Source organism: Ursus maritimus, unplaced genomic scaffold (assembly GCF_017311325.1).
Source record: "Ursus maritimus isolate PB19 unplaced genomic scaffold, ASM1731132v1 scaffold_21, whole genome shotgun sequence".
NCBI classification, from domain to species: Eukaryota; Metazoa; Chordata; class Mammalia; order Carnivora; family Ursidae; genus Ursus; species Ursus maritimus.
The window spans coordinates 23,567,653-23,639,741 of NW_024424564.1; the positions used below are offsets into that span (position 1 = coordinate 23,567,653).

At 36.9% G+C, this 72,089-nt stretch overlaps 1 pseudogene; it reads right to left on the minus strand.

Moving 5' to 3' along the window:
* Positions 1–56,048: 56,048 nt before the first annotated feature.
* LOC121104348 lies at positions 56,049–56,368 on the minus strand (annotated as a pseudogene).
* Positions 56,369–72,089: the final 15,721 nt, after the last annotated feature.

Genomic DNA, 72,089 nt, shown 5'->3' on the forward strand with positions numbered 1-72,089 from the left:
GTTTTACATGACATGGTAGCATTAACAGGAGAAAAATATATAACGTTATTTATTTATTTAGTGTAGTCTGTGTACCTTGGTGGGTCCCTAAAACACTTTCAGGAGGTCATCAAGGTCAAGATTATTAAGACTTTTTTCACCTTTGCCTTTTCCACATATTGGTATTTCACTGATGATGGGTAAAATTGTGGGCACCCAAGCATGAAACAAGGCAACGGCACCAAATGCTAGTAGTCATTCTAACTTTTGCTACGCACCATGAACTCAGAGTTTTTTTAAAAAATTATTTACTGAAGAATACCATTGATGAAGCAGTAAAAAATAGTAATTTATATTAAACATTAACCTTTGAGAATACATCTTTTTTAATATAATGCTTCATACTGCAGTATAATTATTGTCTCCAGGAGAAGCACTTTCGTGATTTTTCAAGTGGTGAGCTGAACTTTATTTCATGAAACATTTGTATTTAAAAGAACAACTGACAGGGACACCTGGGTGGCTCAGTCGGTTAAGTGTCTGTCTCTTGATTTCAGCTCAGGTCATGATTTAAGGGTAATGGGAACGAGGCCCAAGTCAGGCTCCACACTAGGCGTAGAATCTGCTTGAGATTCTCTCTCTCCCTCTGCCCCTTCCCCCCTCCCTCCCACCACTGACGCTCACTCTCATTCTCTCTTAAAAAGAAAAAAAAAGAAGAAGAAGAACTAACCAATTATGGTTATTCAGGCTTATGTATTTGGCAGATATTTTCTCAAAATTGAACAAAGTGAGCCTATCACTTCCAGGAATGAGATTATAGTACTTTCCTATTATAAAATGTGAGCTTTCTAGCAAAAATTGTAATTTTACAAAAATTACATCTGCCACTGTGGACTTGACAATTTCCCAACATATAGAGAACTTCCTGAAGATATTGATGGTGATATTAGCAAGTATTATATTTTAATATTGTATAATGTGTCAAAACTTGTAAGATCTGCATAACTCAATGAACTAATATTTTCTAATAGGCCAATGTAAGGGTTTACAAAATAATGCAAAGGTGAAAGATCCATTTAAAGTATAAGACAGACCAATGGATTGCACTGCAAAGTATTCATTGATATAAATTCAAATTCCACATTGCCATTAACATTTAAGAAATTACCACTTGTCAAGTTTTGGTTTAATAGCAAAGAAGACTGTCCACAATTATCTGAAAAGAATATTAAAACACTTCTCCCTTTTTTAACTACATACAGGAATAAGGCTAGATTTTCTTCATATAATTTAATCAACACAACATAAGCCAATAGGTTGAATGCAGAAGTAGGGGTGTGAATTCAGGGGTCTTCAACTAAGGCAGGCATTAGATTTGCAAAGTTGTAAAATAATGCTAATATTCTCACTATTTTTTATTTAGTAAAATATAGTCATGTTATATAAAACTTTATGTTACATTACAGAGTTTATTGTAGCTTTTCTTAATTAAGTTAATAAGTATTTCGAAATCAATATTTAATACTGATAAATTATAAAAATAAGAGTTCTTTGTTGTCTTCAATAATAAATCCATTTACATACTTATACTTTTAAGATTACAAAGCAGTCTTAAGATCAGAAAATTAGAGAATCACTGCCATGAACTTTTAAACACTTTGCCTTGTTTCCTATAATTGTGATTACACAGTTGCTGTCCATTTGTAATGCCACTGCCAGGGAGCCCTCCTGAAGACTCTGATCACATCACTTTTGAAGGTCACCAAAAGTCAATGATTCTCTGCCTCATTGCTTAGCCACATCATCTTCCTTCCTTTGTATTTTACCTATGCCAGTANNNNTCCCTACAATTCTACCTTTCCAATACTTTTCATGCTGCAAGATCCAATGCTAACACTTTTTCAAAACTTCTTGGATCATCTGCTCTCTTCCACAGGAAGTCATCTTTCTCTGCCCTTGCATTCATTAGAAAGTTCTTTAAATTGTTCTTCTCATACTTGCAGTATTATACATTTTAGCATGTCTTCCTACTCCTATTTTTTTTTTTTTTTTGAGATTCTTGAAAGCAGAACCATGTCTTTCACAGGGCCTTATAGGTATTTTTAATCCTTTTTTGTTTTCTTTTGCTTTTTTTAGCAAACATTAGTGATGACTTACCGTGTGCTGGAGAGTAAACAATTGGTTAAATACAGAGCTTTGCATCATGGTTGTTAGTATTAATTACAGAAAAGATTTGGTCTTGTTTTACGTAAAATTCTTCCCATATAACAACATTAAATCTCTACTCTGTCTATAGCTGTTTAGTTAATTAAATCCCAAAGTTTTGTGGGTTACATTTACATAGAATGACTCCTTTCATGAAACACAAAGTATATCAAATTTGTTTTTATAAGAATTTATAGAATAATAAAGGTTTATAGAGTAATAAATCAGTTAAGATATAGTCTAAAAGCATTTTTTCACACAAAGTGTGAATATATCCTGTACCACAGCCATAGTTCTAAAGATGTTACTCTAGGCAATTTTACTGAAATGTGTTTTTAAAACTCTCTGAGTTAATATGATCAGTGTAATTATTTTAAAAGATTCTGTCCTACTTTCTCTTTAATAGCATCTCCTATAGTTATAATTTCACTTTTGTTGTCTGATTGATTAATGTTTGATCATTCCACTGGACTCCAAGCTTATAAGGGCAAGAACATTGATATTGCTCATTGTTGCACCCTCAAAACCTAGCACTGTGCCTGAAATGCAGTTGACTTACATATTTGTTAAATAAGTAAGTGCAAAGAAATAAATGCTCCGAGATACCAATAATCTCTGCTTTCATTATGATTTCCGTAATCCTGTGAATCACTTCTATGTATGTCAGTGTTCTATTTCCAGTGTAACTGAACCTTCGTTTTTAAAATAGCAGAGAATAGGAAGTACCATATTTAGGATAGTTGTGTCTATAAAAACAACAGCTCTAGACAATATGCAAAATATTAGATGCATAAGCCAGAGCTGTTTGTTAAGCACCATAACATGATTAATAATATTATTTATTTGGCAATAATATTTGCTTTCAGAATATGAGTTAATAGTCAAAATGTCTGTGGGTTGGCCTTTTAGAGAACATTAAATATTTACTTTGGTTACATTGTTATTTGGCTTGTCCTTACTCAGCAACGAAGAAGGCCATGGCAATAGCTCCTACTCTGGACCATCGGCCTGCAGTTTATCTCTATCCTCTCTACTTTTCATATAATTCTTATTTGTTCTGCCACCAAAATTCTGTCCCTAAAGCCTAAATCTCATCATATAACCGTGCTACATGGAACACTTTCATGATTATGAAACCCAGAGGTTCTCAAGTGGGGAGCAATTTCTCCCTCCCAAGAAACATTTGGCAGTGACTGGAGATGTTTTTGGTTGCCACACTGGGGAAGCAGGGAGTGTTACTCGAATCTAATCGGTAGAGGCCAAGGAGGCTCCAGAACATTCTACAATGCACAAGAGAGCCCTCAACAGTAAAGAATTATCAGGACCAAAAAGCCAATAGTGCTGAGGCTGGGAAACTCTGACCAAAGGATAACGTCCAAATTTGTGTCCATCCCAAAAGAAATCTTCTTACCACTCTTTCTACCTCTTTCACATAGGATTCTAACTTGTAGCTTAAGGGACACATCTGGCAAACAGATGTATTTTAGTAGATTGTCTGCCCCTTTTGGATGCTTCAGATGCTTTCCAGTTTGCCACATCCTCCACCACTTGTTATCGTCTTCATCCAGCTGTCTTCACTTATTCATGTTTCCCACCTTCACTAAAACATCCATTCTTGGCAAACCCTACTTCACATCCGCACAAGAGCCATGCTAACCTGCCTGTGTTCCTCCATATGCCCTTTCAGGTGCCCATATCTTTGCATATGCTACAAGGTCTAACTGGGATTTCCTACAACTGTGCTTCTCAAGTCCCATTTGCCTGATGAATTAATCCATGTTTTTCTAAGTTCATTCTTTTCATTTGTGTTTCAGTTATACATTTGATTATGCCTATTATAACAGAGTTTGTACAGAGTAACATTTTGGTATTTATGCCTTTGCTTTCCCTTTAAGTTTCTTCAAAATTAGGACCATGCTATAATTAATATGCTATCTTCACAGCACCTAAGATAGTGCCTGGGCATGCATTAAATAAATTTTGATTGAAATATTATAGTTAAATCAATTTTTAGTGTACTCTTTAACTTCGTAAATCACAACTGTTATAATCTAATCATTTTGGAATCCAAATAAAGAATATTTTACACTAATATTTGTCCCCAAAGTTATAGACAGCAGAATTAACATTGTTTTCTTTTGAAATTGTAGGCATTAGACTATAAAAAAAAGAAAATATTATGACAAAGGACTAAAGAATAGTTAATGTATTTAGCAAGGAAGAATAATTTTCAAATTTAATAAATTGGGAATAATTTAGAATTGGAGATAATTATGGATCTCTCTTTGTATTTATTGCTATATTCTAAGTTCTCTAAAGTACCCACGTGCTGCTTTTAGAATTAGAAAATAAGATAAAAAGGAAAAGCATATTTATATTCACATTTTAAAGAACAATGATTTCCTTAGATTAAGAGTTTCTTTTAAGATTTATCCATTTATTTGTCAGAGAGAGAGAGCACAAGCAGAGGGAGGAGCAGGCAGAGGGGAAAAGAGGACCCTGCTGAGCAGAGAGCCCAATGCAGGACTTGATCCCAGGACCCCGGGATCATGACCTGAGCTGAAGGCCTAAGGTTAATTGACTGAGCCACCCAGGCGTCCCTAAGATTGAGTTTCTATATTATGATATCAAAATAGGGACTTGCGGATTTGGTACCCATTCTTGCTGTAAAGAAAAAGAAAGAAAGAAAGAAAGAAAGAAGAAAGAAAGAAAGAAAGAAAGAAAGAAAGAAAGAAAGAAAGAAAGAAAGAAGGAAAAAATTCCTCATGGTTAGTACAGTCGTTATGGAAAAAGCATGGAGTTTCCTCAAAAAATATTAGAAGAACTACCTTATGATCCAGCAATCTTACCTCTGGGTGTATTCCTAAAGGAAGTCGAACCAGAATCTCAGAGTTATCTGCACTCCTGTGTTCATTTCAGCATTATTTGCAAAGCCAAGATATGTAAACAAACTAAATGTCCATGGATAGACAGATAAAGAAAATATGATGCGATATTTCAAATAAATACAAATGATGCTTGGTATGTAGTTTATAAATTAGGGCACTTCAATAGTAGACAATTGTCCATATAGTATAATAAATATTAAAATTAGCTGGCACACACATGAACACAAATACGCCCACATAGGTTGTACTGAAATAGACTTAAATAAATTATAAATAATGTAAAACCATAGCTAATTTTAATGTCGGCATACCTTAAAAATAACAAATTAATTTCAGTAAGAGAAATGTAAATAGTTAAAATTCTACTAAGGAAACGATGGTTAGTACTTACTGAGAACAATGGCTAGTATTTTTTTTTTAAGTAGGCTCCAGGCCCAGACCTGAGCTGAATTCAAAAGTCAGATGCTCAACTGACTGAGTCCCACAGGCGCCCAATAATGGCTAGTATTTACTTGGAAAATTTCTTGGCTCATTATAATGTTAGTAATGAATGAATAAATAGTAATGAATGAATAAATACATCAATAAATGAATGAATGAACACTGAGCACTCTTTTAAGTACTTTACAAGTGGTATCTCATTAATTCCTCTCAATAACTCTATGAAGTGGCATTTTACAAATGCATTTTCTGAGGCTGAGACATTAAGAATTATAATGTGATGGCATCAGCATTGTAATTTGGATATTCTTGTTTGTCTATTTTCTTCTCTTTCAGTCACATGCATATGCATTTACAGCACATGAATTGAGTATAGGTGTCAAGGGAACAAAGACTCATGGCTGGGGGTTCGCACACACCAAGCCTGATGCAATAGCATTTATTGGAGGAAGCATAGGAAAAAAGCAAAAGCACGGGTTCAGGTCCCTAGTAAGCACTGTGGTCCAGCAAAATCAGAAGTCAGATTCTGGGAGAGAGACCTCAAATTTGGGCCGTGTGACTTCTAAGCTAGATGTTGGAAAAGAACAGTCTCTTCTGGTGTACGGGAAGAAAAGGGAGTGCTGGCGTCCATGTCCCGTAGTAATCCAAAATTGATTGCTTTACGCACTAGGCCACTGCGGCTCTCTGTGGAGCTTGGGAAGAGCTCAACTCTTTTCTGGGAGGCCAGCTTTTCAGAGATTTGCCTTGGAAAAATTAACCCTTAACTCTTAAAGTTAAATCTTAATAACAATTCCTATTATTTATGGAGCACTTACTTCACCAACACTAAAAGCCTGAACCAATTGTCTGAGCCAGCCTCTAAACTCTATAATGATTCCAATGCATTCCATATATAAAAATAAAACTGACCTAGAAAGTCTAAAGCAAAAGTCCTGTTTTCCTATCAATAAATAAAATCCACAGAATTGAGCAAGATTGGCAATAAAGATACAGCTTCTCTTTGCTTCTTTAGTCTGAGTAGGAGGAGATTACTTGGAAAAAACAGGAATCTGGCTAACACAACTTTGTGTTTGGGAAGACAATAAATAATCTCCCACTGAAAAGCTTAACATAATTATTGCATTAGATTCAAATTCAGGTCTAAAAAGCAAAAGGTTTTACCCCCATGACAAAACCTTCATTAAAAAACAAACTGAAAGAGTAATTTAAATGGGATTTGCAAACCTCCGGGTTATACATTTCTCCTGAATTCCAATTAAGTCAAATAAATACCAAATCCTGAGGAAATGTTAAGAATTTAGTCCATTCTCTTTAGTTGAATAATACCAAATTTATTAAAGAAGGAGTTTTTGACTTCTTTTTTTTTAGCCAGTACTTCTTAAAGGAATTTGTAAACCTGTATTTCCTCATAGATATTTAGCATAGAATATTTCATAAATCTAAGTACTAGCAAAGGAAGTCATTACTGCGTATGGTAAATACTGACTTTTTGAGATCAATAGTTGCAGTACTTTAAAAAGTGAATTCAATGGGTCCTAAATACCATAGGTATTTTATTCTGATGATCAGACATTTTTAAAGTGCATGAAAAAGCTATTTTTTAACATTTTTAACTTTTACATGATTTTCTCTTGAGCTCATATTTCCAGTATACTTCTCCGATAGAATTATTATCCTAAAACATGTTTTGATGCCAGAAAATATTTTATTGATCACCTGTCATACTTCTCTGATGCAAAATTATAAATCAACATTTGACATTTTTCAGTGTTGCAGAAATGCTCAGGTTTTCTTCTGGATTAAGTTATTATTATAAATCTTACCCATACACTATTGTTTAAAACACTATAAATACAGCACACGTGTTCGAGAATTTAAAAATTCCCTTTAAATGTGATAGAAGAAGTGTTTTTGTTTTTGGTTTTGTTTTGTTTTGTTTTTGTTTGTTTGTTTTGTTTTTTGCCAGTTGTTATGTATCTTTGGATGACTGTAACTTATTACCAGATTGAGACTGGGCCCACCATTAGTTCTATTTCTATTGCGTAAATTGATGCCCGCACTGATGACCCCCTTCTCATGCGTCATCTGTTCCTCAGTATATTTCATCTGTGTGGAAAGTACTTTAACTCCGATACTTGCTTATCCATACAGAGCTAATGACGTCAGGGGAAAAGCAGCTGCCGTCACCAGCAAACCTCTGTGGTTTTTTTTTTTTTTTTTTCTTTAATGATTTTTTATTATATTATGTTAGTCACCATACAGTACATCCCCGGTTTCCGATGTAAGGCTCGATTATTCATTAGTTGTGTATAACACCCAGTGCACCATGCAATACGTGCCCTCCTTACTACCCATCACCGGCCTACCCATTCCCCCACCCCCCTCCCCTCTGAAGTCCTCAGTTTGTTTCTCATAGTCCATAGTCTCTCATGTTTCATTCCCCCTTCTGATTACCCCCCCTTTCTTTATCCCTTTCTTCCCCTACCGATCATCCTAGTTCTTATGTTCCATAGATGAGAGAAATCATATGATAGTTGTCTTTCTCTGCTTGACTTATTTCACTTAGCATTATCTCCTCCAGTGAGGCCAATATTACATTGATCCCCAAACCAGGCAAAGACCCCATCAAAAAGGAGAATTACAGACCGATTTCCCTAATGAATATGGACGCCAAAATCCTCAACAAGATACTTGCTAATAGAATCCAACAGTACATTAAAAGGATTATCCATCACGATCAAGTGGGATTCATACCTGGGATGCAAGCATGGTTCAATATTCGCAAATCAATCAGCGTGATACATCATATCAACAAGAAAAGACTCAGGAACCATATGATCCTCTCAATCGATGCCGAAAAAGCATTTGACAAAATACAGCATCCTTTCCTGATTAAAACCCTTCAGAGTGTAGGAATAGAAGGTACATTTCTCAATCTCATAAAAGCCATCTATGAAAAGCCTACTGCAAATATTATTCTCAATGGGGAAAAGCTGGAAGCCTTTCCCTAAAGATCAGGAACTCGACAAGGATGCCCACTCTCGCCACTATTATTCAACATAGTACTAGAAGTCCTTGCAACAGCAATCAGACGACAAAAAGGGATCAAAGGTATTCAAATTGGCAAAGAAGAAGTCAAAATGTCTCTCTTTGCAGATGACATGATACTCTATATAGAAAACCCAAAAGAAGCCACTCCCAAACTATTAGAAGTTATAGAGCAATTCAGTAACGTGGCAGGATACAAAATAAATGCTCAGAAATCAGTTGCATTTCTATACACGAATAACGAGACCGAAGAAAGAGAAATTAGGGAATCCATCCCATTTACAATGGTTCTGCCCTCTCTGCAGTACTAGCCTCTTCAGTCCCGTTTCTTCTTCTTTAACAGATCATTTGATAAATAAGTTTTCTCTAGTTATTGTCCTTAGGGGCATTTTTTCACTCAAAGAATTATTCAGTTCCATTGATTGTTTTTAACCTGTCAGGTGACAAAGTAAAGAAATTTTGGTGCTGTCATTCAACTGAATATTTAGCAGTGCTTTGAAAGAACGAGGCAAAATTGTAAGTCCTGATACAGAAACATCACCAAGTTACATTATTAAGAAACTAGCCTCACTTTATTGTATACCTTTTTAAAAATACGTACATACATTTAAAAATACAGTTTTTTTATTTTTTATTTTTTTTAAAGATATTATTTATTTATCTGAGAGAGAGAGAAAGAAAGAGAGAGAGAGAGAGCAAGCATGAGCTGGGTGAGGGGCAGAGGGAGAAGCAGGCTCTCCACTGAGCAGGGAGCCCGATGTGGGGCTCGATCCCACAAGTCCGGGATCACGACCTGAGCTGAAGGCAGATGCTTAACAGACTGAGCCATCCAGGCACCCCCAAAATACAGCTTTTTAAATTAAAAAATCCTGCCAGTGGAATTCTCTCAGTGATATTACAAATTTAAGAATTGAGCCTCTTTGCTTTGGAATTGAAAATGAAGGAAACAAATGTTTACCTTCTAAAATTCTGTCTGTATGGAAAGTGCATTAACAGGCAAGCTTTGATGGGAGAATGCTATACTGAAAAACCTGGATGTTACAGGATCTATATTCTAGTCTGATTCTGTTACCTGAGTAATATTGGAAAGTCTCTGACTTCTCAATGTCTCAAGTTCCAATCTGTAAGATGATAACACTAAATAATATAATTCATTTCTAGAATTCTAGTACCCATTGACAAAAGTGTTATTCCATACCTAACAACTTGACAGAAGTTTAAAAAAAGAAGTTAAATATATATATATATATTTAGTTGTACATTATACATTTAAATATATTTTATATTTGTTGTATAATTTAATTTAGTAACTAATTGGAAATAAAGGTTTTTTTGAGATTTTATTTATTTATTTTAGAGAGAAAATGAGAGAGCGTGTGAGCAGGTTGTGGAGCAGAGGGGGAAGGTGAAGGAGGGGGAAAGCATCTCAAGCAGACTCCACACTGAGCAGGGAGTCCGACATGGGGCTCGATCTCACAACCCTGAAATCATGACCTGAGATGAAACCAAGAGTCAGACGATTTACAGACTGAGCCACCCCAGCACCCCATAATTAGAAATAAAGTTTAAAGATTAAACTGATAGCCTTAGGTTAACTTGTTATTGTGGGTGTGGATGTGTGTGTTTCATTTAGGCACAAAGTATATTTCTAAATTACTAAGTTACTTTGATGATTGCAAAAGAGCAGTCTGGTTCTCAATAGCTTTTACTTTTTTGGGTATATTCTGTTATTAACGCTTTTTGATAATTCTCTCACAACCTTGGCTATACAGATCATTTACATTTTAAATGGCATTTATTAGAACACCTTTTTTTTAAGTTTTAGGATTGAAACTTGCAAAAGCAATCTTCCAACTATAGCGTTTTGATTATCCAAAGTTGATACAAATATTCCCCTTATGAGGTGTCAAATTTAAATTAACACATGAGCCAATTTATTATTAAAGACATAAAAGCTAAATAGTAATGTCTAAGTCTTGTAGCTATGTAATTAAAATAATTTCAAATGTAATAACTACTTTTGTGTTTTAGAATGTGTCTGAGAAAACCGGTAGTCTCATTTAGACCGGATTCAGTATGTATTAAAAATGCACATGCCCTATTATATTGAATACTATATTAGTTTAAGTCACAGCCACAATATTTTGGAATTCAGGTATAAAGCCACTGTAGCAGACACCACAGTGCCCTGCCCGGATCCCCTGACTCCCTTTAACTGATTCTGTGGGCCCCTCCCCCAGCTTCTGTCCATTGCTTCCAAAAGCTCACACTTGCAACTCTGTTTGGAGGATTTCTTTTGTTAACTAGGGCAGTTTTGCCTACCAACACAGGCAACCAACTGGAAATGTTTGGAAGTTTCACCAAGCACTCCTTCCAGTGATGGTACCCTTAGCCGATATTGACTAGTGTAAACTCGTACAAGTTCAAGCCCTGTGCTTTAAGACACGACACACTGAGACATCATTTACACTCCAGAGATGCCCTGTAGGATCAGGCCCAGGATGCGGCTCTCCCTGAAAGTACGCCATTTTTTTTTTTAAACTTACTTTCCTTCTCTGTCCTGCTTCTCCCACTCTTTTGCTGGGTTATACTGCACACATTCTTTTAAATGTATCACTTGTACACATTACCTTGTCTATTCCTACTTCTGAGGAACTGACATTTGAAAGGCAACTTGTGGTTGAGCGCAATTTAGCAGGCGCCCAAGAGAAAAGACAAGGCACCTTCACCCTCATCTTCATCCTAACCCCCGCTTCCAAAGAAATTATCGCTTTGTAAAGGGACAAGCAACCGGACAGTTCTCCTGCCCTGTAGCTCTGCTGCCGAAGGCCTGGTCTACCAAAGGTAAAAGGACTGTCCTTGTGCAAAGCGAACAGAAACTCTGCCCTGCGTGCGTTCCTCCTTTCTCAGCATGAACGCGGGGCATGCAGATATCCATGCAGATAATGTTACTCTTATTGGAATTTTTCCAATAAACGAAAACAGCATTTGACTGTAACTATATGCCAAATGGATAATAGCTTCATGTATGTATTAAGGTTTATTCTAACCCAGTACTTTAAAAGGTATTTGTAACCACTGTTTAAACCCAGTAGTGAAATATTCTTCTGTTGATACAAGTTGGGTTTTTGTTTTTTTCAGAATTTAAATGCCACAGCAGATGGTAGTATATTTGAAACATTTCCAAATTATTTCACCTAAATGTAATTACATTATAATCTTATTACAGAAAAGAAGAAGAGGGCATCGGGGCCATGTTGAAATTAAAGAATCACATTCACACCAAATTGTCAGGTGTAATGATACAACTAGAGCAGATGGCAAAGGTGATACCATACTTTGAAATCAAAATAAGTTCTTGTTTTAATATAAATGAACATATTTGAAATATGAAAAATTACAATTAAAAATAATAAATTTTGACCTTATTTTTTATTGCTCTGTAATTAGGAAAATCCTTTTATTAAAACAAAAAAGGCTTTTTTTTTTTTAAGATTTATTTATTTGAGAGAGAGAGAGCGCGGGGGGGAAGGGCAGAGGGAGAGAATCTTTTTTATTTTTAAGATTTTTTATTTATTTATTAGACAGAGAGAGATAGCGAGAGAGGGAACACAAACAAGGGAAGTGTGAGAGGGAGAAGCAGGCCTCCAGCCTACCATGGAGCCCAGTGCGAGGCTCAATCCCAGGACCTGGGATCATGACCTGAGCCAAAGGCGGACGCTTAACAGCCGGCTGAGCCACCAGATGCCCCGCCCCTTTTTTTTAATTAGGGAGAGAATCTTTCAAGCAGACTCCCGGCTGAGTGAGGAGCCAGATGCAGGGTTTGATCCCAGGACCCATGAGACAATGACCTGAGCTGAAACCAAGAGTCGGATGCTTGACCAACTGAGCCAGGTGTCCCCAAAAAGGTTTTATTTAAATGCAACCTACACTCATACTCTTCAATTCCCTTCCAGATGAATTAGTGCTGTAATTTACCTGCTTCTCTTTAAAAATATTCCTCAAATTAATTAGGTCATATTTCCATATGTGTTGCCATTAGAAAGACACCCCATAGAGCAATTGTATCTTTTCATTTCATAAAATTACTATTTCTAGCCATAGGATTGTTGATTTTACACCTGTTTTCTTCCCCTGGCCCTGATCAATGTGGTCTTACAGAGGACAAAGAGTGTCCGATGCTCTGTACCAGGGCTTTTCGAACTGGAGCAGACACAAGAACCACGTGGAACAGTTGTTAAAACTCAAGTTCCTAGCTGACATCCCAGAGATTCTGATTCAGTAGCTCTGGGTTGGGACCAGAGAACTTGTTTTTTAAACACTGTAACAGCGCTCGTGCTGTCCTTACCAGGGACCACATTTTTAACAACCTCTAGGTAGTTATTATTTCATTTCCCAGTAAAAGATCAAATTTGTAGTGGGCATCTGATCACATATATTCTTTTCATCTCTCTATATATACACATAATACAGAATGCAAGGTTTTGGGGGTTTTTTATTTGCTTTGAATTCTGAAATTGCATTTTTAGAGTATTTTGCAATATAAATTTTGGGGTTAATCAAAAGGCAAAAAGACTAGGTTCATAAAAGCACGTCTTGAAGAAACTATCCAGCTGTTTACATGCTATTCAGAGCATCATGTCTGGGAAATTAGAAAAATCTCAAAGGAAACAACTTTTGGGGAGTCGTGTCAACTGCTTTCTTCCTCTTCACTATCGCTCCTGTTCTCACTTGCCCACACCTGTCTTTCAGTAGACGCTTGGCAGGTCCTTGATTGCTTGATAGCTTTCCATCATTTGATGTCACATTGGGAAAAAGAAGTTGAAAAATGAGCAGCACCACAGTGTTTCCATCCTTGAAAGAAAAATTACTCCATGTGGCTTTGAGTTAACTAAGCCTGCGATTGAATCCTGGTGCCGTTCTGGGACTTGGTCCCGTGGTCTTCAACCTCCAGGCGTCTTGATCTATAACCTTTGAATCTCAGGGGACCCTTGAAACATATTTTATCAAACAGTTAAGTGTGTCAGATTTGAATATTTTATCGCCAACATTTTAGAAGTTTCAGCAAGCCTTTTGTTGTGGTTGTTAAATATTTTGGATAAATTTCCATATTCCTCAGTGGGCCAGTTACTGGACTGAAATCCTGGACACTCCCTCTGTAATTATCTGTTTTATGAGATCTTGTACAAGGCACTTATCTTGGCTTCACTCTCTTCTCATCTGAAATATAAAATGGACTAGATGATCTATACCCACCTTCTCTTCCAGCTCCGAAATCTCAGCATTCCAGAAAAGAGTTCCTTATACCACATTTCTTAAGCAATTTTCCTTTGGAGGTGGTGAATATACATACTGTTTATCCCTGAGAAACAAGGAAGATAGAGGACAAATTAAGTTTGCACATATTTTCACAAAGAAAACTAAATTACGATTATTTAAAAAGGATTTTAACTACTTCCCTAGGCCAATTACTTAATCCCAGACGTAACGTTTAGGTTCTCTATAAACCCGTATTCCTTAATTACTTATACCCTTTGAGAAATCATACTGCCATACACTGCGATTTAATTAACACTGGAGAGTGGTGTTACTTGATAGGCTTAAAATATTATCGAACTCCAGATTTCTTTAATAGACATAGCTTTCTGAATTCCTAAATGTATTTTTAGAGAGGTATCATAAATATATATGATGTAAATTAAACACTGCTTCACAGCACATACATATAAGAAGATAAGTTTGAAACAAGATCTGAAAGAACTAGTCTCAACTTATACCACTCCTAATTTTAATAACAGTTTGACAAAAACTTGGCTTTTGTTATGCTTCCGTAGAAAATCTTTAACTTTCAAAGGAGCCGGACCCTTGCCATCCAGGGCCCCCGGCCAGCCATTTACAGCTTTGGCGTCTGCCGTTCTGCCTCCAAACTTGTCACTTCATCAGAGCTAAAGCATCTCTTTTAAATCTGGAGAACAGCTTTCTGGGCAGAGCAGGAGCAGAACGCTTCAGCCTCCTCCTCAGGATTTCCCTCTGGATCGTCAAGGAAGGACCTCCACATGGCGGCCTTTTGCTCCGGAGAGGATTATCCAATCAGTCAAGGCCTCACTTGTCTTGGAGGTTCACCATCTCTACACCGTCTGTTCTCACTCACTAGAGCCGCAAGTGCTCTCTGGCTAACGTCTCCTACCCTCCATATCGGAACTCACCCTTCTCACAGCTGTTAGCTTTTAACAGCTTCACAGTCTCACCCAGGCCAAGGCAAGTGGAGACATTTGAAAGGACCACCTTTATCTTTTGAATACCACAAAATACTTTTAAACCAAGGTATTTAAACCATGATTCCTACTAACCAACAACAGTGCCTTTATAATCCAAACTTCTAATTTTAAGAAGTAAGAAAAAAAAGTATGAAATTTTCAGATGAAAAAAAGCCAGGAAGAAAAGAAAATAGCATACATGACGGGTTCAAGAATTTATGATGCAGGATCACTGTTGAAATTAACAAAAGTTTTAGCACAACCGTGAAGTTGATGGACTTCAAAGCTAGTTACGTAGGCAGCATGATTGAGATATGTTTAATGAGTTTAAATGAAAAATGTGGAGATGCTTAGTTAGCCATAAGCTTAATATAAGCTAACAGTATGAAGAGAATATATACATTAATACCTTGTATTTTGCAGACTTCAGAGGGCTTCGTCTAATTTTGGACCTCCTATTTAAAGAAAGTATTTTGAAAAGACATCCAGAGTAATTAAAAAAAAAAAAAAAAACTTAATATAGCATAATAAGGATGGTTGAAGGAACTAAGTGCTAACAAGACCATATGGCCAGTTGTGGGTTGGAGATATAAATATATGATTGTTGCATAAAGGATGGGGGTATTTGGGGAGCCTGGATGGTTCTGTTGGTTAAGCAGCTGACTCTTGATTTTAGCTCAGGTCATGGTCTCAGTGTCCTGGGTGTGAGCCCCTGTAGGGCCTGAGTTCAGCGGGGAGTCTGCTTGAGGATTCTCTCTCTCCCTCTTGCTCTCTCCCCCCCCAGCTCTCTCTCTCTTTCAAATAAGTAATAAAAATCTTTAATTAAAAAAAAAGGATGGGGGTATATTATTGTTTAAAGAAATTTGCAAATAGAGGGGCACCTTGGTGACTCAGTCAGTTAAGTGTCTGTCTCTTGATTTGGGCTCAGGTCATGATCTCAGGGCCGTGAGATCGAGCCCCTTGTCGGGGGTGAACCCTCCTGAAGATTCTCTCTCTCCCTCTCCTTCTGTCCCTCCTCCACCAACTCTCTCGCTCACTCACTCTCTCCATAAAAAAAAAGAAAGAAAGAAATTTACAAATAGATTATTCTATGCTATTTCTGAAAATAAAATTAGGATCAAAAGGGTAAATATAACTGAAACAATTTGGGGTCACATAAAAATCAACTTCCAAGAAATTACCAAAAGTAGCAGAGAAGTAAACTTCCTCACCAAATACAGAACTGGTCACTAAAAGAGGTTAGCAGTAATCATGTAACTAATTTTTACAGTGACATCTACCATAGATTTAAATTAGAAAATAGAGCTTCTATTTGGGCTAATGGAAAAAATCTGTGATTCCTCAGTCTGAATGTGAGTTTCTTAAGGACAGGTCTTTCTTTCTTTCTTTCTTTCTTTCTTTCTTTCTTTCTTTCTTTCTTTCATGCTCCTCAAATTGGAAGCCTGTCTTAGAAATGGTGTCATGTCTATGGACCCTGCGAAACAAACTGAGGGCTTCAGAGGGGAGGGGCTAGCCCGGTGATGGGTATTAAGGAGGGCACGTATTGCATGGAGCACTGGGTGTTATACGCAAATAATGAATCATGGAACACTACATCAAAAACTAAGGATATACTGTATGGTGACTAACATCACATAATAAAAAATTATTATTAAAAAAAAAGAAAAAAAAAGAAATGGTGTCATGAAACATGGTGTTTCTTTTATCCTAATACAAGTGCATAATTACCTAAGGAGAGCAATAAGCATTATAACGGAGGAGGGTGATATAACCCAGGACTGAATGTAGAGGAAATAAATGATATTTTAAAAATGGGTTGCTTTTCCCTCATCCCAAACCGTATTTTATAGGGGCTTTATTTAAGCCTATGGACTGTAATTTCTTTAGCAATTGATAAATAGAATCATCATTACTTTTTTATTGCAATCTGAGAAGTATCATAAAAAAATTCTTCTGCCAACATAGCTTTCTACTTTGCTTTTGCCAGCAGTCCAGATTTCCAGTGATGGAATTTTTCCTTACAAATTTCATAGATGAGGGAATGTATGCAACAAATAATACACATAAGACCCCTTCAGTTTCATAAATGAAAGTTTTTATTTTCTTATTTAAAGAGCATTTTAAAAGTGAAAAAATTCTGAAGGAAAACTAGAAAAAGTTTAAAAATCTTATTGCTTAAAAGTAAGCTTCAGATTACATTTTAAAATCAGCTTCAAATGCTGTCCTTTTGCTGGATTTTCACCTCAAAACTCTCTATCTGGTTGATCTTTATGTGGTGTTTCATATTTCCTGCCTTTAAGAAAATGATCTTTGATGGATATTGACATATTACCTCTCTGCAATACTATTACAAGTGTGCTTAAAGAAAAAGAAGAAAACGACTCTAGCAGGTTGGTGTACTAGCATTTTAGCGTTAGAAACAGAGGCTCAAATTTCTAACTGGTGAATGGATTTGACGCTAGGAGGTCATTTATCCACCCCACAAAAATAATATAAAATTGGTAGCTTCATGGTAGGAGAACAAGACTTGAATATGAAGGAGACATGCATATTCTTCAGAATAAATCCTTTTTGTGGGTCTTTTCAAATGATGCTGCACTGTCATTTCTATAAGGATGAATTTTCTGACATTCCTCAAACCATTTTGACAAAGATACAATCTCAAGTTTTCCTGAAGATGCTCCTATGTATTTGAAAGCTTATTTTAAAATTCACATAATCGGGATGAAATAAAGGTCTCATTTTACCCTCCATGTTTCTAATAGCTACATTTAAACATAGTGTGTATTACTCTTTTCTAAACATATTGCAGCCTTAATGCAAGTGAAGTTCTGTCCCAGGGAGCTTCCAACACTTTTACTTTTATGAATTATGGCATTCTGATATATTCTGATTACTTCAGGTTGAATATTTGCTATAAGTTCTGTTAATATTAAATAGTGAAATATAAGATGGTGCAAAAAGGGACTATGGAAGATTTTCTACAGAGAACAATAAATTAAAGTGAATATTAGATTTTCTAAATGTTAAATTTTAGCTTGAGATGATAATCATACAACTTCTTTCCTGTGAATCTTGAATTCCCAAAGTAAATTGCAAGTCCTAAATACATTGCATGGCAGAAGACAGCAAACTTTTGGAGTTGAATGTGCCAAGTATGTGCAAGGAGATTGACAGCAATGAAAAGAATCTAGAGTCAAGTTTCAGAGCATAATGCATGTCTTTTTAGTTAAAAAAAATTTTCCCCACTATAATGAAAAATATGATGAAGAAAAGCAATAGAGGGTTGATTATGTGTCAGAAGTGGCAGAAGTCACTATCAAAGGATATGAGGACCCCAAAAATGAGGACACTAAAATATTTGGTGATTCTCCCAGCTGGAGAATTAGACATCCAAACCTATTAAACTCAAGCATGGCCATATGACTTGCTTTGGCAAGGAAATGTGAGTCAAAGTGACCTGTTCCACATCTAGTCTGAAGGTTTAAATGTGGTTTACCACATTTGCTTTTCACTGACTGCAATTCTGGAACCGTATGTTACAATAGAGACTTCATCAGCTTGGATCTTTAGATCATTGTAACAAGCATAACTTCCTCACTTGCCCGCAACACACATGTGGCATGTATAAGAAATTAACTTTGTTGTTTTAAGTAATGAAAGTTGCTGTTTGTTTTTATTGTCCATAGCTTATGCCATTCTGACTAATACATTAGGCCATGTGGCCCATGAAGCCATCACTAGGAGTGACAGAAGAGAAAGATGCTCCCTGGTGGCCTAGAGGATTCTGGATAGTGACACATCTCAGATACTCCATCAATGTCATCCGTAAATATATATACAGAGAGAGACTGGATTTCTGTAATTCCAGGGTGGATATCTATCATGCAAGAGGGTCGCAGACACACCTTAATACATGCAGATGTAACAGATTTAAGGGTGGGGGGGACTTACAAGTAGAAAAGAAGTAGAATACACTCAGGCTTGAGTTCCATACATTCCATATAAAACATTAGGGTCTTCAGGGAGCCCAAAAATCCATACCGTTTCCCTACCTGCATTCTAATAGCACTGACAAACGGAAATATTAGAAAGTAGAGGCTTGTCCTCATAACTCGTAAGTGTATTTGAACAGTTAAATAGTATCACCGTTTCCCTAATCAACAATCTTGGACTTAGCACAATTGAAGAGACAGTCCCAGTGATGTACTCTTACTGGTCTGAATGAAGATGAAAGGAGTTTGAGAGATAGCAAATTCCCTTCACAGAGTCACTTCCGGATTTTCTATACTCAGTCAAGACATTTCAACCCTGAGGCACCTGGGTGACTCGGTCGGTGAAGTGGGTAAGCAGCTGCCTTCGGCTCAGGTCATGATCCTGGAACCCTGAGATGGAGGCTGGTGTTGGGCTCCCTGCTCAGCGGGGAGTCTGCTTGTCCCTCTCTCTTTTTTCCTCCCCCTCCACTTGTGTGCTTTCTCTCAAATAAATAAATAAAACTAAAAAAAAAAAAAAAATTTCAACCCTGATGTTAATTTACTCATTTTTCTTCTGTGAAGATGAATAAGAAGTCATCCCACCATCCTTATTTTTCTCATTTTGTCCTATACATCTACTAATTTCATTCATTAAAAAAAAAAGAAGAGTAAAAAGTAAGAAAAGAAAGCAAGAGTAATTAGGGAAATCTCTCTTTATTGAAGCTAGTAGTAAGGGAAAAATCATTTCTCCCTAAGATCATTTTGCTGTCTTAATCATTTGAGCTTAACCATGAAGTCAATGGTATACCAAAAGTATGGTCCAACGTCCTACAAAAGGATATCAGTGATTTCTCAGAACACTGATCCAGGCTTCTGGAGACAACTCCCAAACGTTAGCCATTGTGGGTGGCATATGTTTAGGCCCCAGAAGTTTCTGAGACGAATAAAAATACCAAATGAAAAAAAATCTTCCCAAGGCCACTTTTTACTCAATACTAAAATAAATTCCCTATTCCGTTTCCCTTCCAAATTTTGGCTGGTTATTTTGTCCAATATAGCCTATGAGATTATGAAACCAAAGTGACAACATTAAGATAAACCTCATGAAGACATCCCAATGATAGAATGCTGATGCTTTACCTTATCAAATTCACAAGGAGCAATTAAATATCAAAAATCACATTGATTGTTATTTTAAAGTGAAAAGGAGTTAAAGTCAAATATTAAATTATTTTACCCTATGAATTTAGAGAGCTTGACGGCCAAATTCTACCCACCCCATTTTGTATTTTGCTTAGTCTCAGCTAGAGTGTTTCTCAAAACCAGAGTTGTGGTTTTTCCCAGAAGCTGCAGTCTGTGTTCTCTCCTTTCAATTGTTTGTGGTTCTTTGACATGAGTTTAGTGCCAGGTCTTTCAAAGGCCAAACATTTGAAGAGTCTAAACGCATTAGTCAGCCTCAAAAGATTATCATTGCACTGCTCAACATCCACCAAATTTAGAAAATAATCCAATGTGTACCGCCTGCAAGAAATCACTCCAGAAAACAAAATATTATTCCTAGAAGACAATTAGGGTTGCCACAGACTCATTGCTATGCTGGTGATAGAGGGCAGGCAGACAGAGAAGTTTGGCTTTAGCCACAGCAGGATCTCCGTTCATCTATGGTTGAATGGAATCCACCACTCTGAAGCCTTCTATTGAGAGAAATGTCCCAGAAGTAGTTCATTTTTATACTCTGCCTATCTCATGCTTTTGAAGAGGGACAACTGTCTTATCTTCCCTCAGAAAGTGACATTTATGGGCCCCTGGGTGGCTCAGTCAGTTAAGCGTCTGCCTTTGGCTCATGTCATGATCCCAGGGTCTTGGGATTGAGTCTTGAGTTGGGCTCCTTGCTCATCGGGGAGTCTGCTCCTCCCTCTGCCCTGCTCATGCTCTTTCCATCACTTCCTCTCTCTCTCTCAAATAAATTCTTTTAAAAAAAAAAAGTGACATTTAAATCCCCACTGCTTTCTCAACTAGTTGAGACCTTTGGGGGCATGGGAACACCAGTTGTTGGTTCTAATTTGAGGTGCTCTTTCCAATCTATATTCAGATTTTAATTTGTTTCCCCTTTTAGCTGTTTTTAGCATTTCAGTGCTGAATTGAAGGTGAAATCTTTTTGTGTGCATGTGTCCATTAAATAACTCGAAACTAAGAGGACTGCTTGCTAGGGAAGGGGCTACCTCATCCTCATTCCTTTTTTCCATCTGGAGATCACCTTCAGATTCTTAAATGAAGCCACTGTTGACAGTTGTGAGTCTGTTCCACTAGAGAAGTAGTGAAGGCCAATGCCTCAGCCAGGCAGTCCCCATGTTATCTTGTCCTCAGTGTTTTAATGTTTCCATCCCTGAGTGGGTTTTCTCCACAGTAGAGGGAGAAAACTCAGTGTGTTACTTCCTGTTACTATTCCTATCCTTGCTTCAGGAAGGCACAGCCAAGTTTGTAAAGTTAATCCCACATAATTTTGCCTCTTTCCTTCCCTAATGCATCCAGTGTGAGCACAATTTCCTGGACCAGGGAGCTTCTTTTTGGTTTTTGTTCCAGATGTTTTTACCAGCATTTTCCAGTAGAATCTTGTCTTTTTGATCCCAACAGTGAGAGATTTGAAATTATGAGTTCTGGGACTGCCAAAAGCATCAACCATTCCAACCTCAGGAGGTATTCCCCCATCATTCATTATATTTGGCCACAACCTGGAGTCCCACAATCATTGTCTTCCCTGATTTTCTTTGTGTCATCATTCCTGTATCTTTCCTTGGAGTCCTAATTCCACACATTTTTAAAGTATGTTTTCTCAAGACCCAAACATTACCTGGGTACTTCGCTACACTAGGACTCTTTGAATCTTAAAAAATATTTCTTTGATTTTATTTTACTGACATTCGTGGTCTTCTTTTCTCAAATATGTTTAGATTCTTATTTCATGTAGGTGCCTCAGTCTTGCAAAGATGTTTCCCAATTTCTCTGACAACGGGTGTTAATACCACTTAGAAGTCAATTCTGTGTGTTTTTCAGGTTCTTCTTCTGTTTTGTTTACTGATGCGTCAAGTGTCTAGAACAATTCATGGTACATGGTTGTTTCTCAATGAATATTCACTAAATAAATGACTGTGATTATTTTTCAGCCTTATTTCAAGATTAGTCTGTCCATAGTTTAACCTAGAAGGAGTCAAATTAAATGCAACCAATCTACTGCCATTCTTCTAGGCCTGGAATTAGAATCTTCCACAGACATCACTGGAACACAAGATACAACACAGCAAGGCCTCCTTAGGGCCTTAAAGTTATGACTGTAAAAAAAATTTCTCTTTGGGGCGCCTGGGTGGCACAGCGGTTAAGCGTCTGCCTTCGGCTCAGGGCGTGATCCCGGCGTTATGGGATCGAGCCCCACATCAGGCTCCTCTGCTATGAGCCTGCTTCTTCCTCTCCCACTCCCCCTGCTTGTGTTCCCTCTCTCGCTGGCTGTCTCTATCTCTGTCGAATAAATAAATAAAATCTTTAAAAAAAAAAAAAAATTCTCTTTTCCCTAGAATCTTTACTTTAGCCAAGCCTGCACTCTTGATGCCTGTTAAAGCTCCACGCATTGTTTAAGGCCAGGGGCCATCAATAGATATGGACATTCATATATTTACATATATACATATATATTTAGAGAGAGAGAGAGAGAGAGAGAGACATACCTCATCTATGAGCAAAGTGACCCAACAAGTCTTTCTTCAGAAAGTGGCATTAAGGGGCGCCTGGGTGGCACAGCAGTTAAGCATCTGCCTTCGGCTCAGGGCGTGATCCCGGCGTTGTGGGATCGAGCCCCACATCAGGCTCCTCCGCTATGAGCCTGCTTCTTCCTCTCCCACTCCCCCTGCTTGTGTTCCCTCTCTCGCTGGCTGTCTCTCTCTCTGTCCAATAAATAAATAAAATCTTTTTAAAAAGAAAAGGAAAGTGGCATTAAGACTGCTTTTTCAATTAATTCAGACTATGAAAACAACAACTGACAGTTCTAATATGAGGTGTTATTTTTCCCTTACATACAAATTTTAATTTTTATTTCTCTTTTGAGCTCCTTGTTTTGGCTATCGAGAGTCAGTATAACTGAAACCTAAACAAAGCATCACCAAAATTTAGAGCCATTCTCCTTGGCAAGCCAGAATCCTTGAACTCTATATGTCAATTTTGCCCATAAACTTATTCCCCTTTGTTTATTCCCAATGGTTGTCCCCTAACCACATAACACACTTATTAATTATATATTATCCTTACCAAACTGAAGTTAAACATTGTTTTACTGCTCTGAGAAGAGGGGGATAGAGTGGGCAAATAAGAAGCCAAGAGTGCTTAGGGAAAATTCTTAATGGAAAACAGGTTTAGGCAAGTGAATCTATATAGGATAATCCCCTTTGATATGTAGTATCTTGTTTGAGCTCCAAAATCCATCATTTGCTTTCTTGTCTCCATTTTTAAGATAAGGAACCTGAGCTTTAAAACAAAATGTTTGCAAAAGCATACAGCCTGTCATTGGCCATAGTTTCTAACTATGTCCCTTATTCTCTTCATTACTGAAAAACTATCTATATCTGTAAGTATATGTAAGACATTAACCTCCCCAAAAATAAGTCCTCGAAGCTTTTGGAATTCTATTTATATCATCTCTCCAGTCTAGAATATTCCACATAGGTGCTTTGCCTTTAGATTACACAAACAAGGCTAGTATCTCAAGAAAGAAGAAAGAGCGTGCTCCTTCCTTCCTTATGTGCTATTTTCAGATAAACTTAGATTATTCTAAAGATATGACTTTTATTTTATGCTATGATATTAAACTACAGACTGTTCTGAACTATCATATTTAAATGAGGGAAAGAAAAGGGGGAAAAAAAGACTAGAAATATCTAGAAGAAAAAATTTGTGGCACTAAAATACCAGGAAAGTAAAAATTGAAAAAAAAAAATAGAATAGATCCTAGGTTGGGAGAAGATCTCTGAGATACCAGGATTCGCTTCCTTTATACTCACTCTTTCCTCATTTTAATTCTTTCTTCTTTCTCTTTAGTTATTTTCCTTCTTTGCTCTGCCATCACAAGCCCCATAATACAGAAGATAAGTATCAGAAACACAGAAAAGTCCTAGAAGGGTTTTTTAAGTATTTTTTTAGACAAAAGATGAATATAGATATAGAAATTAGGTACGATTTTAAAATATTCTACAAGTTTTCGCAAAAATACCAGAGCACATGTATAGAAGTGAATGTTATTTAAGCCTTCGATGGGGGCGCCTGGGTGGCGCAGTCGTTAAGCGTCTGCCTTTGGCTCAGGGTGTGATCCTGGCGTTGGGGGATCCAGCCCCACATCAGGCTCCTCCGCTAGGAGCCTGCTTCTTCCTCTCCCACTCCCCCTGCTTGTGTTTCCTCTCTCGCTGGCTGTCTCTCTCTCTCTCTCTGTCAAATAAATAAATAAATAAATCTTTTTTAAAAATAAAAATAAATAAATAAATAAAACCTTCGATGGCTATGCAAAGGCTGCTACTAGAAATGCAAACCGTTAGAATTGTCTTCAGAGCATGAAACTTAATGTTTGGAATGTATTCTTTGTGACTCTCGGGGTGCAATTTGTTTTCAAGTAATCATTTGGCTCCCACATATCCTGTGAGAAGGAAACCCAATGTTTCCCTCCTCTTTCTGTTAAGGAACCTATGGGCTAGTATCTAAAAAGGATGCTTCTGGACCCAAGACAAAGACTGAGTTTGGGATGATTCTCCTTTGATCTGTTTCCTCCACACTGAAGTGAAACTGGCGTTTGATACTACAGGTCCCTATCCAGGTCATGCAGTTCTTGGACAGGAAATCACCTTATTCCTCAGTCTCCACTTGGCCAAAGATGCTCCTTCATGCTAGTGCTCCCACGTTTTCAGTTCTTATTATTGACTCCTTTCAAGTTCATACACATTAAAAATCCGAAATCACTATGCTCACTTCTCTTGGGGGTTCCATCTGCCAGCTTTTAAGAAAAATTCAGTGTTACACTTACATCAACAAAGGACCTATTTACTCACCTCCTGAGGGCCTATAAGGGTGTGATCCTTATAGGTATAATAAGAAGTGAATAAAATTAAAACAACTTATTAGCTAAGCTTCTACAATATGTGAATATATCTCTTTTCAGCCTAGTAAAATTTTAATGGAAGTAGAAATGACACGTGTGCACCCACTTCAGTGAGAAATATGTTCAAGGAAAGTAGAATGATGGATGGCAACCATAAAGGTCAAAAGTTAGGAAGGATTTCAGCAACCAGGGAATCAGCTATACAAGGAACTTCAATAAAGACTCAGAGTAGAAGCCCAAGAACCATAAAGCCATCGTTGGAAATGATGGAAGAAAAGAATGCCACTAATGACAGAGATTCCTTCCCATGTCCATCTGAGGGAGATAACTTCAAGGATTCAAAGATCACATATGCTTCTAAAGGAAATCTGGAAGTTTTCCACTTCCCTTAGGGTAAAAGAGTGGTCAGTTTTCAGGGATTTCCATTTGAATTCTTTTTTTCTCTTTGGTAAGCTAAAGAAAAACAATGCTATTAATTTACTCCCTGATGAGACTTTTTGTTACATTTGACATTGGTTTTAATTTTTGGTAATACCAAAACTCACTTATAACTGAATATATTAAATGAGAGGGCTATGCAAGCTGTGTAATACTGATTTCAGTCTAAACGAGCTCTATCTCTATTCTGGAAATGCATGGTGGTGATGGTTGTACAACAATTGAATGTACTTCCTACCACTGAACTGTACAATTAACAATGGTTATGACAGTAAGCTTTATGTTATGTTATTTTACCACAATAAAAATAAAAATGATTTGTAACTCTATATCAAAAACTAGGTGGCTGACAAGTTGGTTCCGATAATATTTTTATGTCTGGAGTCCTGGTACATTTGCTTTTATAAAGATTTTTACTTTACTGATCACCACTCATAAAGACAGATGATTATATCAAAAAATAGAATGCTTAACACTCCAAGAGTTAGAAGAACTCATTCAATGGGTAAACTTTGGAAAAATTTTTTGAAATAATAAAAAGTTGTTGAAAAACATTCTTGAAAAGTTGAAGTGTGTCTTCCATACAAATTTTAAATATCTATCGAAAACTCTACTCAATTTTAAAATTTAAGTGGTAACCAGTAAGATGATAAGACTAATTAAAAGGAGAATTTGAGAACCAAGGATTGATATATTATTCAACAAAATACCAAAATAAAATTGCTACTTGATACAAAACTAGCTAATGTCCTCTGACTGAACACTGGTTATCTTTTCTACAGGACCAAAATCAAAAAGTTCATAGGTTACAGTTAACAGTTTCCAGGGCTCGAGTAAAATTTTAAATAATAAGTCAAACACAAGTACTTTGTCTTATATAATTAAAAAATTGGGGGGGGGTGAAACTGATAAAAAATTTGAAAACATATGCAAGATTAGAAAGGAGGAGAGACCATCCACCCGTTACATTTCAAATTTGGGTAATTTTCTTAACAAAGAAAAGCAAAACACAAAGAAGTGCTATAGGGTAGTAACATTAATAGTTTGAGATTTTCCTCTTAAAACTGAACTGAGGTACTAAAAAAGAACAAGGATATTTATTATAAGTAGGGGCATATCATTTTTGCCAAATGAAAGCACAGATTTTAAGACATTAACTGAAATACAAATAGCATTCAATTTAGAATAGCACATATTCTGTTCAAGCCCTGGAAATAAAAGAAGGCTAAAATTAGAAGAATATGGATAACTTTACTTTTTAAAAATTGGTTGTTTCTCAGTAAAGCCTTTCTTCTTTAATTGTGAAAGCTTCCCTTAGAGGTTTGTCCCACACGGAAAATCATTCAGTATCATCACGGCATGTCAGGATATAAGATTCAGCGTGCATAGAGCAGAAATCCATGACTCTAATTTAGTAGTTCCATGTCAGGAAATAGTTTTTCCCTCCTATATTCTTGTTTTCTTTCCACTGAAGGCCCATTTTAAATAATTACAATACCAGTCTCAGCATAGGAGTAGGACCAGCCAGCCAGCCATGAACGTATGTGGGCATGTGAGGTGGCTGTGTGTTAAAGCATGCCATCACTTTTTTTTTATAATTTTTATTTTGTTATATTAGTCACCATACAGTACATCCCCAGTTTTTGATGCAATGTTCCACGATTCATTATTTGCAAATAACACCCAGTGCACCATGCAACATGTACCCTCCTTAGTACCTACATCACCCGCCTACCCCAATTCCCTACCCCCCTCCACTCTGAAGCCCTCAGTTTGTTTCCCAGAGTCATCACTTTTTAACAGGGTGCTATGCTTTCCTCAACAGGTTCTAGAAAATATTTTCAATACTTTATCCCTAGCGCAAAGTATCCCTTTATCCACAGGATCATCCAAATATTTATTTGTCCACAGAAAATATCAGTGCATTTAAAAATGTTTACGTATCAGTGCATTTATTCATTAAATATAAGGTTTCTCGGCAATATTTGATTTGTGATAGAAATACTGATAGACTTTTCACTATAGATATAGAAAATGCATTAGTACAAATTTCAGCTCACATCTCATCAATTATATGAAATACTTGAACTAAAATTTTAACTAACAGTCTATATTTAATAGTTCACTCATATTATCCCCTAATCCAACCATTCATGTAATTAAATAGCAAATACAAAATAAGTACTATCATACATTATCGTGTCCTACCTTCTCTGCTTACTAACTGTACTGTTTCACCTTAAGCAAATTATCAGTCCTCCTCGTATGCTTCCCTTCCCTCATCTGTGCAGTGAGATGATAGTAATAGTACCTTCCTAATGGTATTTCTGTGAATTTAAAGGAGCTAATAATACATATGAAGCACTTAGAAAACAGCCCAGTATGCTGTAAAAATATTGGGTGCTTACATTACAATCGCAATTATTATTAATAGTAATAGTAGCAGTAGAGTGAGATTGAACTTCTAATAGTCCAGTTTTCTTAATGGGATTATAGAAATCCAAAGCCAATGATAATACAGTTAGAAAAATGATTTTGATTGATTTATTTTAATTAGATTACACATTTCTGGAAGACAGATGTATGTTTGTGTGTGTGTGTATAAACTGAAACACATACTATATAATCTAAATTTTATGACTAATACAACCTATGCTCTACTTTCTTTGCCTTTCAATTATTAGCTAAGAACACTTTTCTTTAATTTCAGGTCTCAACTATGTACTCCAAAGTATATATCCTACATACTTAAAGCACTAGGTTGGGTGCTCTGGAAATTCTATGAGGCCTATATCTACTTTAGAACATTTCTTCATTCATTCAAATAAGAATAGACAAAAGCAAATTAAAGTATGCTTTCCCTAACTTAAATTGCTGGTATATTTAACACATTTTGTTAGAAATATTTTGTTACAGAGTATGTTTATATAAAACCACCTAACTGGGATTTGTTTTATTTTACTTCTAGCCATACATATTACCATTATATTTTAATAAGAATAATTGCTAGAATTGATTTAGTGCCTATCTTGCAAAAAAAAACCCTCCTGAATCCTACGTATTTTGTAATACCATACCCATTTTACGAATGAGAAAAAGGTGATTTAGAGAGGCATATCGCTTGCCAAAATCTACATGAAAATAAAAGATATAGCAAAGAGTTCAAGTCATGTCAGAATGTATCCAAAGCCTAAAAATTGTCCACACTATATGACATGATCTCAACTATAAAAATTATTTTAATACACTGGAAGGAAATGTGCTAAAATTTCAACAGTTTGTACCTGGAATTGCAATGATCTTTTTTCTGTTTGTGTATGTGTGTGTGTGGTTTTCATATTTTTACAAAGTATAACAAGTAATTGTCATTTATATGATCAGAATAAAAGTTAAATGTTATACCCCCCTCAAAAAAAGAACTTATTTGGGATGGGAGAAGATATATATTCTATGAAAGAAAAAAATTGACAAAGCGTGGTGAAGCCTACTGTATAGTGATATATGCTCTATTTTTAAATTTTTTTCTTGAGCTGTACAAAGTTCTTGTATGGGAATGTAATATTTAACATATTTTTATTGCAAACTTATTTTCAGACTTACTCAATGTAAAAAAAAAAGTACAATATGAAATGATAACAGTCTATGTTATTTATTAGTTATTTCTTTTAATATTACAGTTCAGAGAGTCTCAGAGACTACAAGTATTTTTTTATCATATGTAACATCAAAGCTACCCAGCATCTGGAAAAGCCTTGCCTATAAAATAATGTATACAACCACATGGTAAATACATCTGCCACTGAAGCGTTTTTTTTTTTTCCTTTAATGCTGAATCACAGCTGGAAACAACTTTAAAAACATTACCACTAATATTAAACTTCCTTATTAAACATTTTGGATGCATCGGTCTATAGGCTAAAAATATAGTAGATTGTTATGATGATTAAAAAAATCAATAAAAAGACTTAGTAACAAATATCCAGATATCTTTGGATCAGCCAAGTATGATTTTTATGTCTTATTTGTCCAATAATATACTTATACCTTCACTGTGGTTCTCCAGTAGAAAATAAATAATTATGCACAGACTTAATACAGTCCTAGAATTTTAGTTGGGCACACCTAAACTTTGAATCCATCTAATATATAAATGAGTGTTTCTGGAAAACATCACAAAGAAGGGCCTAATATGTGGCTGAAAGATGGAAAAAAATTCAGTCTCTCCCAATGTTGTATCTACGTTGCATTTCTCCCTTGTGCTCTATTGGCTCTAACAAATTGTCACATATTTGGTGATTTAAAGTTACAGAAACTTACTATCTCACAGTTCTGTAGACAGGAAGTCCAACGCAGGTCTCACCGGGCTAAAATCAAGGTGTTGACAGAACTGCATTCCACTCTATAGTCACTAGGGGAGACTCTATTTCTTTATATTTTCCAGCTTCCAGAGGCTGACCACATTTCTTGGCTATGAGCCCCTTCCCCCATCTTCAAAGCCAGCAACACTGCATCTCTAGCAACATTCTTTCATAGATACATCACCATCTGATCCTCCCAAGCTGCCTCCCTCTTCCTCTGATAAGGACCCTTGTGATTACACTGAGACCACCAGGATTACCCAGCATAGTCTCTCTATTTATGGTCACCAGATGCACAACCTAAATTCCACCTGCCATCTTCATTCCCCTTCGCTACATAATCTAATATAGTCACAGGTTGCGGGAATTAGGACAGGGTCATCTTTGGAAGTGGCTATTACCCTGCTGACCAACCCTTCCCCCAATTGTTTTTACCGCATTCCTTTTAAAGTTATTGGCTAAGTTATTTTAGTGATATATTTAAATTCTCAAAGAAACTCTTGTGAAGAAGATACTATTCACTGTCTTGCCAAATGAAGATCCCAAAACCCCATTTTCCTTGCAGGTTCCATTGTGGAGACTGACATTGTTTACAATTTGCTGTCCCAGCCAGAATCCTGATGAAGAGTAGTTATTTGACATAGTTTTGGTTAATGAATCTGCTGTGGGCCTCTGAAAAATAGTTTCCCTTTGCTTTTAAAAGGGTCAGAGCTAGCTACTCTCATATATTATTTCTTATTTTTGCTTTGGTTGCAGATACAGTTCCCGAAGATGACATACCCATGAGGCGTGCATGAGGAAAGGGCCCAGAGGATCACAGATATGGCAGCCCCGAAGTGACTGACTCACCAAATTAATGCCTGATGCTTCTTACTGCAAGACTTTGTCTCATGTGAGAAAAATCAACAACAGTTATTTGTTTATGGGGCTGTTAGTAGTTTATCCTATTACTTGCAGCCAAACAGTATTCTGCTATCAGTAGCCAAAGGTACTTATATCTAATCCATCTTGAACCTAGAAGCAACATTTCAAGACTTTTTCTTGAAAAACAGTCCAAATGTTCTTAATCACGGCTGATTGTTCTTACTTTTTACAAGAAAACCATTTTTTTGGACCAAATCCTAGTCCTAGTGTCTGTAGAAGATCATGAAAGTAAACAGAGAAAGAGCAACAAAAGCACATAATTAATTTTCTTCTAGATATTCTTGTCTGTTATCAACTTAATGCCTCTCGAAATTTACCATCTTTGCCTACTCGGTAAAAATGGGTATTTCACTCTAAATATATTTTTCCTTTTGCCAGTTGGCAGTAAGCTCTGTCAATAGCTGGTGCTGGACGAGCTTTGCAGAAGGGGCTTTTCCTTCCCAGTTCAGGTGTGCTCACTTGGCAGGCCTATGCAGCACCCTTGTGTCCTCCAGCACCAGAGAGCTGTGGCCCGCATGGTTTCTCAGCTTCTCCAGCACCCAACTCCTATCACGCATGGCGTCCAGCTGTATTTAGCAGCCAGCAGCTTTCCCCAGAACTTCCTCAGGTAGCTAGCTCTAAGGCAGAGGACTTCCATGAGACACTCTTTTTTTGGGTGGGGGGGGAGGGAGAACATGCCCACATGAGAGAGAGAAAGAAGGAAGAGGGGCAGAGGGAGAAGGAGACGGAGACTCTTAAGCAGGCTCCATGCCCAGCACAGAGCCCGAGGTGAGGCTCCTTCTCACGACCATAACCTGAGCTGAAATCAAGAGTCAGACACTTAACTGACTGAGCCACCCAGGCACCGCTTTGAGACTCCTTTCCTTAAACAGCTTCCTTCCACTCCCTGGGGCATTGATTTCCACCAAATTCCAGAGGAAAGATTTCCAGCAAGTTCCACCAGTGCCTCAGCACAGAGACTTCTCTGCTATTCAGTGAGAAATGGTCATTCACTCTCTGACAAGGTGTAGCTTTCAGTCCTGGCAGAGTGGAGGGTAGGGGCTCTCCCATGGCCTAGAGGTAGCAGCTGACTCTTACATCTGCTATGGGAATATTCTTTTTTTATTTTTAAGATTTTATTTATTTATTTATTTGACAGAGAGAGAGAGAGAGAGAGACAGCCAGCGAGAGAGGGAACACAAGCAAGGGAAGTGGGAGAGGAAGAAGCAGGCTCCCAGCTGGGCAGGGAGCCCGATGTGGGGCTCGATCCCAGGACCCTGGGATCACACCCTGGGCGGAAGGCAGATGTTTAACGACTGAGCCACCCAGGCGCCCCTGCTATGGGAATATTCTTTACAATTCTCTTAAATTTTACCACCCTATCCATCATTAATCTAATCCCCACCATGGTTAAATACTATTTATATTAAATTTTTTCTGTTCAAATTACCATATGGTTCTCTCTCCTGATCAGACCCTGACTCCATTCACATTTTTGAAGTAGTGTTTATGAAGTTATAATGATTTTTAAGGAGTAATTGTAGAATTTGCCTTAAAGCAGCTTCTCTCAAAAATGTTTCTCAATTTGTCACATGATGTGCTCCAAGAAAAATGGGTTCTGTGGTCCAAGAGCTTAAAGAATTCTCTTTCAATTAGAGATTCATAGTGTATTTGAGCATCTCAAATTCTCCCAGAGGTTCTGCAGTAAATATAATCTATTTAATCTTATGTAAGTTAGCATTTCCTAAACCTCTCTGGCCTTGAAAATAGTTGGTTAAACAAACACAACCATACTAACTTGTGAAATATCGGACTGGGAAACAAATCTTAGAAAACGTTTTCCTAAGGATATCAGTGTAATACCCTACTCTGTCAAAACAAAAAGGTTTTGAAGAGCACGGAAAATGTATCCTCATGACATCGTGTGCCATTTTTAAGACCCTTTTTTTGCAAATGCCATGAAAAATTTGACTGTAAGAAGTTTTTCCAACTTTTTCATAAATGCATTGCTCTTCGTGTTGGGTATAATCTGGTGTAATTTAAAAATATATCTTTAAACTGTGAATAGCTGGGGGAGAGAAGAGAGCTTTGAGTTCATGTTATCTCATACTAATGTTCACCGTGTATGATATTGGTCACTCTATTTATTATGACTTGTTCTTGATCAAAAATAAATTCCTAACTGAAGTCTGGTTAACCTCTCTCTCATCCAAAGAAGATTTAAATAGAAAAGTTACTCTGCAACACTCAGTATCTGTGGCTAGCCACTGCTGAGTGAGCTTAGCCAAAAAAAATTGACGCTAACTGCTATAATAAGGGAAAGTGACACTGTGTAATGGTGATGTGATCATTATCTGTTTAGACTAAAACTGCAAAGATTGCTATTCTTTTCTAAAGCTATGACACGACCATAACCAAATATCTAGTCTCACTGTGCCCATTATATATCTATGTGACGATAGATTAGGTTAAAGAACTGGGGTGACTGGGTGGTTCAGGTGGTTAAACATCTGCTTTCAGCTCAGGTCATGATCCCAGGGTCCTGGGACTGAGCCCCATGTCAGGCTCTCTGCTCAGCAGGGAGCCTGCTTCTCCCTCTCCCTCTCCTTCTCCCTCTGCCAGCTGCTCCCCCTGCTTGTGCTTTCTCTCTCTGTCAAATAAATAAATAAAATCTTTTTTTAAAAAGGAACTAAAATGATTCTTCAGAAAGCAGAAATATTTTTACAATTTTACTGATTAAAAAGATGCAGTGAAACTGTTTCAAGTTTTTCCCTCCTGAGTGTTGAAGATGTTTCTATTAAAAAATTTGATGTCATATTGATTTTTGTGTTCTTTGGCATATGATAGTAATTACTATAAGACTTCTATTGGAATTTTTATCTTGAAATGGTACAACTTCTTACAAAGTTCATGAGAGCGACCTTATGCCTTACATTTTTTTTTGTAGCTCTGTGTACCTAAGTAAATTTGCAACCTGTCCTGGGTCTCCAATAAATGATGAAGTCAGACATGATCTTGATAAATAATAAAGTGCCTAAGGCCTACCATCAAATGTTCAAAAAGCATTAATGAAATTCTCTTTATGACAGTTCTGTCTGAATTACTCCACTCTCAGCGTTTGCCAACAGTTGTGCTTCTCACCGCACTGAGGCACACGGTAGAAGCTCTTAGCGCTTCACCTAGATCCCCTTTACCAGCTCATTATCAACCATCCTCTAGCTCCTGTGAATACTGAAGCCAAGGGCTTATAATTATGACCTTCTCAAAAGAATTGTCCTTGGCTGAAAGGAACCAACTGGCTTGGAGACACCTGAGTGCTTACACGACCCCTTCTCCAATGACTGCCTAATAAAAAGATACAAAGTCCTGTCTCCTAGCCTCAAGATGGTATAACCCCATGGTGTAATTTACTTTCAGAAATATCCCCCATTCCCTCTATGTGTCACATCAAGGTTAGTTCACATCGTTGTTCAGATTATTTCCCTCCCGTCCCCTGCTTCCCTTATAGGATTTTCTTGACTGGCACTTACTCAATAATTCACAAACACCTGAATCTCTGTCTCACTGTCTGCTTCTAGGGAAGTGACCTAAGGAGTGATCGCTAAGAAGCCGACTCTAGGATGGGATTCTGGAGCTGAACAACAGTGAGCAGCTGATATGAGGACCCCATCTCAAACAGTAGGTGGAAAATTGATAGTCACTGGTGTTCTGTAAAACTGCAGTTGTGAAGACTTTCATCTCCAGTGAATCTGGCTAAATTACAGTTGGAAAGGGTGCACTGGCATTTGATAGTTGCTATAACATCTCTTGCCTTTGGGAAATACAGCTGTTAGAGTAGTGGTATCAATTGAGAAATTAGATAGCTATAGGGGAGCAACACTGACACTGTGAAAAGAGAAAATGGCAGGCGCATGGTGGTCACATATTAATTCTAATAAGTCAAATAAAAATTTGAATAAGAAGACATTTGAACAGGGGCGCCTGGGTGGCTCAGTCGTTAAGCGTCTGCCTTCGGCTCAGGGCGTGATCCTGGCGTTGTGGGATTGAGCCCCACGTCAGGCTCCTCTGCTGGAAGCCTGCTTCTTCCTCTCCCACTCCCCCTGCTTGTGTTCCCTCTCTCACTGGCTGTGTCTCTCTCTCTGTCAAATGAATAAATAAAATATTTAAAAAAAAAAAAAAAAGAAGACATTTGAACAACATAAAAAATAATGGGAGGGCTGATCATGTTGAGAAACAGGCATAGAGGTTTATTTAAGAATAGCAAAATTTGGAAGAAGGTTGATTACTCATCTTGGCAAATTTTCTTCATGAAATTTGGATTCTAGTTATAAAAGGAATGGGATTCTAAGACTTGGGGTGGTAACATAAGGTAGATTAACTAAACATCCTTAAGGGCCCAGATTCTTCTGAAATTTCTAGGCCGAGAAAATTAGCACATAGTTCATGCTAAAGGATAACATACACCTCCTTGCTTTAGGACCATGTGGAATCCTCAAAGGAGGCAGATGCCTTCAAAAGCAATATTTGCCTTCTTCGGGATCTGTTCTCATGATCTTTCCTGCTCAACAAATCAAATCATAACATAACTAACTGGAGGAATCGGGGAGTCCCACCAAGGGAGAAATGTTACATTTCAAGGGGCTGCCATACTGGTCTAGCATGGAGCAGCAAGGATCGGAGAATGACTAGGAGCAGATCTGGGGGAACTGAAATAAGGGGGCAGAATATTAAGGTGAAGAAGAAAGTGTATGTTAATATGGGGAAACTCTCTTTTGAGAGAGTTAAACCCTGGCTTAGGCCCCTGCCACTAATTCCAATACTTTGTTGCTGAGATGGCTCTTGGGCACTTGGAAAAAGATTGTCTACACTAAGCAAAGACGATGCCAGACCTGCCAGGGCAGCTCATGGAGAAAGTGGTCATGTCTGCAGTGCGCATGCTAAAATGGATCTATTATGAAAGCCCACAAATTCTACCAGCTGTCTATTCCCCAAGAAGACTGATTTGTCATTGAGGGACTAAAAGGAACGCACTGTGAGCAGGCAGCAGCATTGGTAAAACGTTCAGTCATCGTTTTCCTTTTTGTAGACTAGAATAATTGTTAGGCTGTTACAGGACTGAAATTGTTAGTAACAATGGAAATGATTAAATCTCTGAATAGCAGAGTCCACATGCAAGCACGTTGAGTAGAATTGCTATAATGGGACAGCAACATTGAAATGGTAGCCTGTGATGTGTGACTATGCATGACTATATATGGACATATGTATGAAGATAACAAAAAGAATATGGTGGTTTAGAGGCAGGAGACATAGGCAGCAAACAAGAAAAAAACATATATATGCACACATATATACAATATTATTATTTAACATATATAGTAATATTAATATAATACATAATATGTTATGATATAATAATATATATTTACATGATATATATTATTTCCAAAGAAGGTCAAGACAGTTATCAGTTATATTAGTTTTAAAAAACAACAGTAACAACAATAAAATTAATTCTAGATTCTTCACTAGTAAAAACCTAGTAATAAAATAATAAAAAGGTGGAAACCAAGGGATAATAGATAAACCAATAATCAAGTATAAACAACAGAAATATTAATATAAGCCAAGGTTGAATTTAAGTATAATAACAATAAAGAGAATAAATCAAAATATGATGCAACCATCTAATAAGATATACAGTAGTTATTTATTTTATGTCCCAAATAACACAAAAGCTAATAAATCAAACAAAAATTATTTTTAGAAAGATCTTTATTACAATACAATTATACTGAGAGACAGTTTTCCAAATTGGAAAAATATAGTAGACAGAAAAGTAAAATAAGCAAAATGATAGATGAATTAAATAATATATTAAAAATTATTAAATCTATCTCAATAGCCTTGTTACTAAGTTATTAAGTATTATTATTAAATATATGTATTATTCTCGGTATGAATATAAATATAATAGAGGAATTATGTATCACAAAGAAAATTTCACATATTTAAAACAACTGTTCTCTTTCCTGTTAATCTAGAAAAATTAAAAATAAATCAATGATGGGGCGCCTGGGTGGCTCAGTCATTGAGCATCTGCCTTCGGCTCAGGGCGTGATCCCAGGGTCCTGGGATCGAGCCCCACATCAGGCTCCTCTGCTGGGAGTCTGCTTCTTCCTCTCCCACTCCCCCTGCTTGTGTTCCCTCTTTCAGTGGCTGTCTCTCTGTCAAATAAATAAATAAAATCTTAAAAAATAAATAAATAAATAAATAAATATAAATCAGTGATGAAGTGCATTTCATATGATCCTTGCATCAGAAAGCTATATTGTAAAACTTTTAAAACTCAGAAAAACTGAACTCAAAAGTAAATGTGTAACTTGACAAATTTAATAATAAATAACTAAAAGAAGAAGGAAGAAAGAAAGGAACTTCTTACTCCGCCCACAAAACATTTGAGAAAAAAATACAAAGTAAACCAAATAAATCAGAAGAGGAAATTCATATGACTAAAATGTGAAATTAATTAATAGTTAAAATATGAATTTAGTAAATAGAAAATAAAAGAAACAAAATAGAAAAAAATTAAAATGCCTTAAGAAGTTCTTTATAAAAAAACAATTAGATTATCACAGTCCAGTAGAACATTATACAAGGATAGAAATATTTTATATCTCTGTTGTCCAACACAGTATCCCCTACCTACATGTGACCCTTAAAATATAGTCACTGGAACTGAAGAACCAAATTTTCAATTTTATGTAATTGTAATTCATAGAACTATCAACTTAAAGGTCATGTGACTAGTTCCTACAATATTAATACAGATTTGGACAGATTTTTACATGCCTAATTCAAGAAGAAAGAGATAAAAATTTTAAAGATTTTATGAATAAATTCTATAAATAAAGTCAATGTAAAAATAATAGATTTGGGGAAAAAAAAAACCTTTGATGAAGAATGAAGATATTGGGTAATATCTATAATATACAAGGAGATGTTACCAATTGGCCAGAAGGAGATAAACAACCATAAAGAATAGAAAGAAAAAGAGAAGAAGAGAGAGAAAGAGAGAGAAGGAGGGAGAGAGAGAGAGAAAGTAGAAGAAATAAAGAAAGGATTCACAAAGAGTAAATATATAAAAGCTAACTGTGTTAATCAGAATTCTGAGATGGTCCCCTGATTTCCTCATATCCATCCCTCTCCTTGGGCATAAGTGGAACCTGTGACTTTTTTTAACCAATAGATTATGGTAAAGTTAAAAGGATTTTTCATACATAAGTACAGTTCTTAAATCGTTGACTGTGAGTTAATGAAAAGAAAAATTATCCTGGCAGGACCTGACCAAATCACACAAGCTTAAGAGAGTCTAGACCTTCTCTGAAGTTAGAGACTAACTCTCTCCATTGCTGGTTTTGAAGAAGAAAGCTGACACAAATTATATAGCCATAAGGAAATGGATTCTGCCAACAACCAGAGGATGCTTGAAAACAGCTCCTTCCTTAGTCAAGCCTCCAGATGAGATTGCGCCCCAGCCAAACTTTGATTTCAGCCTTATGAGACCCGAAGCAGAGAATCCTTCAAAGCCATGCCTGGACTTCTGACCTGCAAAATGTATGAGATGGGTGTTGTTTTCAGCTGTGAAGTTTGTGGTAATTTGTTATGGTAATTTGTTATGCTCAATAGAAAGCAAACAAAATGATGCTCAAAATAAGTAGTGAGAAAAATAAAAGTTAAAGAAACAATGCACTCTTCCTATTGTGATGGTTCTAAAACAATTGAAAATTCTTTGAAGTTCCTCCCAACCAAAGGTGGAGTCTAGTTCTTCATGAATATAAACTGGCCTTAGTGACTGACTTCTAATGAATATAATGAGGTAGAAGTGATGCTAAATGAGTCTCCTGGAGGCTGAGGTTTCTCTCCTGGAATGCTTGCCCTTGGAATGGAGCCACAACGCTCTGAGGAAGCCAAACAGCCCTTGGAAAAGCCACACGTATGTATTCTGGCCACTGCCCCAGCTCAAATCGCAGCCAACAACCACCATCAAGTTGCCAGATTGTGACTGAGGGAGGCTTTGGATGATTTCAGCCCACAGCCTTTGAGCAAGCCCAGCTGAAGTTGAATGTGGCAACAATGAGCGATCCCTATCAGGTCCTAACAACACTGCTTACTCCTCAGCAAACACTGTCATTATTTTAAGCTGCTGACCTTTGAGGATAGTTGGTGACATAGCAAAAGATAATGGAACATGTCTGTACTTACCTGACAGGCACAAATGTGAAAGAACAAAAATGGCTGGCTGGGATGTCGTGAAAAAAACTGTGAGCAACCAGGACCCATGTTCAAGAAGGATTCTGGGTGCTCATGCAGATGAGCAGTGAAACCCTGCCGGCACTCAGCCCTGCTTCCCACAGCACCGCTAGCTACCTTCAAGCACTGGCAGAAGAAACTTCGGATGGCTTCAAGTTCTCCAGGTGCTGGGCAGCTGGTTTTCCCAAACAAGTGTAAATATCTCATAGTGAAAATCTACCTGCAAAGAACCAGAGTTTTTATTTATCCACTGACAAGATTGCAGCAGTGAATTGGATCCCTCTCTTGGAACATTTAGACCCTATGTGCGTGTTCAGCAAGTTGTTCCAGGCCTGGCAGCAGTCTCCCTGGGAAGTAATGAGGATCAAAGATCTGTGGACCTCTCCTCTGGTTGAACTCTGGTTTAAAAGCTTTCCGAGGTGTTCTTGTGTGATATTACAGAAAATGTCCTCAAGGCTAGAGCAAGACTGGCAGCAAACATAAAAGGGCCCACCTTGTGTGATAGGAGTGACAAGAAGAGGTCTCCCCTAGCACAGTGTTTATGCAGACATTGCTGGTGATTGTTCAGTATGGCCTGTTCGATAGTGAATAGACAAACATGAATACAGTGAAGGAACAGAGCAAACAAAAAAGTAAGAAAGGGATTAAAATGATTTGAGTATCTATTGACAAGGGACTCATTGAATACATTATCATATATCAATAACGTGGAAAATAAGAACTCCCGTATATATGCCTGTGTATATAAATTAATTATATATATACATAAATGATTTTGATGAGAATGAGAAACAAGAAGGAATATATACTGAGTTATTCCTATGGAGAGGATAGGTGTGGAGAGCAAAAAAATAAAAGTTGATTATTTCTTAAAAAGTAAAAATAAGATGACCTGAGAGTCAATGTGTGCCCAACTAAGTAGATATCACGTATTTTAGAAAGCCAGACTTTATTACCTCGAAGTCACATTAGCTACTTCATTATCCAACAGATTATGATGGAAATAATCATAGTATTCTCATTCTATCTTTTTTATTTCTGACAAATATTTCCATTTTTGGTGCTCAAACCAATCCATAGAATAAAAGACTGAGTAATAGTATATTTCCCTTGAAGTGCAGGCATCTGCATTATTCTCTAATTAATGCTACTCAGAAAAGCAGTGTCCTGATCAAATGATTGTCCGACTACTTCCAAGTGGCAAGGCCCTGGGGAAATTGCTGGAAAGACAGAGGAATGTGTTTTATCGGAATCTTTGCAACTTTCTTCGCATCCTAAGTGCACTTGAGTAAGTAAATCTAGTAAATGGCCAGTAAGAAAAGAGAACAAATGTTGGAACGGCTGTGGGTTGAGAGTCAGGCTCAGAAGCCCAGCTGCTGGGTTTCCAACTCCATTCTACCTTTTATGAGCTATGTAAATTTAGACCATTCTTAGTAAAATACAAATAATAATGGTATCTATTTCATAATATTGTAATGAGGATTAAATGCATTAATATCTTTAATGTTCTTAGAAATAAAGCTGGTATGCTGTTAGGAGCTCAAAAGATGTCAGCTGATGTTATTATAATTCTTATTCTTATCAACTGAGCAATCTAGTTCCAAAAGCAGTAAATAACTAGTTACTGTTATTTTCTAAATGGCTAAGGTGCTTTATTTCACCAATAATGACATTTTAGCTGCAGATGTCCACCCACATCCCCTGCAACTTATTACTTCCAATTACCCAGCACCCTCCTCATGGTTTATTCCATAGCAGAGCTGAAGAACTAGAGAATTAACAACCTCCCACCCCACCCCACCCCCACACACCTAAATAGTTGTTCTCGACCAAAGAATGAACAGGAGTTAGTGCTTAAATACCCTGTCTCCCTTGCCCCTCAGGGAAATAATTTTGAGGTGTGTGGTTCACACCTTTACCAAAGCTTCTCTGCTGAGATTAAGGTATAGTCAAGAGTGGTTTATTGGCTGCTGTTCCTTCAACTGTCTCATGGTCCCACTGCCCTACCTGGAGTACTTTAGTTCTTATTTCAGGGTTGACTTCTGGAGGAACCTCTAGTTCAGAAACGGTAATATACGCTGGACTTTTGAAATATTGAAGAATATATTCAGAAATCCCTCAATTGATAAATAGTATCACCTTTGCCTTATGAAATGCTATAAAATATTGCTGAAAAAAATAATTAAATGAATAATGGTTAAGTACACAGACTCCAGAGTCGGACTGTTGCAACTTTCCCTCTACCTTGGCAATGCCACTAACCTCTCTTTACCTAAATGTTCTCACATGCAAAATGAATATTACACCGTTACCAACCACATGGAGTTGTTCTGGAGAGGAACTTACATAATATTCAGAGCAATTATAATAAGATCACTGTTGTTATTAATAAAACTGAGTTGAAATGTGGAAGCTAGATTGTGACATTATAAAGTAAAATGCTGACCTAATTCTCTTTCTGCCTCCACCTTTCAGTCTAATGCCTCCAGTGCCATCCTGCTTCCTGGAACACAACTGGCCTCTCTCCTGACCTCCCTGTCTCCCAAACCCCCCTGCTATTATGGCCTGCCCCAGCCACTCACAACAAAAAGCAATTCAGCCTCGTCTCTTGACCCGGAATACTCTTCATAATCATTCTCCCAGTCTGCAAACCCAACACTAAAATGTGATTCAAAATTGGGCTTGGACAAGTTTCCAAATTGCTACTCATCAGAGATTCTGTGTATAAAACTATGAATGCTTAAATCCCAAATACTGAAAATCTGTTGTATGTCTTCATGGTCATTAAGTTTCTAATCAAATTATTCTATCCTGTATGGAGTTTCCTTGTTGTTTGAACTTGAGAAGGCATCTAATGCTAGTAATGGCAGGCTATCACTTAAAATTAGGGTGAATGACTACGTGACAGTCGCCTATCCAACTGGTGCTATCTTCTGCAGATGCGTCTGTAGAGGCCAGGTAGCCTCTGGACTGACTCATTCTGCTACAGTCTTTGCAGTCCTTGCATTTAGGTTCCAGTTTTAACCCAGATCTCCTCAGTACCAGAGCCATCCATTGACACCTGCCTTCCCTCCATCCTAGGTCAGACATGATTTCATCATGCATTCTTCCGAATTTCTGTCCTCCATCTTGAATTCTTGCTACGTCTCCAAAAGTCTACACTTTTGAAATTTAATTCCCTTTTCCTTGCTTTTCTATACAGTAATGGCCTTCATCTCAAGCAGTAGATACCAAATGCCTGGCTATTGCCTGATTTGGGAGAAATGTCTTGGGTCACAGGAAGTGGAGTGGGGTGGGTGCTGTCCATTCATAATTGAAAAGTTATATCCCATCAAAGTTATTTAAGGATTGTATACAAAGAACTTATGTGTTAGTTGGTTTTGCTAAATATTATAAACTGCTCAAGATTAAAAGGCATCTCTTAATCATCTTTGGATATTAATCCCTAGCAAATTGCCTGGTACATTGAAAGAGCTCAATATATGTCTTCTCTTTGTTGGTGGCTGAATACATTTCTGAGATGCCAAAATGGGAAGACACAGGGAGATGCACGTTAGGTGGGCGATACTTGAAATTTGATCATGGACCCAGGATGGACCACATACATTTTTGTTCAGAGGAAATTCCATTTTGGCTGGCTAACATGAATAGGAAACCAAAAACTGCTATTTAGACCATAGTAGAGTAGAGCTGTTTTACCCGAAAGGGAAAGATAATGACCTCTCCAATGCCAATACACACATACCTAGAAAAAAATCCCAGTGAGAATAAACTTTGATTTAAAAGGAGGGAAAAATAAGGCGCTAGTTGAAATAGGTTATAATAAGGCAGTTTGTTAAGAGCTTAATTATCCGTGCCCCCAGAGGAGGGTATGATGTTATGGCAGAGGAAGAAATCATAAAACTTAGCAGCAGGGGTTCATCTTCTCAGGTATTAAATAGGTAATTAATCTTAACTGCAAGAGGCAATTAAGCCTCACTCAGTAAGGTGAGGATTTTTAGGCTCACAGTCAGAGCAAAACTTCAAGCCAAACCAGAAATGAAATAGGCAAGAGAGCAAAATAAATGACACATATGACTAATATTCTTTTGAAAAATACATTAATCTTCATATTGTTTCTGTACTAATCTGTATTGTTTTGGAGAAGGCTAGGTTGTGTCTGAGATAGAATTTTATTTTCTTTTATTTAAAAAAGTTCTCTGGATTTTCCCTTATTTTGTGGATTTTTATTTTTCTGCAGTTGCTACAGGCATATAACATAGATGCCAAAAGTGTGCATTTGAACATTATTCATGTTAACTTCGCAACAAATTTATAGAAACCCAGGCTAGTGGAAGAAGCATGAGTTGTGGGATCCTTTATATATACCTAAAAAAAAGCAAGGTTTTAAAAGAAAATTTTTATTAAAATAAAATATAATTAATTTTCATCCTACATAAAATATTTAATAAATCAAATTTGAAAAAAATATTTTACCTGATTTTATAAGTTTAGGAGTAAGAAAGGATAATATATACTGTATTATTTTGCTGTGTCTGTCATAACAAAATGTATCCCCCTTTAAACCTAGAAATTTATTTTCCTACAGTTCTGGAGGCTGGAAGTCCAAGATCAAGGTGTCAGCAGGTTTCGTTTCTCCCAAAGCCTCTTCTTGCCTTGCAGATGGCCATTTTCTTGCTGTGTCCTCATGGCGTTTTCTCTGTGCGCACACACCCCTGTTGCCTCTCTCTAAATCCTCAACCCCCCTTCTCACAAAGATACCAAAAGATACCAGTTAGATTAGATTAGGACCCATCCTAACCGCCTCATTTTAACTTAATGACCTCTTGTATGGCCCTATCTGCAAAGATGGTAACATTCTGAGATAATGACCGTTAGAGCTCTAACACATGCATTTTTGCAGAATGTAATCCAGTCTATAGTATAAACACATCACAAAAAAAAAGAAAGAAGAAAGAAAGAAAGAAGAAAGAAGAAAGAAAGAAAGAAAGAAAGAAAGACAGAAAGAAAGATAGAAAGAAAGAAAAGCATAAACCTTTGAGATGAAGAAAGCTGTGTCAACATTCCAGTTCTACTTTCTTGCTTTGTGATTTGAAGCTAACTATTTAAATCCACTGAGGCTTAGGTTCTTATATATATGTGATTGGATACAAGCTATTAATAGAGAAATTCTCTCCGACTTCCGCCTGGCTCACATAGCATCCTGTATTTGGCAAATTTCAAGTCTCTTCTTACTGTGATACATATACCCTCCTATTGACCCAGATGAGACTCTGCCAGACCAGCTACTGGATTTCTTATCTATAAATCGGAACCTTATAATACCTACTGTATAGGTTTGTTATGAAATTTAAATAACTTAATACAGGAAAAGCTTATACAACAACGCGTGGCAAAGAGAAAGAACTTCATAGAAAAGACAGGGATTGCTCTCCTACTAGAGATCATATAAGTACATGTGGGAGAGCTTGGTGCATTATCCTCTCACGTGACAGAAGTTACTTTTCTTACTATGTTTACTCCTCCAAGTGGCAGATACTGTCAGCTTTCTCTAATATCTGTCCTTTCCCTCCTCCTTACTTGTAGAGCAAGTTTCCTTTTAGCTGGGCATGTACCTGCCTTAAAGGAGACTACATTTTCCTACTGGAAGAAAAGCAGACTAAATTCTGAACAGTGGGACACGGAAGTAGTGGGTGTAATATCCAGGACCAGAGTTACTGAGAATTCATCTTTAATATGGATGAGAGAGAAATAGAGACTTATCTTTTTAAAACCGCTGCTAAACAGTTGCATATACACGTCTGGAACTCTGAGTTTTCAGGGAACGACGTATGAATTTAGGACTCATTTGCTGAAAGATGAGAGCTAAAGCTTGAGACTGACAAGGACCGCCTTGGAAGAAACTGTTGCCAGAGACGCGGCCCACAGACTGAGCCTGGGGCTCGAGAGTTAGGGAAGACAGGAAGCTTTACAATAGTAGGCTCAAACGGAGCAGCGGAGCAGCCGATGAGACGTGTTGTCTTAGAAACCCAAAGGACAAGACTTCAAAGAAGGCAGGAGTGATTGAGTAATAGGTCACTCAGAGAGGACAAAGAAAAGACTGGCGGATTTGCAGCATCAAGGTTAGCGACCTTGAGGACAATTTCAGTGCGGTATGGACAAAAGTCCAATTTAAAATGTCGAAGAGAGACTAAGAGGATTAAAAATAAAGTAAGACCACAGGCCACCTACCTGAGTTTTTTAAAGGTTGGTGTTTTTGTTTTATTTTCTTTGGTTTGGTGTTTTCCCTCCTAACAGAGAGCAGTAAAAAGATGCAAAAGCAGGAGGAGGATGAGAGAAGGGGAATCAAAGGAAAGGGGTTTTATTTTGTTTTGTTTTGTTCCATGACAAATAATAGATCTATCAATACTTTAAAACACCCCATGCAGGGTCTTTCTTGTGGGCTTTTTCACATGTCTTCTCTGCCTGGAATAAATAATTGCATTCACACTTTTCTCCTGGCTTCTCCTTTTGGCTACGAGGTCTTACACAAATGTCTCAGCCCGCGCTGACTTCACCATCGCGTGCCGGCATTTTGCACTTCCTAGTCTCTAAGTTGCCCTCTCTGCAAACCCTGCGAGGGCAGGGTGTGCGACCATCCTGTTTTGTCCTGAGTCTCACTGTCTAGCAGGCGTCTGTTGTGTGTCAGGGGCCAATACAATGGGAACAGCAATGACTTCTTGTAGAGGACATTGTGAGAGCTGGCCGAGCTAAATCACGAAGAGCACGTGCAACGTTGCAGGTGCTGAGGATACCTGCACTCGTTGCTGTTTATACTTAAATTGAAGTCTACCTAAATCATCAGGGTGTCATGGTGTTTTTGCCTTTTACCATGTAGGATTATATTATTGTTTTTTGTGAATGAGATCTCTACCCCCTGATCTAGAATTTATGTGTTACCATCAACCTTTAATTCATGGTCTTTAAGCATTTCATTCTTCTAGCAGGGGGCAATCTTTTCCCTTCTTCCCTTCTAGGTTCTTTGGCTAGTCTAATAATAAAATTGACATAAGACAGATTAATAGGAGAAAAACTTTAATTTTGCAATACTGGAAACCCCAAAACATGAATCTCCCTGGCAGTTGAGGTTTCTGTGCCATCGTGAGCGAAGAACTGGAAGAGGGGTCTAGGACTTAAAAAGGGCGAGGAGATAATTCACAGGAAGATGGGAAGAGCAAATGTTTGGTAAACAAATGTTTGTCAGGTTGCGCAGAGACAATGGGACACAGAGAGGAATTTGAACAATCAGGTCTTACCAAGCTCCTCCGAGCCTATCACACTAAGCCCATAGTTTTTGTAGTTACCTCTCTCCGTGAACTAGGGCAGAAGCAAAAACCTCCGCCTGAGTCCCTGTGGCCCTGGATTGTCTTCAGCTCAAAGCAATGTTCACGTCAAAGTGGCACAGCCTGGGGCAGCCTGCTCCAAACCCCATCAACCTAATTGAGCTGACCTTTGATGTGCTCTGTGAATGAGAGCCATTTACATTTCTGATGTTTACTGTTACAATTAGTGTCATCTTTGCAATTTTGGTGTTTTTATCTTTCTGCTGAGTTTGACCAAAATTCCCGAAAAACTATTTTTAAAAATTATCTCTGTGCAATATATCTGGCCAAGGAAAAAAAAAAAAAAAAAAAAAAAAAAAAAAAAATGAACCACCTGAAATTTAGCTATGCTGTTTCTATCACTAAGTATATACATACATTTATGGAAGGCAGAATACCAACAGCCTTGTCACAAAACCTTGCCAACAGGAGGTTGAAATAAACTGTGGTCTCTAGTGTTCAAATTTTATATGAGCGACTGACTTCTCACTATTTTCTCTGATTGTAGACCTTGACCAATGGAATATTTCTATCCACGTCTCTAGGTTCCTTGCCCCCTACATCAACACCTGAGTTATGTACAATACCATTTAGGTTTTTGTTAAAGTATATTGGTTAGAAATAGACAATTTGGCTATAAAATTTATTTTTGTTAGCATAAAAATGGGAAGGCAAAAGAAAAAATATTAATTAATAGGCAGTATGTGTCATGGCGTATATATCAACTTAAGTCAGACTACCTTAATATTGCATTAGAACATATTTTAGTAAAAAATTATCCCTTTAGTTTCTAGCAGAAGGAGGTACTGAGAACAATCTTAATATAACTATGCCTGAAATTTACCTAGATTTTATTTTATTTTATTTTTTTTGGTAAACAGACTATACATCTTCAAAGCAATTCAGCCCTTTAGAAATTGATAAACATTGCCTTCCTAGTAGAGAGAAACTTAAATGCCATCACATGTAAAATGGGTGTATCTAGTGTTCAGTTATCAGATAATATCCATCAGTCACCAAATAAATTGATTGCTCTGGGATGACTATTTCTTTGATCAGTGTAGTATTATTTAAGTGATAGTTTTATTTGCAGTTTCCAGTGTGAAATGCAGCATCTAGGAATGGAATCACACCACGCTAGAACAATATTCTGTCAGGAAGTCTCTAATCTCACGGGCCAAAGGAAACACCAGAATTTTCGTTGAAACTTTCAGTGGGGACTCGACTGTCCAGATATCAGAGTACACTCACTCCTGGGATTTTCAGAACTTTATATTAAAAAAAAAACATATTTAGTTGATAACAGTTGAACTCATATTGTAGAATGAGAACTACCCATAAATTATTAAACTGTGAAGCATAATCACTAGGGAAATCCATAAGAAAAACTGTTATCTATTAGTTTGCATTCTCTTTCTCATTAGAAAAATAGTGAAACTTAGCCTGGGGAGAAAGAAGTCTTTTCTTTTAGAGAGGCAGGGCTTTAAGGTAGAAAAAGGAGAACATGAGGGTCAAATGGGCCTTTTAAATATAAGTTGTTTCATGTTGAAGTAGTTACTTAACCATTCTCTCATTTCCTCATCAACAAAAAAGTAGTATATATGTTTTTCTAATTATTCAAAGTCTGTTATAAAACCTCAATGAAATAGTATGTAAATGGCTTTGCATACAACCTGTCATATAGTTGTCCGTCAATCAAAGTACTTCTTTCCATTGTGGCTCTAGGTCCCCCTTTTCTTCCTCACCCAATTTCTACAGATTCTTTTCTGGGTTTCATTTTTGTCCACCATTAGACTAAGCTGTAATATCAATTTTTTTTTCAGTAGTTTTAATTTCAAGGAACAGAGACATTCTTATGATTTCAACATCAAATATATATATATATATATATATATATATATATATAGTTGTTGCTTTTTTGTTTGTTTCAAAGAAATATGTTCAAGTAAGACAAAAGACTGGTCTCTCACCGAAATGAGGAAAAGCTAGCCTACCAGGCATCATGGAAAAAATAGCAACAAGCATATTCTGATGTCAGGAGACTGGAGTATAGTTCAGGAAATGGGTCACTCAGGACTGACATGGTTCTGGGGACTAGGTTCTATCTTTGGCCCTCAGCAGACACTGTTTGTTCATCTGTATACTAGTCATCTCACCGTAATGTTGCCTCAGATTCAACCAATTCCTGTTTCTATTTCTCCTATGGCTGTAAAGCAACCATATTCCCTCTATGACTGTAGTCTTCCGAAACTCACTTTTTCACAGCGTCTGCGTACTCACGGCATCTGCAGCTTAGCATTGCTGTTTATGCTTCTACCTCAATTACTAACTAATTGAGTCTCTTCGCAATCTCAAATTCAAATTACTGAGTTAGATCCAGCGAGTCACAATTAACCTTATTGAAAAAGTCATCTCATTTTAGGATTTTCCATGGGACACTACCTAGCCTATAAATTGGGTGCTTTGGAGTCGAATATCTCATTTTATGCAATCAGCTCCTTCCATGAATGTGGGCCATGTGACAAAAGTCATGACCAAATACATTTAAAACTAGACCACTTCCTTCTTCAGGGGCTGTGAATTTGGTAGTTTCTCTCAGAATCTATAGCTATTCTTAAGTTTAGTTTATCAAGTGCTTCAAAGGGCTATTTCTTATTCATCCAAATGCCCCTAAGAAAATTCAATAAATGTAGTCTGTTTTGGGTCTCTTAGTACGTGCATATAGTTCACTCTTCTCTGCCACATAAACTTATGATAAAATTTAAGTTCTCTTTTTTTGGCTCGAAGTATAACTTCTACATTGACTGTAAGCTTTAATGTTTGACTCCTACAAGCAAGTATTAACTCCACAGAGCTGAGATGTAATCCCTAATATTTATTGCTCTGTTTCCAGTACTTAGAACAAGATTTGGCACATATTAGGTCTTTGTTAGGTATTGCTAGAATAAAGGGAGACACACACACATATCACTCTTTAATGCAAGTAAACATCTTCTCAGTCTCTAATTGCTCATAACATCAGTGTCCAGTCATTGTATATCCGTTGCCTTAAAGATTAAACCTGTATATCACAAGACATTGATGAGGCTAGCTAAGCAAGCACATATTAATTTGATGAGCTTTATAAATTTGTTAAGCATGTAACATATGCATGCTTAACTTTAAAGTACTACGCACTCTACTGTTTTAAAAGCTGCAATTTCTAAGCATTTATGAATTCTTCTGATGTTCTCTACCTGGTGCTACTCTTTGGAGAAGTTCAATAAAATCTGTAATATTTGCCCCTAACTATAGCAGAACCAGAGTCTTACAGAACGTCAACAAAAATATACCCAGTCGTATATATACCAACACTTCTAATGCAAAACAAAGCAAACATAAAAGAGGGAACTGAAGTGTATTTCAGAAAGAAAAATAGGTGAAAATTTTGAGTAATGCAAATTAAAGTGTGTCACTCAATGGTAAAATGTCTTATGTTTCCAAATTTCTTAAAACCGTATACCAGCCATATACGTTATCTTAACTGCAGCAGCAAACCTTTCCATCTGCGTACCTCGTCTAGGGTAAGACAAAAATGACTGAGAAGATAGGTTCTAGAGGCAGGGGGCTTTGTAGGAGGCCCAAATCTAACTCTTTCAAGCTGTGTGATCAATCTTCCTGATCCTCGAAATGGACTCACCTCTTTCCCCACATCCTGCTTCAGAGATGTAATAGAAATCATAAAGTTAAAACTATCTACCAGACCTCTCCCTTTGGGTGTCCCATAAGTATTCCATTTCTCCCTCTAAACACCCTACATCTTAAGTAATACTGAACAAAAGCAATTACATGAATTTTTTTAGGCCAAAGATCAGGAGGAAACCCTTAACTTTACAGGATACTGTTTAATTAATGGGTTGTCATCTGTATTTTTGTTTTAAGGCAACAAGTCAGAAGTTCAGGATAGCATGACACAGACATCATTCAGAAATTCTTGGTTGTTTTTAATGTTCCTTTATTCTGTATTCAGGATACAGAATATCAGATGATCAGATATTACCTATGGACATTGTTTTCTCAACTAATGGTAGACCTTTCCTATTTCTGGGAAGTGAGGTCGCCCACTATTTTGTGATGGTAGACAGAAAGAGGCTTACCCAGAGAGAGCTCCATAGTCATAAACTTGTCTGTGTCTCTCCTCGAGAAGGTGGCATTACTCCCTCTTTTACGCCTAAGATGACTGAGAATATAATGATATTAAATCATACCAGTTTCTTTCATAGAGATATGAAAACTAACCAGCATATAATATTTCTCATGATACAGCACTAGATATAAGTACTATGTCATGTATCATGCTTTCTGATTCTTCCACTTAGAAATTCTGTAAATTGACTGTTGGGAATGAAATAGCCCAATCATGTGGCTTCATCCTCTCTGGTTGCAACTTATTAAATTCATATATCCCTATAAGAAGGAAGCATTGCAATATTACAAATGACCAAGGTCTTGGGTGCCTGAGCAAGAATGTCTTGTTTGTGACTTCGTGACTTTGTACACGCTCCTGGCTCTTCCTGCGCCCATTCTTCACCTGGTTACTTCCTCATCACGGAAAAGTATTTTTCATATACATTTATTTTTATTTTTCTACATCTCTTTCTTGATATTTAGCACCATGGACTGCACTTTATAAGCCCTCGAGGAAAGGCGTCAATCTTAGTAAGGGTTTGTCACATGGTAGATACTCAAATATTTGACTGAGTGAATAAGCTGATGGTATTTTACTTTATCATTTGGCAGACACGTGGCAAAACATCATGTGATCAGTGATGGGGAGAGGGGATTAAACCAATGATAGCACTGTGTAGAAAATGAAATCTAGTGACAAAATTTTGGATAAGAAATTCACTACTTGAATGAAAATAGATATACATTGCCCCTTCTTTCAGCAGCATGGAGACTTCAACTTTCCTGGAGGAGAGAACAACCTGGGGGAAGGGAATAGAATAGGTTAAAGAAGGTTCTCTTTCCTTTGGCTCCTTGAGCCCGTTACAAATAAAGTGCTAAGCTGAGCGTAAATCAGTTTCTTTCCCATGTAATCAGTTCATTTTCTCCATGAAGTAAATTGCAAGAGGGACATGATCGCTTAGAATGATACTGAAAGTTTTACTCCCATAGGCCCAAAGACACAGGCCTCATATTATTTTTATTGACAGGTCTCTTCTAAAGGAAAATCTTAGAAAAATAAGTTGAATATAAACATACAGGTTTCCCCCACTATCCATAAGTAGAGCTTTCCTCAGAAACTTTCATAAGCTGAAATTGTACAAAGTAAAGAGAGCAATTACTATTAATTAATACAGAAATTTTTTTAGCATTCCCAGACCCCAAAAATAACCTCTTTTAGGCTTTTCTGACACGTTAGGACACACCTAAGAAATGCGTAAAACAAATGAGACAAAGCACAGATGCTCTCACACACACTTCAAAGTTGTGGGGGCCTGATACTGAGTTGCTGAATTGGGAGCTCCTTCCTGGGGTCACTCCTGCTGCTCTCGCCTGGCTACCTCCAAAACACCTCACTACAAAACAAATGCTGAATGCCATTCTCACTGTTTTGCTTTTTTGTGAAAGCTAAAATCCTCTTTGGATCTCTTTCAGTTAGTGAAAACAGGTAACCCTGTAGGTCTTTAGTAAAAGCAAAGCAGGCATAAAGTGAATTTAAAAAAAAAAAAAAACCGGGGATACATGTACTCCAGTAAAATCCCACTTCTCAGAATCTTTTACTCCAGCCTTCTAATGGAAACAACCAAGTTGGAAAGAAATTCGTCCTTTCTTCATTTTCTTTGCTGTCATAATGAAAGTATCAGTGGTATGATCAAAGTATCAAAAGTTTGAATTTCTCCAAAGTTAAAAAATAGCTATTATAAATAAGCAACTTGTGAGAATTTTAATGTTGATACATTTGAAGTACAGTAGAGATAAAGGGATATCTGGTTATTGTGCTAAGTATTTAGCATATTTACTGCATTAATTAATTAATTAATTAACATAGCTCTATATTTCTTTAGCACGTGGCTTGAGGATTTTAATTGTAAACACAAATTAGCACTATGATCTAAAAATATAAAAGTTCACGTCAACAGTTAAGCTTTGGAAAAACATTCTTTTTGATGTTGGACTTTCTTACGAAGATATCATGTCCTTTACATTTCAAATGATGTTACATCAAACAACATACTGTATTTGCTGCCCTTTTAGTTTCATAGAATTGCAAGGTTGGCTTAAATTTTTATTAGTCGTTTTTGTTTCCAAGCTCTTCCTTTTGGCTGAAACATTAATTATAGATCACTTCACTATCCCTCTTATAAGGTTTCTATTGTGCAAAGACAGAACATGGTACACTTTCTTTGATCTCCCTTGCAAAAATGTCACTGATACTAAATTCTCTAAATATCATTGAACTTATTAAATGTGCAAGAAAAATGGAAGATTCACGATGACACCTTTTAAAAGTTTTCCAAATTTCTCTGTATAGAAATATCCCTGATAATTAATTAAGAAGTAATGATAGAATTGGAATATCACCAGTTTCAACCTCTAATTAAATAGTGGATCTAGGAAATGAATATATTAATGCCTATTAACATAAAAAAAAGGAAGTCAACAGCAGAATAATTGTCTCCTGACAGAAGAACACAATACCACTTATGAACTACTCTTGACAAAAATATCAAAACTATATCTCATGAAGTCCCTGAATCCAACCTTCAATTTATAGGAAATGGAACAGAATATATATTAGACAACACCACATATATACAATTAGCAAAATCTAGCATGTGGCAAATTCAAAGGAAAAATGACCCTGTGTCTTCAACAAGTAGTAAAAGAAAAAATACAGAGGAAGGGAGGAAAACAGGTGAGAGTTGGGACATATAACCAATTTTAAACTATTAAAAAGTGAAATTATGAAACAGTTGTGAAAATGTGAACACCAACTGGTTATTCAATAATTTTGAGAATTTATTATTCATTTTGGTGACATAATAATGGTACTGCAGTGAATTTTGAAGAGTCATTACATTCTAGAAGTAACTAAAATATTTAAGAGTTAAATTATATGATGATTTGAATTTGATTCAAAAGGATCCAGGAGGAGGAAGGAATGGAAAGTTTGCAGTGATACAGAGAAAACAGGATTGGCCACTGATAATTATTGAAGCTGGGTGATAGGTACAGGGAGATCATTCAACTATTCTCTGCATTTTATGTATGTTTGATATTTTCCATAGCAAAAATGTTACTTAAAGAAGTTTTTTAGATTAAAACTCTGGCCACCTCACAATAGGAAATGTCTTACTACCTCACCTTGTGAATGGGCTTTAACGATTTGTCTTGTTGCTCAGCACTCTTTCCTCTCTGCTCTTTCCCTCCCTTTCTTCCAGGTCTGTCCCGTTGGCCAGTTCTGCTACATGCACACACTTTATTCTCTCCCTTACTTAGAGAAGAAATCTGACTCTCCATCTCCTGTAACTAAGTGTCGTCCTGCCTTTTCAGATCTAAAGACTCACTAATGTGTTCTATGAAACCCCAGGCCACCCACACCAGGTGCCAGCCCTTACAATTCCACATTGGCCAAGATGTTAAAATATCAGACCTATCCCTTCTGACACTTAGGCTCCATGATAGGAAGAGAACAGTAAACATATTTTTATTTCTTTCACTGATCTGAATTATGCAACTACTACCTACCTCTGTTGTCACTTTAAAAGGTAGAAATGGCTAAGATCAAGTTCGGTTTTACATGACATTTTTGGGGGGTTCCTCTCCATGACCATTACTTTTTATATGAGATGTTATATTGCTTGAAGGACATAATATTTTGGGATAAGATTGGAAGCAAGAAAATTCTCTCAGCATTTAGATTGAAACAATTACTATGTAAAGTGCATGCTTTGAATATATCAGCAACTTTTCTAGTGAGGCAATTTTGCAGTTTAATTATGTATTTTTTTCTTAATTTGGAAGAGGTAAGTGTATCATTCATTTAAAAAATGTCCCTTTAAGTCATTAATGGAAATTTTCTCTAAATTAGAATTGCATATTTTAATTCTATTCCTGACTAAAGTTCGTATATCATCCACTTATTGCCTGACAGAAAATCATTCTCCTCTTTCTTGACTGGTTGGCAGACCATTAGAATTTTATGTGTTTAATGTAGAGTCCGGGATAAAAAGTTAGTGAGGATTAGTGGATTTCAGTGGTTTGGTGAGTTTCTTTGATTGCAGTTTTTCTAATATAAGATCAAGGCAATTTCATATATAGGATGTTCTTCAAGAGAAAACTACATAGTGTTGTCATAATCCAATGCAGTGAGGTCAAAATGTGAGTTTTTGCTCTCAGTCACTGCAGATCGTCTTCCCCCAAACTCCATCCCACCAATTATATCAGCTCTCTCACATTTAATGATGGGAGAGTCTGGAAAGCAGGTCTCTTCCAAAGGATGAGAAAGTACTAAACTTAAGTACTAATTTCCCATGTGGAAAGAGCCCCGACTATATGCCACACATCTTTTTTGTGTCAAGCCTGAAAGCTTACTTTAGTAGGACCAACTCCTCCATAAGCACAAAGTAGCTACCGCATGAAAGCGCTATGTGCCAGAACGTACCTCTCTTCATGCACTCTCCAACCATAAATGCAGTTTTTAAATATTTCCAGTCACTAAGCAATTACCCCATTCAGCGTACTTGCCATACATCTTCTGCTCTCAAACATATTTCCAGTATCATCTTGGTTTCTCCTGCTTACAATTATTTCTCCCACTTTTTGACAAAGAAAACAATGAGACTTTTTTTTAGCGTGGTAGTTGATAGCAGTGGCATTGGTGTCCGATTGTGTTCAATTTAAGTCATATCTCTGAAACTTACTGAGACTGTGGTCTTGAACATACAATTTACCTTTAGTAAATCTTAATCCCCTCATCTACAAAAATGGATCTATTTCTCATAGAGTTATTTAAATAAGATAATGTTCATAAGACATGAATCACAGTGTCATATATTATAAGCAAGCAAACTTGGCAGCTGATTGCTATCAAGAAAAATTAAACAGCATAGCTTGCTGTAGGTTCACAATTAACCAAAGGCATTTAACCCCAGGACTGTAGATCCCAGCAGCACACTGAAGCCTCCACGTTCTTAGAATAGCCCAAATTAACCCCTGTTGGTAGACTGGCTGTCAGTCCATATCACACAGCAGATGAGTCTTTCCACTCATTCATAGTCACTAAGCAACTATTTGGTGACTAGGAATATTTAAATATGGATCTTCTGACCCCTAGACCATTACACAGGCTTTCTTGACCAAATAAATGGCCTTGACCACTAACTTCTCCTGCAAAGCCTTGAAAAGAGCGATGCTGAAATCTACGCATTAAAATAGAATATTTGGAGCAAAACAAACAAAAAACAAGAACAACAACAACGGTAGCTTTCTCTATTCTTAGAAGAGAATTTTTAGCTCCCTGGCATTTCTGTTAATTCATGTTGTAAGCTTATCAAGGAAGACCATCTCTTCAACAAGGAGACCTATAATTTAGGGAAAGATATTCAATTCAGGGATACATATTAGGGAGTTGATTTTAGCCCTATGTTGAACCATTTCTTCCAGTCAGGATCCTTTGTTTGTTTGTTTGTTTGTTTATTTATTTATTTATTTTTAAAACAAACTCTGGCTTGTTTTATTAAGGAAGAATTCTGTGTGATTTACTTCTCACATGTTTCTAATGGAATCAGAATCACCTGGATCACTGACAACCAGTGCGCATACTCTGTAGTACTTCCCACATGCTGTGCCCAATTCACTATTATTGCCACTGTAGTGATGGGCTCCAGTTTCAACATGGTATAGTATTCTATTTCAGATTTCCTCAAGGCTGGGCAGTTGTTGGGAGGATGACCAGTTTCACTTTGCCATGTCTGATCATTTTCAGAGCTGCTTATACCCCGCAGGTACTTTCCACTTTTCATAATGAGTTGGAGCCTAGAACTGATCAACTCCAGTGACTCTTTCGTCTTCTTTGTGGCCACCATCTTCCTGCCTTAGGTGTGGGATGGCCCCAACCAAGAACAGCCACCAAAATGGCTGGGCGAGAAAAAGTTCCTTTGTTTTATTTCTTAATTGTTGACTCCCAAATACTAACATCCACCAATGGACAACACATGTAGTAGGATAAACTGGGCAGACGATATGGCTATATTTCTCAAAGCAGTATACGATTCGTTTGTTCTCTTCCTTCTGCTATGGCAATTGGTGAGGCCCAGATAATGGAGGTTGCTTCCCCTTATGTCCCAGAGGGAATACATTATGGGTGAGGGTCCCATGGTTGCTGTCTCATGCATGGGTGGTCGGCTGGCATATGTAGTAACTGTATATATGTTAATTTTAGAATATGTTATATTTTAGAACTGTATATATGTTATATTTAGAATAAGGAGCAGATATTAGATTTTATGTTGTATATTAAGAGAATTTTTCAGAAAAAATACATCAGGTAATTTTACACATCTGCTTAACATTCTATACATGCTTTCACTTAGAATTTAGAACAAAGTCAAAACTCCTTAAAACTGTGTTCACTATTTTGAAGTTTTTTAAAAATGCTTTTCATCAAGTACTTTCAGATTTTCTTCTTCCTGCCGCATAGCAGATTTGCATTCCTCTGACCTCATTGTAGACATACCTACCTGTGTGACTTGCTTTTGGAAATGAAACATAAGCAGAAAGAAATGCCCCACATTGAAAGAAAATGTCTAGTAGTGTTTGGTTCACTATATTGCCTTCCTATTGGTATGGTTATTGTCCTGAAGCATGAAGAGAAAAGAAGCTTCTCTCAGCCTGAGCCCTTGAGTGACTATACTAAACAGAGACCACTGTTGGCCTACATTGAGCAAGAGATAAAGTTGTGTGCATGTGTGTGTGTGTGTGTGTGTGTGCATGAGTGTGTGTGTGTGTGTGTGTGTGTGTAGCTACCAAGATTTGGGGGTTCCTTTGCACAGCTTAACCTAGCTCATTTTGACTAGTCTAGAAATTGGTATATAGAAGTTCAGTGCTACAGAACAAAAGCTTAAAATCTAGATTGATTTAGTAGTCACTTGGTCACAGGAAACTGTTATCAAAGACTGGGAAGATAGTCTCCTATGTCCTTCAGAGGCAAAGCATTTGGTAAGCTCTGATGCCTGAGGAAGCTTAGAAGCAGGTATTATGTTACAACTCTAAGGGAAGAGATTGGAAAATAGAAAGTTGTACTATATTGGTTTCTTTTTTTTCCAAAAAAGAGATGAGCCCAGAAAAAAAAAAATGGCAGTTTTAGGGGAATTGAAAGAATCTATGAATTGAGCGAATATAGGATTTGAAGAGGAAACCTCACTCCTGTTGCTAAGAATAAACAACGTATATGCATGAAAACACAAAACTACTGCCAAAGGGAGAGGGAGATAGAGTGGAAAAGACAGAGAAATAGAGACAGACCAAGAAAGAGGTATTGTTGGATTAAATTTGTTTTAAAATAAATAAGCTATATTCGGTGGGAATCTGAGATCAAATTGTTTCATATTGCAGAAACATGTTCTTATTTTATACCAAATCTCTATATCCTCTGCTCTCTTTAGCCGCACATCATTTGGGAGGGAAAAATCAATGATGTCGTTGCTGCTTTCTAAAATTATATGTCTTAGACACATGGATTCTTTGGGTCATTGCTTTTCTTCACTAATGGAAAATATAATGAAAACTGCATAATGGAAAGAACAATTCCAATGAAACAGGTTAAACTGGTGCAGAATTTTAAACTCAAAATGTGAGCTATGGAATAAGTATCTAATGTAAGTTGTCATCTCTGTAAAAATAAGAATTTCTTCATAGGAATACCACTGGCTTTAATTTTTTTTCTGAGTTTAGAATCTTCTTTATAGCAAAAGATTTATTTTAATCTTAAGTGAAGAGAGCATCCCTAATGACTCTAAAGCTAGAGCAATTAAAGAGACCTGGTGTGTCGACAGGCTAGCAGTCCTAAAAAGTGCACCCCCGAGGAATTACCAATTAAGCATTGTTTACATGCATTAATTCCTGAAGGAAACTGAGAAACAAGTAAGCATATTAGTCAAAGTTTTAGTTAGCCTATATGTACTTGGGAATGGCATAAATATTGAATATAAAATGATTAAAAAGTAACACTTCAGAACAACTGAACCCAAGGCATGTTTAAGAACACAAATACAGGAAGTGCATGATATCCCTGTTTCTTCCAAATGAAGAAAATCATTAGTGTTTCCAGCCCCACTCAGGAATTTCTTCTAGATCTCCACATTCACCCCATAAAACAATAACAACAACAACAAACATAACAAAACAAAACAAAAAAGACCTTGAGTAATTCATTATGCACATTAGCACATATAAAACACAAAGTTACTGAGGCAAAATTCAGAGATAGTTAGCCAGACAGCATAATGCTCAGAAAATAGACACAAAAAGTTGAAGGGTCATGAGTACAGAGAGAGAAGTCTTTCCAAAGCAATAAGAAGCTAGAGGAGGTGGTTTTCAATTATAGCTATGAAGCCTGAGGATTTCTTACAAATTTTAAAATGCACTTCTGGAAGTAGAGAGACAGATTCCCAATACATGTAAAATTAGGGAAAAGTATTTTAAGATATTGGAGAGGTTAACAAAGTGTGTATGTTATATATTGCTGCACAAAAAATTACCTTAAATTTAGCAGCTTAAAGCAACATTTATTATGGGAGTTTCTGTGGGTCAGGGATTGAGATGTGACTTAACTCAATAGTTCAGACTCAGGGTCTCCTATGAGACTGCAGTCCAGGTTAGGACTGTGTAGAGGCCAAGGGCAGGCTGCTCCAAGATGTGCCACTTCAGCATGCAGGTTATTTCTAGCTGAAAACGATCAAGGCCCAGCTGACTCAGGAAGAAACTTTGACTTTCCCTCTTATTGCCTTAAAGGATTTAGAGAGAGGACCAGATCTAGGAAAAGGGCTATGACCATAGATAACCACATTATAACATCAACTAGGCATGGTAAAAAGGGAAGAACCTAGCAAAGTCTGTTAAAATTCCTCCCTAGTTCCTATCCTTTCTGTGTGGCCCAGCAAATATTTGTTTACCAAACATTTACTTTTTCATCTTTCTGTAAATTACATCCCCTTCTTTAAAATCCAAGACCTCTACCTTCTTCTCCTTAGTTCAGGATGACATATATGCCTCATTTTGCCTGAGTCTTGCAAAGCTCATGCCTATGTGGATTCCCCATACCTACATGTGAATTGCTTTTCCCCTCTTGGTAATCTGTTTCATGTTAATTTAATTCTTAGACCAGCTAGAAGAATCTTACAGGGTAAAGAAAAATTTTTCCTCTCCAACAACTATTATTACCACAAGACTTGACTGGAGCTGGAAAATCTGCCTTGAAGATGGCTCACTCACAGGGCTGTTGGCATAAAGCCTCAATCTTTGCTGGCTGTCAGAAAAAGGCCTCAGTTGATGGCCATATAGAGTTCATAAGGTTGTTTGAATGTTTCCATGGCATGGCATCTGGCATGTGACAGAAGCTACACAGTCTTTTATGGACAAGTCTCTGAAGTCACATATAATGACTTCTGTTGTTTTCTGTTGGTCAAACAAACCAATCCTAATACAATGTAAGAAGGAACTATAAAAAGACATGAATACCTGGAGACAGGGACCATTGGAGTCATCTTGAAATCTAGTTATCACATGGATCTATAATCCACTTTCTCCTCCCTAGGGGACACCTGAGGTAGTGTTGACATAAACTAGAGCCCTTTGTAAATTCTAATGATATTTTACTACCTGGGAGATACCTGGGTGAGTTTTCATCTAAGAGTACTTTAGCAGGCTATGTTTGGTCTGTCAAGATTGATTGTTGAAAATAAATCTGAAAAAAAAAAAAAAAGGGTGGGGGTGACTGGGTGCCTCAGTAGGTTAATGTTAGACTCTTGATTTAGGCTCAGGTCGTGATCTCAGGGTTCTGAAATAGAGTCCCACATTGGGCTCTGGGCTGGGCTTGGAGTCTGCTTAAGATTCTCTCTCTCCCTCTCTCTCTGCCCCTACCTGCACCTCTCTCCCTCTCTTAAAGAAAAGAAAAGAGAAGAAAACAAATCTGGAATTTATCAATTGGGATGTACCTGGCTGGAAACTGGAAGGTAACACACAGGTCTCCCTAGCCCTGCATGGGAGCATAAAAACCCAAAAGCTCCAAACTTAAACATCTTCTTTTGAGTTTAGATATACTACAGGCATTGATAGCATTCATCCATTACTCTGAAATTAAACCGTGCCCTACTGTGACAAAAGAGATCATTAGAAAGTTACATCTGATGAGTTCAGAGATCCCTCCAGAAAGAATGCTGAGGCTATTCTTGGTTTCTGTTTGTATCATTTGATATGTATTACAGGTTGAATTGTGTCCACTGGAAAGATGTTGGAATTCTCACATCCAGTACTACAGAATGTGAGCGTATTTGGAAATAGAATCATTGCAGAAGTAAATACTTAAGATGAGATCATACTGGAAGAGGATGAGTCCTTAATACAATGACAGGTGTCTATAAGATGATGACATAATGACCCAGGGGGAGAATGCTATGTGATGATGGAAGCAGTGATTGGCATTACTCAGCTGCAAGCCTAGGGACATCAAGCATCACTGATAGCACCAGAAGCTAAGAGAAAGGTGTGGAACAGATCCTTCCCTAGAGACTTTTGAGAGAGAATGGCCCTGCAAACAGTGATTTCAGACATCTAGCCTTCAGAACTGTGAGGGACTAAATTTCTATTGCTGTAAGCAGCCCAGTTTGTGGTAATTTATTAAGGTAGCCTTAGGAAACTAAGCAATAAACATTAGTCAATTTTGGTGTGAGAGATCTATTGTGTGTGTATCTGCTTTGACAATTCAACACTCTGTGTAATGCAGATTAGTGGCAGTAATGGGATTGTCATTCAGACTACAAATTATAGTGGCTAAAGTATTAAGGGGTAAGAAAAAATGAGGGGGAAGAAAAGCCTGACAAGAATTTGATAAGAGGATGTCTCTACATATCCTTTGTATGACGAGTTGAATGCCTTGCAGTAGATTACACAGGACAGTGTTACTAATGAAATACAGAAGAAATACACTGACACCCAAGGGGATTGGCTAAGAGGATGGACAGAGAAAACCACGCAGAGGGGAAGTCAACTAAAAATACTATTTCTGGCTGTTACAGCAGCACTGGTAAAAAATTAAACCTCTAAAAGAGGAAACTAAGATAGGAAAGTTATTTTCTCCACTCAGATGTATTGTTAAGAAGGAATTAAAAATATCGAAACCTTATGTATGTCATTGGTTAAATCTTGCATATATGCTTATTAACTGAATAGCTACTTTCCATCTCTAATAGGACTTCAGGCATTGTCAAATATTTATGTGTGGTTTTTATAAAATACAAGAGTAGAGAATCCCTCAGGGTATTAGTACAGATAGATATATGGAAAATCTGCATCCTAAATGGCCATTTCTTTTTACTTTGTCACTTTGAGTGGGGAATGCTTGTTGTTTTAAAGGTTTATGTTTTTAAAAAGTAAAAACTAAATAGATACAGGGTAAGCTATTAGTAATTTGACCACCCATTAACCAAATTCTATAAATAAGCAGATTATGATGCAAAGTGAAGAAGATTCAATGAAATGAAGTATCAGAAGAATTAACAGATCATATCAAAGAGAAACAGTTTCATGTTAGAAGAATTTCCTGCAGTTATTTTTTTTACTAATTAACAGATCCATTAAGTCCCAATAATATTATAAATTGCATGAGATGGATGGGTTGGTTCTTTTTAACATTTTAATAGTAAAAGGAATATTTGATCATCCTTGTCAAAGACAGTTATGAAATTAGACTTGGAATATGTTACACAGTATACTTATTGGACAATTACCAAATAAACCGAGTTTATGCCAATTATACTAAATATAAAGAGAAATGTAACCCTAGATAAATTATGAACAATGTATCTTATCACCTCATGCCCAGTGCCCTCCATAAGGCTTCATTTATAGATGTTGTTAATGATAATGATGATGATCTTTTACGAAGGGAAAAAGGCAATGTGTCTATTAGCCAGTCAGGTGAGTAAGGTTTTTGTAAACAAATGGAGTACAAAATCAATACCTTAATCCTGTCATTTTTAATTTCCAGAATAAGAACTTTTCAAACACCTAATCTTTCAAAAGATAAAAGGAATAATTCAGGATTCTATTCAAAGATGAAATTTGTCGAAGGGTTATTTTTATTCATTTAACAAGGATTCCATTTAATCAACAAAGCATTTGTGAATAATGCTTGAAATCAATGTATTTAATTCCCAGCAATTCCCTAAATACTTCAGTGTATAAAATACTTACAAGGAAGAAATTTAAGCAATGAAATAGTTTGACAGAAAATATTCTACACTCGCCTTTGGGATAAGTAATTTTTTAAAAGATTTTATTTATTTATATTAGAGAGAGAGTGAGCAGGATTGGGGTGAGGGGCAGGGGAAGAAGCAGACACCCCGTTGAGCAGGGAGCCAGATTCAGGGCTTGATCCTGGGATCCTGGGACTCCAGGATCATGACCTGAGCAGAAGGCAAACACTTAACAGACTGAGCTACCCAGGCACCCCTGGGGTAAGTAATTTTGTTTTAAGATTTTATTAATTTATTTGACAGAGAGAGAGAGCAGCAGCTGGAGAGGAAGAAGCAAAGGGAGAGGGAGAAAGAGACTCCCCACTGAGCAGGGAACCCAATGTGGGACTCATCCCAGGACCCCAGAATCATGACCTGAGCCGAGGCAGATGCTTAACCAATTGAGGCACCTAGGCGCCCTGGGATAAGTAATTTTTAATGACTGTTGACTCAGGAGGCTCTCAGCCTAATTCTCAGCATCTATAATACATTATTATAATATATATATATATATATATATAACATTATAAAACATGAGTAAAAGTTGTTTTGTCTTTTAAGTGTAACACACAATCACTGTACTATAAAGAGATATGGTTTAAAAAAACTATTTTTACATGAGATGAAATAATCATAGAGGAAAATTCTTGACTTAAAGATATCTATCAAAACTAGAATAGTTATTAAGTAACAATTCCGTTTAATTATAATACTTCATGGTTAATGTGCCATTGTTCACTCAGTAATCCATACTCTGGTCTCCATCAATTCCATCTTCATTATACTCAATGTAAGTAACATTTTTATGTCAGTCTTGCAACTATTTATTTTACTGTCTATGATTTTAAAAATTCAAAATCACTAACTTTTATTTCCAAAGTATTTCCTCACTTCGCTGCAGTTAAGATTTCCTAATGAAATAACAAAAATCAAAATAGTTTTGAGTTGAGTGGACCGCAGCTCTATCTCAATAAAAGCAGCAATTCCCAAGAGAACTGGGTTGGCCGCAGGCTTTTGAGCTGACTCAGCTACATTGCTAAAAGTCCTGACTTTGCAGCAAGATTAAGAGATTCAGTACTGAGGGCGCCTGGGTAGCGCAGTCCTTAAGCGTCTGCCTTCGGCTCAGGGCGTGATCCCAGCGTTCCGGGATCGAGTTCCACATCGGGCTCCTCTGCTGGGAGCCTGCTTCTTCCTCTCCCACTCCCCCTGCTGTGTTCCCTCTCTCACTGGCTGTCTCTCTGTCAAATAAATAAATAAAATCTTAAAAAAAAAAAGATTTAATACTGAGAATCAGCTCCCACAACTCTTTCAGCATGACCACTAGCAGAGGCTACCCAAAGCAGAAAGCCATGTGAGCCATAAGCCCATCAAAATCCTGAATATATTTATCTTCTGCAGGACTTTGTTTCTGAATGCAAGAGTTGCAGTGCAAATTTTAGTGTGAATAGATATTATTTATATGTGTGCAAATATACATGCCTTCCTTTTTTGTTTTGTTCAGTTTGCCATTGTAATTATGATGGTTGAAAAGCTGGTGTGTAGTTTACCAGAAAGTGCCAAAAGAACTTGCTGAAGTTAAGTCTCATTGGAATTCTGGTGATCCCGGCATTATGGGATCGAGCCCCACATCAGGCTCCTCCGCTATGAGCCTGCTTCTTCCTCTCCCACTTCCCCTGCTTGTGTTCCCTCTCTCGCTGGCTGTCTCTATCTCTGTCAAATAAATAAATAAAATCTTTAAAAAAAAAAAAAAAGAACATATAAGGCGTCATTTAGGGAATTTAACATCTTCCCCAACACACTTTAGAAAGGCAGCTTCTCATTAAGCTTGGAATTGAATACCTGTGTCAGGGACTGGAATATACACTCTGCTGATACATGGAGATGAAAGTATGGTCCTTACTCCCAAGTCTAGTGTGGAACTGTACATACATAAGCCACCATTTACAATATTAGGTGATAAAGCCTATGGGGTGGGGAGAGTATGAACGAGATACACTTGGCATCATTGCCAACTTAGTAGAATAGAAAATGTTCAGGAGGTAATATCTGAGCTCACTTTTCATAAAATGAATGGAAACTTGCTAAAATAATAAAGAGAAAGACACACCTAGCAGGAGGGACTGTAGGAGCAATGATAAAAAGACCAGGGTCTGTGTGGCATGTTTAAGGGGCAAAAACTATTTAGTATTTCTGAAGTATAAACAGAAAACTTGTAAAATCAAGATACAAAACAGGTTAAGAAAGGAAGTTCTTAATCTTAAATGGCCTTGGATGCAATGCCAAGGAATTTCAATTTGATTTTGTAGATAATGGGGAATCATTGAGGAATTTGGAAAAGGATGGAACTAGAGGTAGAAGAAACTCCAGCCCCAAGTTACCAGAAGTCCAGGGAAGAGGAGCACCTGGCAGACAAATTGGGTATCAGAAGAGGGTGAAGAAAATAAAGATGTCATTTATGATTTAAGTATTCGCATGAAAAGAAAAGAATTGCAAGGACAGAGGAGTTTGTGATGATTTTGAAGCTTCTAGCTTGTAATGCAAGGTGAATTGTGTGCTATTGATTCACATTGAAAATACTAGATTCGAAGAAAGGCAGTGTGTTTAGTTCTGGATGTTACATCTGAGGTAACTGATGGGCCTATGAAGTCAGAGATTTAGACGTATAGTGTTGGTTCTTGGGGAAGAGGAAGGAGATACTGATTGGAGATAAAGAAGTTAGTTGTTGGTGTATATAGAGTAATTAATGCCGCAAGGTTAAACTCACTAATAATTTGTTCTTATATATCATAAAACTATTAACCTCATATGTTATAATGTATATATATATTATATATGTTATGTATATGTATATACATATACATATATATGTGTGTATATATATAATGTGTATATATAATATATATAATGTATAACATTGTATTATTATATAATATATATAATGTATAACAAATGTGAAAATAAAAACTAAACTATCACCAGTATCAATTTTATGAGGCAATCGCTATCCATTTATTATGCATCTAATCCATGATGTCTCATACTATACATTTCTCAACATACGTAAAGTCAGAAATACTTAATAAATCACTTAAGCACTTTCTGGACTTACAATAATTCATATAGTCACATATACATAGAACATAGCTGTCTAATTACACTCAAGAAAATATGACTCTTACCAGAAGCCATTAAGAGACAATGTCATTAGTCTGAACATCAGTCAGGAATCTATTACAATATTTCTAACTAATGGCATGATGGTCTTACACTAATGCAGTCACACAGATACTGAAAAGGGAGCTCAGACTAAAAGTATTTCTCTAGTTAAGAAAAAACTTTAAAGTCAAATGAATAGAGGTCAATAAATAAGTCTTATTTAATACCGGCTAGTCATCATTGTAAAGCACTTTACATGTGTTGACTCATTTAATCCTCACTACAACTTTATGAGGTAAATACCATTATGCCCTCATTTTATGAATGAGAAAACTAAAGTAAAAGCAAGGAAGCAAATTTAGGCAGAATTTATACACTAGCAAACACCTTTCAAACAGGGGCAGCCTGGGTTCAGACCCACACATGATCTTCCACACTAAAGCTGTGTCATTACTGAGCGTTGATACGCTCCACCATGTGCTGTGAAGTAGCATCCTACCTAGTTGTGATAACAACTTTATCACAAATGAAAAAGATGAATGCACTGATGAATCCAAATGGATAAACCCACACAGAAATGTTCCAGGGGTGCCTGGGTGGCACAGCGGTTAAGCGTCTGCCTTCGGCTCAGGGCGTGATCCCGGCGTTCTGGGATCGAGCCCCACATCAGGCTCCTCCGCTGGGAGCCTGCTTCTTCCTCTCCCACTCCCCCTGCTTGTGTTCCCTCTCTCGCTGGCTGTCTATCTCTGTCAAATAAATAAATAAAATCTTCAAAAAAAAGAAATGTTCCAGAAGTCAATATTTTTATTCTGTTACGTGAATGTAAGCTCAATAAAGGTGGAAGGGATTTACGTCTTCTATGCGACTGCTATATGCATCACACCTAAAATTAAAGCACTTGGTAAGTGCTTGACAATATTTTCAAATTAACACATAATTAAACAAATTAATGAAGCATTAATGATCCAAAATATGGAAGTACAGTCTCTTTTAATCAAAGAATTTATAGTGGCAAATATAAAGTTTCCCCTTGTAAGAGTTTACCTGCATAGAAAATGTGTTAACATTAACACGTGGCTAGAGAAAAAAATGATGCAATTTATTTTTGAAGTGCCTAGATACTAGAGACACCAATTTATAATTTTAACATGCGGACCTGACTTCCAACTACTCTTTAAAAAATAACTTTTGTGATTATCATAAAAAAACTGTTTTTTGAAGAAAATGTATATAATAAAAGAAGGTATAAATACAAAATTGAAAAGAGCTTTTAATGAATCATCCAGGGATAATCACCTTTAAACGTTCAGGGTCTGCACATCCAGCATTCATTGTATGAACGTGATTAAATTTCAATAAATAAATTAGACTATAATATAGCATTTCAATAAATAAATTAGACTATAATATATATAATAAAGCATCATATTGCTTTACTATATTCTTTCTTCATAGTGTACCATCAGAATTTCCTCATGGCATTAAATATTACTTGAAAACTAGGTTTGGGGATACATAGCATTCCATTCTAAGAACATATGACAATAAATCTGACTTTTGTGATTCCTACTATTTCTTTTATTGATTTTTGTAAATAATAATGTATATATATTCTTACATGTAAATACTTGAGCATATCTCTAATTATATTTAGGAATAAATCTCTAGATTTGGAATCTATTATTATTATTCAATTGAATGACTACCAACTCACTAATCATTAAATGTAGATTTCAAAGTCATGGAGAATTGCCTATTTACCTTTCCTTTAATCAGTAAAATAATCCCGTATATTGGCACAACTTAGAGGCATAGGCATTAATACATAACAAAACTAAATAAATGGGGAATAATGGTTATGATCAAATGTTATTTATTTTGCAAAGAGTAATAAACCTCTGCTAAGAGGCTTTACTTCTCTTCATAACTATTGGTCTATATCTATTTTAATTATTTATTGTTAAATTATTTTAGACCTGACTTTTGACCCAAAGTCAAATTTTACAACTCTACAATCTTGTAAAATCAAGAGATCTTAAAATGCAAATCTACAAAAAGCCTGATACCTTCCTAGAAAGATGGCAGAGATGATAATTTTAAAGAGAACCTACAAAAATAAACCCATTTTCAAATTCTCATTGTAAAATTCAACTGGGTATTAACATCTTAAAGTTCTTTAAATTTAAAAGCAGTGCTTTTATTCACATTTTTACCCTAGAAATCATTATAAAATCAGACAAGATTTCATCTCAGGAAATACCTTATTCACTAAAGGTATATAAGCTTTTATATATTAGAAGCACATAGCAGTCATTTTTTGCATGGCAAGAAAATTAAAGTTTGCACTGTAACCCTCAACTGATATCTAAAGTATTATTTTCTATTCCATTTGCTTGGTTTCTTATCTCTTCAGTTGTGTGAAGCATTTTGAGAACATCTTATACGTATAATTTAATATTGACCCATAAGTCATCTACCATCGAACACTTTAACCAGATATATACATGACTCGGTGTGAATGATTAATCCTCACATATATCTGGCATAAAATAGCCTTTTAAAATTTTTTGTATTGAACCTTTGAGAATTGAAGGCATTTGTAACAAAGACAGAAAAGGGGAGAAATAAGTACTTTAAGAAAATATATGTAATAAACCTAGTCAAGTTCAGTCAAATTAAATTATCTTTAGTAATTAAATCAATTTTAATTAATAAATTGATTAAATTAATTTAAATTTAATTGTTTTAAATTTAATTAAACATTTAAAAGCAAGTGGAAACACTAAAAACATCACCACTTTATACTGTCTGGTAAACTATCTTTTCAATGTTATAGTATTTCTTTGAATTCTACAGAAGTTTCCAAAGTGTGCTCTATAGACTATTAAAGCAGAAAGGTAGCCTTTAATATATTAAAACAAAACAAAAACAAGGAAGGATTGTTGATGTTCCATAGCCAAAAAAAATGAGGAAAGTTGGCTAAGCAGAATTATGTTTGAGACAGGGAAACTGAAGGAGTCCATAAAAATCTGTTTCTTGCTCCTTTCCCTGCTTCTATTCTTGCTAGGACCTGCACCCTGACCCCACTCTGCATGTGCATCAGAATGCAAATAGCATATGTCCTCCTTGTAAGGGACAAGGAGTTAATGATTTCTCTAGAATAGATAACATTTAAGGAAGGACCAGGTGAGAATGACCAGATGAAGCTATCATATGTGTATTCCACACCACTGGCACTAGACACCTCAATGCCAAGGCCGCCTGGCTCCAGTAACACCTGAGCCCTTGTCTTTGTTCTTACCAGTTCCTGGATGTCTGAGGGGACACATACACCAGACCACCATCCTCAACAAAAGTCTCCCGGACATTCTGTCTTTTATCTGCTCTCTCTATATCTTCAATATACTGCTTTCACCTCCTGCTGGTTTGTGTTTGATCTCCATTCTAGCACAGTCAGGGACACTCTTGGCTGATTCCGTGGGACCCTGTCTGTGTCCTCATACCCGGCCTGCCGGCATCATGTTCTTTTAACTATTGTTTTGAATCTCAAGTTTCTTTTCTTATAGTTAATATTATGCTTATGGCTGTCATAAATTCTTAGGATATTTGTATCAGTTATCTATTGATGTACAACAAACCATCCCAAAACTTTGAATCTATGGATTTTTGAACAATTCTGCTCATCTGGACCAGGCTCTACTGATCTTGGGCTCACCATGCTTCTCATCAGCAAGCGTGTTAGCTAGAGACGAGATAGTCTAGTATCCTCAGCTGAGGCAATTTAACTCTGCTTCACATCTTTCATCTTCTTGCAAGCAAGCCTGAGCTTGTTGTCCTAACAGGGGTAGCTTGCAGAAGAGAGAATGAAAGCATGCTAAGCCTTCTGGGCCTACCCTTACAAATGACAAAATATCACTTCCACCATATTCTATTGGCCAAAGTAAGTCACAAGTGCAGCAAAGATTCAAGAGATAGAGAAATAGATTCCATTTCTCAATAAAAACATTTCTTGATAAAAGTTATATCATAAAAGATGTATATACAGGGAAGAATAGAGTATGGGAAACAATATTATAACCAATTTACTATAGAATTTGACTGGGAAACCCTTTTTTTACGTCTTCCGAGATTGAATTTGCAACTCACATCTTAGAAATGCTATGTATAAAGATTTTATACATTCAGCTTATCCAATAGATATTAACTGAGCCCTACTTGAGTCGGGCTCAACAACTAAACTTTTGGTACATGAAGTGAATTGACATGTTCTTTATCTTCAAGATGTGGATCTTTCTAAATTAAATGGTAAAAGTACAATTCAGTGCAGCTTTCAGTGGTTCCTCAAGTAGGTGGAGTGAACTGTTACATTTGTGTTTGCCAATAAACCACACTCAGTGTTATTTATGCTCCTGTTTCTCATCCATGGTGACTCTGAGGTTGGCCATGTGGTTTGCATACCAGTGGGACATTGATAAGTGCAATGCAAGTGGAGGCTTGGTAGGTACTTATACAGGATTTATCCTCTTGAAATATTACCTCTTGGATCTCTGAGACAACTGTCTATGAAAAAAGTCAAGCTAGCCACATGGAAAAGCCAATGAAGAAGAACCAGGGAGTCAAATGGCCACCCAGACTCCAGACCCCAGACCCCAGGTGTCTGTTTCCAGTCAATCTTTTTAATCAGCTTCGGCCTTTCAAGCCCTAGTACATTAGGCCACAGGCATTATAAAGCAGATACTGTCTCTACCGTTCCTTGCCTCAAATTCTGACCCACAGAATTATGACCTTTACTTCAAGGATTTCTTGCTTTGATATACTAAGCTTTGGGGTGGTATGGTCCATGACAACAGAAAACTTTAAGAGAAATTGATACCAGAAGGGTGGTGCTGTTACAATAAAAACCTAAAACGTGGTATTGGCCTTGGGACTAGGAAGCAGGCAAAGAATGTCATATGTGTATCATTTCCTGTGTAAAACAAAGACAGAGTCAAAGGAATGGGGGAAAAAACCCAAGGAGAACTACTCCATGGAGCAGAACCAGCCTCTAGTTAAGGACCATTTTCTACCACCTAAATAATAACATCTGACAGTATGGAACAGGATGATTTCAGAATTACTGTGGACCAGTGACTACTGTGTTTTGTATGTTCCCTCACTTTTTTTTTTTAAATAGGAACATGTGCTGCCATTTTCCTCTTACTATTTCATCATTAACTATGGGGTGTGTGGAGGTAGAAAACTTCCCTTTTTTTATTTTTTATTTTTTTTATTTTAGAAAGCTTCCCTTTTTATTTCACAGATATCTGGATTGAAAGGAGTCACATGTGAGCAGCTGCCCACAAGGAACTGCATCCAAGGGTCTTCATTTGCACCTGAACCTGATTCAAATGACAAGAGCCTAAGCTTGATAACCATAAGAAAGTATGATATTGCTACTGCATGGAAATATGATATTGAGGGTCTTGGGATGGGGAGAATGTATTTTGCATATGGAAGGGCTGTGAATTGTTAGGCTTCAGAGGATAAACTGAGGTACACAGGTATATTGATTGCTGCCACAAACCCATGCCTTCCAGTTTTCACACCCTTATACAGTCTCCTCCCATTGACTCTGGAGTCAGCTATGTAACTTGCTGTGGCCAATGAGACATTAGAAAGTGTGACACCAGCAGAAACTTGATAGGCACATACACATTGGAATTAGTCCTCATGTAATGCCCTCTCTTGGGACTGTAAGACCGCCTTTCTACAAGAAAGTACAAGCTAGGTACATGTAGGAGACCTGAAGAACCCAGCTTTATCACTAAACCTAAATCCCTAAACATCTGGCCTCAACTGGGCTACAATGGCCAGCCCCCACCTGTTCAAGACAGCCCACCTGAGATCTCCAACATCATGGAGTAGAATTAGTTACTCCTATCCTACCCTGACCAAATTTCTGACTACAGAATCTTGAATCAAGTAAAGTGGTTATTATCTTAAGTCACTACATTTTGGGATTGTTTGTTACAGAGAAGTTGATAACCGAAACAACAGAGTGTGCTGCAGGTTGGTGGAAGAGTGGACATCACTGAGGAATCAGGCGAATCAGCAAGTATCAGCAGGTGCAACAGCAACATCACATAATGGAGAGTATGGT